The 72089-nt window shown below is 31.3% G+C and overlaps 5 protein-coding genes, 1 long non-coding RNA gene and 1 pseudogene across 10 annotated transcripts; 3 read left to right on the forward strand and 4 right to left on the reverse strand.

Annotated features, from left to right (window-relative positions):
* Nucleotides 1-637: 637 nt before the first annotated feature.
* Nucleotides 638-1988, forward strand: LOC100778852 (DNA damage-repair/toleration protein DRT100). The gene has a single exon (XM_003539362.5). It carries the CDS (start codon nucleotides 748-750, stop codon nucleotides 1813-1815), a length of 1068 nt encoding a protein of 355 aa, XP_003539410.2. The 5' UTR covers nucleotides 638-747; the 3' UTR covers nucleotides 1816-1988.
* Nucleotides 1989-2840: 852 nt separating this feature from the next.
* Nucleotides 2841-6296, forward strand: LOC100804896 (pentatricopeptide repeat-containing protein At2g13600). Its single transcript, XM_003540662.5, has one exon. The coding sequence runs from the start codon at nucleotides 3089-3091 to the stop codon at nucleotides 5204-5206; it is 2118 nt and encodes a 705-aa protein (XP_003540710.1). The 5' UTR covers nucleotides 2841-3088; the 3' UTR covers nucleotides 5207-6296.
* Nucleotides 6297-7959: 1663 nt separating this feature from the next.
* On the reverse strand, nucleotides 7960-11391 carry LOC121173182 (uncharacterized). Its single transcript, XR_005887554.1, has 3 exons — nucleotides 11232-11391; nucleotides 8444-11005; nucleotides 7960-8326 (listed from the first exon to the last, which is right to left on the reverse strand). It is a non-coding gene; the product is annotated as an uncharacterized lncRNA (long non-coding RNA).
* Nucleotides 11392-13884: 2493 nt separating this feature from the next.
* LOC100783150 (uncharacterized) lies at nucleotides 13885-20689 on the reverse strand. 4 transcript variants are annotated; one of them, XM_006592105.4, is made up of 13 exons: nucleotides 20476-20689; nucleotides 19238-19740; nucleotides 18229-18431; nucleotides 17958-18155; nucleotides 17690-17761; nucleotides 17059-17154; nucleotides 16734-16813; nucleotides 16487-16565; nucleotides 16101-16311; nucleotides 15801-15997; nucleotides 15353-15452; nucleotides 15062-15151; nucleotides 13885-14949 (listed from the first exon to the last, which is right to left on the reverse strand). In XM_006592105.4, the coding sequence occupies exons 1-13, from the start codon at nucleotides 20520-20522 to the stop codon at nucleotides 14216-14218; spliced, it is 2610 nt and encodes an 869-aa protein (XP_006592168.1). In that variant the 5' UTR covers nucleotides 20523-20689; the 3' UTR covers nucleotides 13885-14215. The 4 variants fall into 4 exon arrangements, with proteins under 4 accessions (XP_006592168.1, XP_006592169.1, XP_006592170.1 ...); XM_006592106.4 differs by lacking the exon at nucleotides 20476-20689 and adding an exon at nucleotides 19980-20349; XM_006592107.4 differs by lacking the exon at nucleotides 20476-20689 and adding an exon at nucleotides 19833-19973.
* Nucleotides 20690-34188: 13499 nt separating this feature from the next.
* Nucleotides 34189-35640, reverse strand: LOC100785281 (serine/threonine-protein kinase UCNL). The gene has a single exon (XM_003539369.5). It carries the CDS (start codon nucleotides 35550-35552, stop codon nucleotides 34293-34295), a length of 1260 nt encoding a protein of 419 aa, XP_003539417.1. The 5' UTR covers nucleotides 35553-35640; the 3' UTR covers nucleotides 34189-34292.
* A 15243-nt stretch (nucleotides 35641-50883) lies between these two features.
* LOC100805438 (bax inhibitor 1-like) lies at nucleotides 50884-58535 on the reverse strand (annotated as a pseudogene).
* A 6101-nt stretch (nucleotides 58536-64636) lies between these two features.
* LOC100788471 (AP2-like ethylene-responsive transcription factor PLT2) lies at nucleotides 64637-68093 on the forward strand. Of its 2 annotated transcripts, none has more exons than XM_006592109.4 (10): nucleotides 64637-64805; nucleotides 64931-65115; nucleotides 65232-65601; nucleotides 65713-65795; nucleotides 65944-65952; nucleotides 66062-66150; nucleotides 66236-66309; nucleotides 66621-66671; nucleotides 66788-66864; nucleotides 67112-68093. In XM_006592109.4, exons 2-10 carry the CDS (start codon nucleotides 64977-64979, stop codon nucleotides 67879-67881), a joined length of 1662 nt encoding a protein of 553 aa, XP_006592172.1. In that variant the 5' UTR covers nucleotides 64637-64805; nucleotides 64931-64976; the 3' UTR covers nucleotides 67882-68093. The 2 variants fall into 2 exon arrangements, with proteins under 2 accessions (XP_006592172.1, XP_003539421.1); XM_003539373.5 differs by having other exon boundaries at nucleotides 64953-65115.
* The last annotated feature ends 3996 nt before the right edge of the window (nucleotides 68094-72089 follow it).

The raw sequence follows: 72089 nt of genomic DNA on the forward strand, positions 1-72089 counted from the left end.
CTCTCAGAGTATGTAGATTATTTACTCAATTTTTTTTAACAATCTTAGTCAAAACTCTAAGTCTTATTATTTGCAAGTTTCTTTTATACGTGAAGGATGTTTATTAATTGTATAATTACTTTGTAAAGATAAATAAAACTCTTTAGTATTCTAGAATGTCGTCATCTCTCCAATCCCTGATGTGAAGTAGAAGCACGGCTCCCACAAGAAACTTTGAGCTTAACTCTTTAGGCGATCCGTTAAGTGTTAACTCAATATAAATACCATCACTTTAAAAAGATAAACACTTTGCGAGAAATACTGAACACATACTACACTCAAAGTGTCAAAGTGCAATTCTCCTTTCTTTTTGGTGTAATAAGCAACACACTTCCGTACTATTTCCCTTCCTTTTGATCAATCTCATTACTTCTTATCCTAATCTAACTCTAACTAACAGCTTTGTCCATTCACCACACAGAGAAAACACGTTAGCCTTCCCCACCACGATCACTTTCAAAATCCACACTTCCAAAATACCTTTCTTGTTAATAGCACCATGCAATGCTAGCTAGCTTAGCTTCCCCAAGAAAAACACCAAAATCATCTCTTATATCACTAGCATTAATTATTTAATTCCCCTACACATACAACGCCGACCAAATGCTAGTTCCTATATATAGTAAGTGACATGCATGCATAGTTACACTTGCACACTCACTATAATAATCAAACAAATATTATAACCTTAGTATACCAAACAACAAAATGGGTGGTGCTAGTGTAAATTTCTCAATGGCACTAGTAGTAATGACCCTAGTTGGTCTAACACCCTTATCAGTTACCTCATGCCCTTCCTCCGAATGGGCAGCACTAATGTCCTTCAAAGAAGCCCTAAAAGAGCCCTACCGTGGGTTTTTCCATTCATGGAGAGGCACCAATTGCTGCTACCGCTGGCACGGCATCACGTGCGACCCCACCACGCGCCGCGTAGCGGATATCACCCTCCGTGGCGGTGACATGATGACCGGCCACATCTCCCCCTCCATATGCAACCTCACGCAGCTCTCCAGCATCACAATCTCCGACTGGAAGGGCATTTCGGGAAACATCCCTCCCTGCATCACAAAACTCCCTCTCCTCCAAATCCTTGACCTCTCCGGCAACCTCATCCACGGCCAAATCCCCTCCGACATAGGGCGCCTCACGCAACTCACCATGCTCAACCTCGCAGACAATCACATCTCGGGAAAAATCCCGAACTCCCTCGTGCACCTCTCCAACCTCATGCAATTGGACCTTCGCAACAACGCCATCCAAGGCCCAATTCCAATGGACTTGGGGCGGCTCAAAAAACTCAACCGGGCCTTATTAAGTCATAATCTCATAACGGGCCGAATTCCACGGTCAATTTCAGAAATCTACGGGCTGGCGGATCTGGACCTCTCGCTGAACCGGTTGTCCGGTTCGATTCCGGCTTGGTTGGGCCGAATGGCGGTTCTGGACTCGCTGAACCTGAAGTACAACAACTTAACGGGGAATATTCCGTGGACGGTGTTGGGGTCGAGAATGAGCCACGTGGATCTGAGTCGAAACGCGTTGAGTGGGCGCATACCGAACTCGTTCGGAGAGGACTCGTATTTCATAAGCCTTGATTTGTCGTATAACAATTTGAGGGGTTCGGTTCCTAAGTCTATGGCGTTGGTCAATTACATTGGCTACTTGGATTTGAGTCATAATAACTGTCTCTGTGGGCGCATGCCACGTGGCGTGGCCTTCAACCACCTTCAACCGCTAAAACCATGCTCTCGTGCCTCTGGTCGCATGCATGCGTGAGTCAAATATGAAATACTTACTATCTTTGTTGTTGTGTCTTGTGTGTTCAATATCAGAGGCTTGGGTTTCATCGTTCAGCAGCTAGCTTTGCATGTCATTCAACTTTGTTTGTCGTCAAATTAACTAAATGTGTACTTCAAAATAGCAATTCATTTTCTTCTTCTTCTTCTAAACATTAGCTTTTGGGACAATGTTTGATTTTGAATTGTTTTTTTTTTTTTTAAATATATATATGTGTATCAAAATGATATATTACTTCATTTTATTTTGATGTATGATATGTTATTTAAAATATATATAAATAAATAAACATATCAGATGTTCATATGATGTACATGATCATGATAATATCATATTATTTAACAATTGAGTTAACAAAATGTGTAATAACTACTGGAGATATTGTTTTATTTAGTTTGACATATAACTATAATTCTCTCTTTCTTTGAAAATTGTAATATAAAAAGATTGATGTGATAGATAAAAAAAAGAAAAATAATGTCATAAATAAATTTCAATTATTCTAGAATCACCAAATGTGTAAAGTATGAAAACAAAGATTTATACATTGTTGATTGAAAGTTACTTATAGCTCACGAGGTACTCTTTTAATTTTGTTAATCAAGTTATTTAAAGTGCAAGTAAAATTCTGAGATAAATTATGTTGATTTATGTACGTAGTTAAAGTTATTTAAAGTAGAATCAGTTATATGATCATTCAACTTTTCACTTTGATCAATTAATTGAGCGAGTTGTCTTAAATCTCATAATATATATTTTTGACTCATGATAAAAAATAAAATAGTTCATCCTTGTACACACTTAAAAACTATGAACTCTTCATTTATTCTCAATCTATTCTACTACACTTGAAAACCTTTTACTAAACTATACTAAGAGTGGGTCACACTCATAATTCAATGTTGTTAACTATTATCAGTAGGACAATTGTTTAAAAATTTAAAGTGAAGATTTTATTGAAGTGTAACGTTCAATATTACAATTACATATTTAGTATGCTTTCCAATAATTTTGATTTATTTATTATTTTCTTAACCATTGTTCTTAGGGTAAAAGATAGCAAATTTGCTTTTAATTTAGTGGATTTCGTGATTTCATAATGTTGAATAAATTTTAACTCCCAATTAACGCCCATTTCTCACAAGAAAAAAACGTTATATTCAAAGCAGTCCAAGAAACAGTGTTCTTAACCGGCATATCCTTAAATACTCTACAAGCCTCCAATCTATATGCCTTAGTGTAAGGTTATGGAATGGGTAGACATGGGTTCGTTCAAAAACTGGTGGGCGAGCTTTGTTTCCTCGATTCTTCACCCTTCGCCAAGTTATTGGACTCTTGCGTTCGGTCGAAGTCTGGAATTGACGCGCGACGTATTCATGCTCGGATCATTAAGACACAGTTTTCATCTGAAATCTTTATTCAGAACAGGCTCGTAGATGCTTATGGGAAATGCGGTTATTTTGAGGACGCACGCAAGGTGTTTGATCGTATGCCGCAGAGGAACACTTTCAGTTATAACGCTGTTTTGAGCGTTTTGACAAAGTTTGGTAAGCTTGATGAGGCTTTCAACGTTTTTAAGTCGATGCCTGAGCCCGACCAATGCTCGTGGAATGCTATGGTGTCGGGTTTTGCGCAACATGATCGCTTTGAGGAGGCTTTGAGGTTCTTTGTTGACATGCATAGTGAGGATTTTGTGCTTAATGAGTATTCGTTTGGGAGTGCTCTTAGTGCTTGTGCAGGGTTGACAGATTTGAATATGGGGATACAAATCCATGCTTTGATATCGAAGTCTCGTTACTTGTTAGATGTTTACATGGGTTCTGCTCTTGTTGATATGTACTCCAAGTGTGGCGTGGTAGCTTGTGCTCAAAGGGCTTTTGATGGCATGGCTGTGAGGAATATAGTTTCCTGGAACAGTTTGATTACGTGCTATGAGCAAAATGGTCCTGCGGGAAAAGCTCTGGAGGTTTTTGTTATGATGATGGATAATGGGGTTGAGCCTGATGAAATTACTCTGGCCAGTGTGGTCAGTGCTTGTGCAAGCTGGTCTGCTATTAGGGAAGGTTTGCAAATTCATGCTCGTGTTGTGAAACGGGATAAGTACCGGAATGACCTTGTGTTAGGCAATGCATTGGTTGATATGTATGCAAAATGCAGAAGAGTTAATGAAGCTCGATTGGTTTTTGATAGGATGCCACTTAGGAATGTGGTGTCTGAAACCTCCATGGTTTGTGGATATGCCAGGGCAGCCAGTGTGAAAGCAGCGAGGTTGATGTTTTCAAATATGATGGAGAAGAATGTGGTGTCCTGGAATGCACTTATTGCAGGTTACACACAGAATGGAGAGAATGAAGAGGCAGTTAGACTTTTCCTCCTCCTAAAGAGGGAATCTATCTGGCCAACCCATTACACCTTTGGGAATCTACTTAATGCATGTGCAAATCTCGCTGATCTGAAGCTTGGTAGACAGGCTCACACTCAAATTTTGAAGCATGGATTTTGGTTCCAGTCTGGAGAAGAATCTGATATTTTTGTGGGGAATTCTCTCATTGACATGTACATGAAATGTGGAATGGTTGAAGATGGATGCCTGGTTTTTGAGCGCATGGTAGAAAGGGATGTCGTTTCATGGAATGCCATGATAGTGGGGTATGCACAGAATGGTTATGGTACAAATGCCCTGGAAATTTTCAGGAAAATGTTGGTATCAGGACAAAAGCCAGATCATGTTACTATGATAGGAGTTTTATCTGCATGTAGTCATGCGGGGCTTGTTGAAGAAGGACGTCGTTACTTCCACTCAATGAGGACCGAGCTTGGTTTAGCACCAATGAAGGACCATTTTACATGCATGGTTGATTTACTGGGTCGGGCTGGTTGCCTAGATGAAGCAAATGATTTGATACAGACAATGCCAATGCAGCCGGATAATGTTGTCTGGGGATCTTTACTTGCTGCTTGTAAGGTTCATGGAAACATTGAATTAGGGAAGTATGTGGCAGAAAAGCTCATGGAGATTGATCCCTTGAACTCTGGTCCTTATGTTCTTCTTTCAAATATGTATGCTGAGCTTGGTAGATGGAAAGATGTGGTGAGAGTCCGGAAACAGATGAGGCAAAGGGGAGTAATTAAGCAACCTGGTTGCAGCTGGATTGAAATTCAAAGTCGTGTGCATGTTTTCATGGTGAAAGATAAAAGGCACCCTCTTAAGAAGGACATCCATTTAGTTCTGAAATTTCTCACAGAACAGATGAAGTGGGCTGGCTATGTGCCAGAAGCTGATGATGATGAGATTTGTGAAGAGGAAAGTGACTCTGAACTTGTCTTGCATTTTGAAATGGAAACGGAGGCTGATACTGCAGTTGCTTAAAATGAAATTCTTCTGGCTAATTGCTCTGAGTCCTTCACTAGAAAGTAGGAAGATCTGGTATTAAAATTTCTTAGAATTTGAATGAAGGCTCTAGAAATTTAAGATGAGGGTTCCTCCAAAATTTTTCTAAAGGGTTTATTTAAGTTAAATGTATAAGCTAGTAAATCAGAATCAGATTTGCAACTGAGCTTGACTCCTGCATTAAAGCTCATGCCACCATACACATAACAGCTCTTTTTGCTTTGAGATTCTAAAGATATAGTTCCACAAGAAAAACAGATGGCTCACCATGGGAAGAATCTACAAGTGAAGAGGTTTGTCTGCTTCTTGGTGAATCACATCCACTCCAGAAAGATCAAATTGTTCTAACATCACTGATCTACCATAAGCATCTGCCAATGTTGAAAATTTTGAGGAAGATTCTTTTAGGACAAGCTCACAAGCCTAAAGGTTCCCTGAAGAGCCAAATCGGATTTAGGCAATTTTAGCATTGCTAGTGATTGGTTTAAATTTGCCAAAACAAAAGTTGATTTTTTAAACTGTTGGGAAAAAAGAAACTAGTTGCTATTGTAACTGGCAAGGATAGGAGTAATCCAATCTGCATGTCTAGCCCCAGCTTTATGGTCTCAATCATCACCAATAGTATGACCAACAAGAAGATAAAGAATTGCTTGAACAGATGCATATTCAGGCCTGTCATCTGGATTTAGTCCAAAAACATATCAGTAATATAACCAAATTCCTTTGCTAGAAATATATGCTTTAGAAGAAGAATACTTGTGTACTCAACACATGGATTATCTTGTGAAGCTACCTTTCATGGCCACTGTTCTTCAACCATTCCACATTTCAGGTACATGGATTATCATGGTAGTAGTTGGCATTGGCAGCTGAAGGGTTAGCTTGTCACTAGCACTCCATTGTCGTGTGATTGGCAAAAACATTTCCTAGAGGTCCACAAAATAAAGTATTACTTCAATGTTTCAAGTGTTATTTTTTTTTTCTGTTAAAACATACACAAATATTTGCTGCAAAAGATCTTATTTATTTTTTGGTGGTAGCATTATAGCAACTAGTTTAAGCATGTTAAGAGAGATTCACATCTGGAGTTGTCAGTGATAAAGTGCTCTGCAGAAGTAAGATTTCAAAACTTAGATTGTGGAAGAAAAAAGCAAAGGATCTTACATTTCATATGCTGTTGGTGTTTCTTCTCAAATAAGGTTTTAAAAATGGCATTGGAAATCACAAATTCATCACAGTTCCTTAGAAATTATTGTACCTTGTCCATTATCCTTTAGCTGATTTGTTTAGCAATTAAAAATTAAAATAAATCCAAGTCACTAAATTGTCATAAGCTTAGGGCCAACCCTGAGATTTTTTATGTCGGTTCATTTTTCCAAAATTCTGAATAGATTTTTATTGAGAAATAGAAACATCACCCATTACTAGTAATCATCTCATTTTTTATATAATTTTAAATTATATAGAATTTCATTTTAATATTTATATAATAGAGAAAAATTGGTATCCCTCTAAAATTGGGATTCTGGATGGCTGCCCCCTGACCGTGCTCAAGGCTACCAATGCATAAGCTAGTTTAGATATTCAATTTTGTTATACTTCCAGTTCGGCCTCAAACAGCAACACTTATCAATGAAATAAACAAACCAACAAAATGACCGCGGATCTCACTTCCTAGAGATATATAGGGAAGCTGAGGACTCGAAGGGGACTAGCTAAGACAACATAGACATGTGAGGGGAAATATATATAGAAAAGAAAGCAGGTTGGAGTGCAGTGCAGCTGCATCCAACAAAGTCACATTTGAACTCATGTGTGAAATGTAAGGTTTGGACTCTGGACACAATATTTCCAGTTGCCACCACAAAACATGTTGTCTTAGCTTGCAACTAGGGACAAAGAAACAGAAGGCACCAACGGCAACGAATAAACAATGACTCGGGGATGAAAAATGAATAAAAACGAAAACACGTGCATGGAAGTTGCAAATAAACCGGTTATCTGTTTGGGAATGAATGTCCTCAAATGGTTGCATGTACTGGTTATCAATACTGGTGGAGTTTTTGCTTTTTACATTGCATCCCGTGACCAAAATGCAGGAACTGTCGGCCTAAAAATAAACTGATGTTTTTTCTCAATTTATAATATGGTCCTTCGTGTTATTGGTCAGTAGCATCAGGAAACAGTAACAAAAACCGTTGATGGTAGACCTGGCAAAGAAGATTGTGACCTCCTCCTCCTCTCTATAAGAATTAAGAAATGAGTGTATCTTTTATTTATTTATTTATTTTTTATAACTTACTAGAGGATCAAATACATTATAGGTTTAATTACCTTTTACTTCAGTCCCTATAATTATAAGAATTTTTGCGTTTACTTTAGTCCATATAATTTAAAAGATTTCATTTTAAGCATTGTAAGCATATCATATAATGAACTCATCTTCAACTAATAAAACCACATTGATGAGGTAGTTCTGAACCTCTATGCTCAAATTTATTAATAAAAGGGAGGAGATCAAAATGACGATATTGACTAAAATTCAAACAAAAGCAAGCATCATTTGAATCACTATGCTAGTTATAGCAGCAAACTTCTTCATCACCGAAATAAGGGAGGTGAGGTGTGAAAGTACTATTACTAGACTATTCCTAGAACCTACAGTTTCTTATCCACATCTCAGAGGACCATGATATATTAATCCAAACTAATTTCAACAACAAGCTAAAAGAATTATGAAAAGGACCTAATGTTTTGAAAAATAATCATCAGTGCAGGAGGATTTAGAACAAAAACAGACTAAATCTTGCCCAGATTATGAGAATGCTTACTCTAAAAGTTATATAAGATGAATATTTTGCTAAATGCGATGCCAAATCCCATAAAACAATGTCAGGGGTACCTAAACTGGAGAAAACATAAATGTCACTCGTAGGTAAGGATCCCATGAAACAACTGGATCAACTGTCTGATTGTGCAAAACTTTGCCAGATTTCCAATTAAACGAGCTTGATATGTACTGAATGATATAAAGTGTAGGATCTTTGCCTTTGTCTTCAAAATAGACAGAATCTCCCAGTTTTGAGAATGATTCAATTCCTATAAACAGAAAAAGAAATTGAGAATGAATGACTGATGATAGTATAGTTGAGTTGACAATGAAAATTGAGCAGTTTGTTGCTGTTTGGAAAGTATATAAACAAAACAAATGCACACCCGTTCCATAGCAGCACCAGAAAGAGTTAAATGGTGTTCCCCAACTATGGTAAGTTTTAGCCTTGGAAACCCCAAGACCTAGTGGAAGCATATAAATCATCACTCCAGGATCGGTCCCTCTTTGAATGCCGAGCACACCATTGGTCAAGGCATGCTAGTAATAGTCTGCATAAGAGACTTCTTTGGTCCATTTAAACAGGTGGCGCGAAACCTGAAATCATTTTATTTTTGTGTGCTAAGAAAATGGAAATACTCGCAAACACATATACAGATATAAATCATGAACATGCAGTGATGAGTTACCATGTGAAAAAAAGTTCTCTCTTTTGACAATTCAAATAACTATGAAAAATTTTCATATACACATTTTTAACTCCCTAGCATTACATGATGAACTAATAAAATGATGATTCTTCGTTCTCTGTCGTTTACAAGTTATCTTCCATTCTCTTTGGATCACTCCTATGCAAAAATTGAAGAAAAAGAGTTAAGCAAGACTATATTGGTTATCAACTAATAAAAGAATAGAAGATTTCTACTTGATGTCCTTGTAGCAAACACTTATTCCATGGATAATTTCAAATGCATATGAAAAAATTTAAACTAAAAATGTGACATTTTAATACCAGAACTCGCCGACTGATGTCCCTCCTGTTGCATAGCTGTGAGAAGAGTTTACGATGTCCATAAAAAATGTCTCAATTTCATAACACCAATAAACAAGCACAGGTCTCCGAAAGTTGAAAGGCATGATAAATGCTATGTTGTGCTGGGCTATACAATGATACAAACCATACCCAATAAAGGGGAACATACCAACAAATGCTATGAATAGACGCGTAATTTGAAGTTTGAATGAGAGATATACTGCATATATACAAAAGTATGCAATAAAGCAATACAGGAAAAAATTTAAAATGTAAACCGAAAGTAAAAACTATTAGGACAAACATTGCAAATAGAGATATAAAATTTAAGTATGAACCATATAGTTACTAAATTAAAAATGTGAGATGGAGGACAATACCAATTTATGTATTTTGTTTCTATCATTCATAGTGCAAATATACTCTCCAAACTATGAAAGACTGAATGCCCATACAATCATACATATAAAATTATGGATAGAGTTGTTTATATGACTATTGTCTTAAAGTTATATTACCAAGTGAATAGGTTGATTTTGCATACAAAGCAAGGGCTGGCAACACTCACCGGGTAAAGGCATCTGAAAGGTGGTCTACCCAGATATATAAGCACTTATCATGTTCATGAATTACCTGATGTGGGACTATTTTTAACAATATCTAATTGTTTTATTTGGAGGTCAGCACACAACACAAATAACATTCAAGCAGCAACAAGGGATGACATTTTCTGTTTTAGGGTATCATTCTGTGTGATGGCCCACATTAGAGCTGATGCGCTCAAGTAATGCCCTTCACAGCATCAAAAACAAACAATCATAAATGAACTTTGAAAAGTGAATTGCAGAGGCTAAAAGTTGCAGGCAGGGGTAGTGTGTTTGTTAGATGCAAGATCACCAAAATCCCAGGGAGAACCAAACGTGCATTAGGGTGTCAACATATCATCAGTGTGTGAGGGATATTTCAGAAGTTACGAACAAACCTCAAACCAAGTAAATACATGGAGTCCAAGGGGTCCTTTAGAGAAAACCTTACATATAGAAAGACAAGCTTTACAAAGGTTGAAAACCTTTGTTGATTTGTAAATAGCAAAACATCAACTACGAAATATTGTCTAAATATGACTGCAATTTTTATTCAAAAAAATAGTTCAATCTTCTCTCAGCTACAAGTATAAAAATTCCAAGCAAAAAAGAGGAAAAACCATTGCATGGAAAAGATACTTGTGCAGTGTAATTTGATCCCCAATATTTAAATTGTGTGGGATCAAATTCACAAAATAACAATAGATTGATAATAAGTAAACCAAAAGTGCAATTAATGAAATAAACTAACCAACAGAATAACCTCATACTGGAGAAATTTATACCTGGGACCACGAGAAATTTATACCGGAGAAATTTATGGGTTTTCTCCTCACTTTATATGGTGCTCAACTTTTCCACCTCACACTTGTACTCCAACAACTTCCCACCCTCCATAAGGAGTCCCAGGAGTGGATAGACCAACCGTCTTCCTAAAGCTCCAAATCAACAGATACTCCAAATTTGTCTGCTGTGCTCCACCAAGGATGGAATCCTTATGCAACCTCACATCCTTGAAGAGGCACTTCTTTGAGAAATCCTTCAGGTGACTTGAACACACCCATGTTCTTAATATTCTTATACATAACTGCCCAATCGTGTTGGTGTTGTTCCGTCAAGAACTTCCTCGGCTGCAAATCTGCCCATACAGATTAATCGGTTGGCGTCAAATGAAGGTGAGACATGGCCTCTTCCTCCAACCTTTCATTCTTGGATGTCAAAAGCTGGTACCTTAGCATGTGTGATCGTGTAGGAATGTTTGTGCACTCCTTACCAGCAGCACAACCGCACAACACAAGGGTCACAAACACAAAAAAACCTCCATTCTCCTCCTGAGAAATTCATGATCATCAAACCAACAATATTAATGAACCTTAAACCAAAGCAGTGCAGGTACAAACAAGGAAGCATCAAAGTCAAACATTACTAACAGACAATCTCAGTTCGAGTAGCGTTAAAAGTCTACAACCAGCTAGAATTGGAACCCAACTCCGGAACTTCATAATCAACAAGTTGAACAAATTTAATCCAAAAAAACAAAACATAATTGGAAGTTACCTTGGATTTGCGAAACGAGGGGAATAGTTAACACAGCACATTCATGTGAGGGGGATATATATAGACTCTAGAAAACAAAAGAGATTGGAGTGCAGCCATATTCATCTGCAATTTTTGCTCTCGGCATGAATAGTGGTGGGAAGGAAAGACGAGAGTTCAGACTTTTATGGAAAAATACAATTATAAACTATTAAACTCTTCAAAAAGTTTAATGACGTCCATTTATGTCGTTATTTATCATGGTTTAAATTATTTTAAAAATTAATAAATTTATTATATATGATAAATGATGAATTGTGATTGAATAATTTTTAAATTTTTTTTAAGTATATAATTATTTTTCTCTTAAAATATAAGGACTAGGAAATTATTAAAAAAACTTTATTACACTTCAAACTTTGTATTTAATTAATTAATTATATTTAAAATTTAAAATTTTAAAAAACATAAATAAAAAACTTTTAAACTAAAATAAAAGAAACTTTATATATATATATATATATATATATATATATATATATATATATATACATATTTTAAAAGTTTAATCAAGGAATTAATGAGAAGCACATAATTAAAAACATCTCATGATAACATTTACCATTTCATGCAACAAATACTTTTCAGTTGTTACGGACAGTTATGAAAACTAAATAAACTAGCTTAGTTTCTGGTGTGTTTTCATATGTATTAAATTAACATTTTATAATTTGATAGAGTAATTTTTTATATTATTTTGAAATTTTAATATATTATTAATTATTTATTTTAAATTTTAATAGATATATATTAGTAGACATGTCAATAAATATTTAAATATATTTTTATATACACATGTTTTAAAAAATTATTATTTGAATAGGATCCTCCCTACTTTGATGAAGTCTTGTACTTTTTTTTATTTTTTTGAAATAAAAATTTATTTATTTCATTGTTCTTTTTCTAGTAACTATAATGATTTTGTCGATTATTAATTTTTATAAAAAGTAACATCTATGTAACAAAATATTTATAGCAAATTCTTAATTTTAATTAATTAATTAAATATGTTAAAGTTATTATATATATATATATATATATATATACGAAAATACTATAAACACCAAGATCAATTTTATTAGAAATAAAAATTAAAAGAATAATTTAGATATATTATAAGTATGATGTAATTTAATATATTTTTATTTGATTTAAGTATTAATAATATAACTAATAATTTGTCAATGGATTCTTAAATAATAATATATTAATTAGAATACTTAAATTAAAGTTATTAAACTTTAAAAAAAATATTTGAAATAATAAAAAAAATTGAGTAATTGAGGCTTGATTTGAGATAACAAAAATTGAATAAATTTGTTTAATTATAATAGAATATTTTTTTATTTAATTGACCTTTTTAAGCTTTAAAAGTCATCTAAAGATGTTTAAACGGTAAAAAAAAAGTATCAAGTAAATTTTAAATATCATATTTGGATAAAATTATATTAAAAATTATAAAAAGAAATATAATCTTACGCTATAAGTCACTTTTTAATTTATTGTTTTGTTTATATAAAATTCAGAATTTAATTTATTGTCTTCTCCTCTGTTTATGGTGTTTATGGTTTATGTTTCATTGCTGTCTATGTTCTTTTGCTGTCTTATTTTAACACTAATGTTGATGGACTGGATGCTTTGGTAACTATCAACACTTCTACAATTGATGACTTTCAGAACATTCTATTCCAAATTCTTCCGGTGATTGTCTTGCAGCTTTTGTTTTCGAGCTTCTGTTCCAAATTTTAACACTAACGTTGAGCTGTATCACTCATGATCTTGCATATCAGGCTCTGAGTTATATAAGACTCAATGTACCGGATGTGAAGGGTGTAATGTAAAAAAAGCACCTAAAATTCTAAGTATGCTAAAGATAAAGCAAGTTAAAGTAGATAAGTGAGGAATTTTCACCCATTGAATTAATTTTTGGGGTTGAGTTGGAATTAAATTCACATTCTAAAGATTCCAAAAGGCTGCAACAATAGCAATGGAAAACAAACACTCAGAACCATTGGAAGGTACGGTGACTATACTGGCGAAACACAATTCCGATACAAAGGACTCTGGCAGCCGAACTGCTGGCAAGCATGCTATGAAACCCCAGAAGGCAGCAGCAAGACTGAGAATGATGAAAATGTTGACGAGTCTTTGACACGCAATGTTGGGCTTCCTAACAAAGTATACATCATGAAGCCCCTTCCAAATAAGCTTGAATCAAAGTTTAATTGCATCATTATGTGAGTGCAAATTTCAGATTGTCCTTATAATTTGTGCCAGCATTCTTCTCTAGGAGTTGGCCTATATATACACCAGAGCAGAGCTTAGCCAAATGCTTGCACGTTTATGCTTTAGGTTTATGGCTGTTTGGGATAATGGCCAATTGCTATATGTTGGTTCCTATATATATTGCAAGATATGGCACTCTGTGTTTGACATAATTGTAAAGTTATTTTTTCTCCCCTCATTTTTTGTTGGTAGGCCAATAATTTGAGGCATTTGGTGGATTGTGCTCCTCCAGTTGCCCCATTTTTGTTATTTGATTTCCATCTCAATGAAGTGATCCATCAATGGAAGTGTGAAGTAGAACTCATTCATATTCGTTTTAGAAAAAAAAAAAAAAACACAGATCATACCATACTATTATTACATAGCAACTGAATGCTGATATAATTAACGAAAACAGCTACACTGAGTAGTGACATATATCATCACTTCTCTCCCCACTCTGTTCTTTTCTTTTCTATAAAATGAATAGAAAGGTCACCTTACTGCAGCTGACTTCCAATTTTCTAATTGTGGTTATCACTGAGTATCATTTAATAACACAGCACCAAAGACTTGAAGATATTCATCAACTATTCTTTTACATTTGAATATCGATTACTTGAACCTTCTTTGTAAGACGAAGCATATTATACTGTTTATTTTAAAGGGGAAAATATATATCAATCTTGAATATTGAAATAAACTGTGTAATGCTCGTCTCTGAATGAGAGTAATGGCTGCAAAAGAAAATTCCTGTTTGCCCCTTTAGCCACAAAACTGATAGGATTGTATTGGCTCAATCCTTGCAGAGCAACAAAGCTTGCTGCTTGGTTAAAAGTAGCATCAGAATCAGATTTGCAACTGAGCTTGACTCCTGCACTAGGGCTCATACCACTGTACACATAACATCCCTTGTTGCTCTGGGATTCTAAAGATACGGTTTCATTTCGTCCATCCAATCCTGGTACCAAAAGAAAAACAGCAGACGGCCCCCCTTGGGAAGAATCTACAGTGAGAAGAGGTTTGCCTGCTCCTTGGTGAATCACATTCATTCCAGGAAGATCAAATGGTTCTAACATCACTGATCTATCATTAGCATCTGCTAATTTTGAAAACTTTGAGGAAGATTCTTCTAGGACAATCCTAAAGGTTGCCTGAAGAGCCAAATCAGTGCCAAATTCAGGCAATTTTTGCATTGAAACTGATTGGTTTGAATTTGCCAAGACAAAAGTTGATCCTTCAAAGTCTCGGAAAAAAGAAACTAGCTGACTATTGTAACTGGCAGGAATAGGAGTAATCCAGTCTGCATTGTTAGCCCCAGCTTTAAGGTTCCAATCACCACCGGTTGTATGACCAGCAAGAAGGTAAGGACCATAAAGAATTGCTTGAACAGATGCATATTCAGGCCTGTCATCTGAATTTAGTTCAAAAAAAGTATCAGTAACGTAACCAATTTTTTTGTTAGAAATGATCGAAGAATACTAGTAAATAGTGATCAACACTTCAGGATTATCTTGTGAAGCTACCTTTTATGGCCTCTGTCCTTACGGTAAGGGGCAGCTGAAGGGTCAGCTTGTCACTAGCACTCCATTGTCTTGTGATTGACAAATAATTTCCTAGAGGCCACAACATAAAACATTACTTCAATGTTGAAAGTGTTAATGTTTTTTGTTAAAAATTACACATATATTATTTGCCGCAAAAGAGTGTATTCATTTTTTGGTGGTTAAGCATTCTAGCAACTAGTGAGTATGTGTGTAAAAAATCAGATAAATGGAAGAGCTCTTGGATAATAAAAAGTAAAGTTGGATTGCCACCTGGATTTGGCAGAGATAAAGTTTGACCATTTAATATCCCCTTGGCACCATCCAGAAGAGTCCAACTTGGTAGTCGAAAGTTCAATGTAGACAAAGTATTCTGCAGAAGTAAAGATTTGACAACTTAGGATGTAGAAGAAAAATGCAGAGTATCTTATATTTCATATCCTGTTGGTTTCTTCTCAAATAAGGTTTAAAAATTGGCATTGTAAGTCACGCAGATTCATCACGGTTCATTAGTAAATATTGTACCCTATCCATTATCCTTTAGCTGATTCGTTTCGCAATTAAAAATTTAAAACAAATCCAAGTCATTAGTGCAGAAGGGTTTAGAACAAAAATAGACCAAATCTTTCCCAGATTATGATGATTCTTACTCTAAAAGGTATTTAAGATGAATATTTAGCTAAATGAAATGCCATTGCCCATAAAACAATGTCACAGTTACCTCAACAGGAGAAAATGTAAATGTGACTCGTAGGTAAGGATCCGATGAAGAAGCTGGAACAACTGTCTGATTGAGCAAAATTTTGCCTGATTTCCAATTAAATGAGCTTGAAATGTACTGAATGATGTAAAGTGTAGGATCTTTGCCTTCCTCTTCAAAATAGATAGAATCCCCCAGCTTTGAGAATGATTCAATTCCTAATAAACAGAAAAAGAAATTGAGATTAAATGATTGATAAAAGTATGGTGGAGTTGAAAAAGAATGCAGTTTCGGAAGTATATAAACAAAACAATTGTATACCTGTTCCATAGCAGCACCAGAAAGAGTCAAACTGTGTTCCCCAACTATGTCCAGTTCTAGCCTTTGAAACCGCAAAACCTAGTGGAAGCATATAAATCATCACTCCAGGATCTGTTCCTCTTTGAATGCTGAGCACACCATTGGTTAAGGCACGCTCATAATAGTCTGCATAAGAGACTTCTTTGGTCCATCTAAACAGGTGACGCGAAACCTGAAATCATTTTATTTTTGTGTGCTAAGACAAATGAAGAACATGGAGCGATGAATTACCATGTGATAATCAGTTTTCTCTCTTCTAACTATTAAAAAAAATTCATGTACACATTTTTAACTTCCTAAGCATTATTACCTAAAGAGCTAATAAAATGATGAATGATTGGTTGTACCTTCAACATATTATAAGTTGTGCATGATTCTTCATTCTCTGTCGTTCTTAAGTTGTCTGCTATTCTCTTTGGATCACTCCTAATAAAAAATTGAAGTAAAAGAGTTAAGAAAGAAATCTAGAATTGGTTATCAACTAATAAAGGGGCAGAACATTTTTATTTGATGCCCTTGTGGCAAACAATTATTCAACGGATAATTTCAAATGCAAGTGAAAAGACTAAAACTAAAAATGCAACATGTTAATACCAGAACTCTCTGACTGATGTCCCTCCAGTTGCGTAGCTGTGAGAAGAGTTTACGAGGTCCATAAAGAATGTCCCAATTTGCTAAAAGACCAATAAACAAGAAAAAGTCTCAGAAAGTTGAAAGGCATGACAAATATTAAGTTGTGCTGGGCTTAATGATTACTTCCAACACAAATCTACAAAACATACCCAATAAAGGGGATCAAACAAACAAATATTATGAATGGACATGTAATTTGAAGTTTGAATGACAGATATAGATACGATTCCATTCAAACTTAATGAAATATATATCAGTAATCTACAATGTGAGCGAAGCAATTCACCTTATAAAGTGGATCGCCTGTGATTTCATACCGCATTTGAGATCCAACAACAATTGGGATATGTGTATTAGCATGTAAATCAGCTATGTCATTAGCCTACATGAGAAAAGAGAATTTTAAAATTAACTCATGGGCCTTGACTTAAAATTAGATACGATTTCTAGAATAGAATAGAAGGCCAAAGTTCGACATTCAAATATCCGATTGTTTCATTTGGAGGTCAGCACAACATTATAAATAACATTCAAGCAGAATAAACTCTTTTTTTGGTGCATAAAAAGAGGAAAATTGATATATTTTCCTCATTAGATGATCTGTTTTTCATTAAAAAAAACTTGATGATTTACAAGGGAGCAACCTTACTGTTTCACTATGGCTTGCCCTCAAAAAAATTAAAATTGAAAGAAGGAAAGAATTAAATTTTACATGGAAACTTTCGGGGTATATATTGTATGCACTTTTACAGATGTACTTATCTGAAAGCCAACAAACATTAGTTACAACTGCAACACAACTGATTTTAAAACTAAATTGAAAGACAACTGAAACATCTAGAGAATCTTACAGCCAAGACTGTATAGTACTATGTGGACAAAATAACAATCATCATATAGAATACTATTATCGTTACCTGCACTGCAAGCAACCCTAAAAAGCATGGCTTGTCAAAAAGGTGAGCCAACACTAGGTGCTTAGAATCTCCCTGAATAGAAAAACATGACAACTTTAATTCCAAAGTGAAGTGTGCTATAATAATGAAAACTATTACTGGTAAGCCAATTCTTGTAAAATATCTCACCTATGGATTGTAATCCATTTCTGTTAACCCTTATGCTTAAATAAAAAAAAAAGTCTACAATTCAAGAATATCATACAGAAAAACAAACCAGTTAACTTACCGTTATGCTGTATAATCTATAAAGGACATCATTCATTCCTCCAGTTTCTTCATTCATTGATTGATAGTGTCTATTTACAGTGTACTTTGTTATTACATTCTGCACTCTGTTGTAGAAGTAATCAACCATCCATGTTACCATTTTTAGAGCTTGAGGGTTTCCAGCAAAAGTATGTTGATCCAAGAGGCCAGCCAAGATCTGTGAATAGTTGAAATTCCACAACATAAGGTCAAAAGCACTTGCGTAATAAAAATCCACTTTTTGATTGTACCTTGTGAATGGTATAATAGGGAGCCCAAACAGGTTGAACAGCTTCAAATCGATCAAAAAACTCAGATGGAAATGCAGATAGATATCCGGTTCCAATTTTCTCCTGACAGGCAGACAGACCAGCAACAAGAGATGACATTTTCTGCTTCAGGGTATCATTCTGTGTGCTGGCCCACATTAGAGCTGATGCGCTCAAGTAATGCCCTTCACAGTGTCAAAAACAAACAATCATAAATTAACTTTGAAAAGTGAATTGCAGGGTCTCAAATTTGCAGGTAAGGGTAGTGTGCTTGGTAAGATACAAGACCACCAAACATGCATTTGTGAGTCAAGTGCCAACATATCAGTGTGTGAGGGGTATTTCTTAAAGTTAGGAATAAACCTCAAACCTTTAGAGTAAACATTACATATAGAAAGGCAACCTTTATAAAGCTTGAAAATGTTTGTTGCTGTTTGTAGATAGCAAAACGTTAACTAGTAAATATTGTCTAAATATCATTGCAATTTTTATTAAAACAAATCGTTCAATCTTCTCTCGGCTGAGTATAAAAATAGCAAGCATAAAGTGGAAAAGCTTTACAAGAAAAAGAGACTAGAATTATACCCTTTTGAATCTTTGAGAAAAAACAACCAATTACAAAGTTATTACTCTTTAATTGCATTTTAGGCCCTTCATCCTTATGAATTTGATTCAGTAGTCAATTTTTTCACGCACTTCACACAATCAGTGCATTCGTAACTTTTGGGTGAAAATCAGATGGCTCAAATTTTTAATGTGTGTTTTAAGCCTGATTTACCAATATAAAACATGAGTCATAAGATCCTCATCCAATGGTTGAGTTGTTGAATGTTCGAATGCATAGAAAAGAGAATACGGAGAATCCGGATCCTCCTCCTCATAAGATTTCATTAGCAAGTAAGAGGTGAGTATAAACAAATACCATTAAACTATGGACACAATTTAGATATGGCAAAAAAAGAAGGTAAGATGATTAATAAAATAAACTAACCAACAAAATGACCTCTGAGCTCAACTTCTGGACCTTCCCACCCTCCATAAGGAGTCCCAGGTGTGGATAGAGCAGCTGTCTTCCTGAAGCTCCAAATCAAGCTGTCCACATCCAACATCAACAGATACTCCAAATTTGTTTGCTGTGCTCTACCATGGATGGAATCCTTATGCAACCTCACATCCTGAAGAGGCACTTCTTTGAGAAATCCTTCACCTGACTTGAACACACCCATGTTCTTAATCTTCCTATACATCACCCCCCAGTCATGTTGGTTCTGTTCTGACAATAACTTCCTCGGCAGCAAATCCGCCCAAGCCGTTTCATCCGTTGGCGTCAAATGGTAGTGATCCATCACCTCTGCTTTCCACGTTGCATTAGTGGACATCAATAGCTCATACCTGAATGTATGAGATTGTGTAGGAATGTTTGTGCATTCTTTAGCAGCATCACAACCACACAACAGAATGGCCACAAGCGCAAACACTAACGCCTCCATTCTCCTGAGAAATTCAAAGTCAAACCAACAAAATTAAACAACAATAGACCAAGCAAAGCAGGTGCCAAATAGCATTAAACATTACCAGCAGACAACCTCAATTCATGCTATGAGTCTAAAACCAATAGGACTTGGAAACACCCCAGAAGTTTTTTTTTTTTGGGTGAAATAAACACCCCAGAAGTTAATAATTAATGAGTTGAACAAATTGAATTAAAAAAAACAAATAAAAAGGGAAGTTACATTGGATTTCTTAAATGAAGAGAGACTGAAACTGAACTACTGAAGAGTGAAGACTAGAAATTCAGTAAAGTGAAGAGTGGGGGAACATAAATAGAGAGAGAGAGAGAGAGAGAGTCAGAGGAAGACAAAGAAGGGAAATAGTTAAGACAGCATAGACATGTGAGTGAGAATATGTGTGTGTGTGTGTGTATATATAGGCAGTAGAAAACAAAGCAGGTTGGAGTGCAGTGCAGGTGCAGCCAACAAAGTCACGCTGAAACTCATCTCGTGAAAGGTAAGGTTTGGATATGGAAACAGTGAAAGTAATCTCAATCCGTAAACACTATCCGGAATTCAAGCAGGGGAGAGAGAGAGAAAGGCTAGAATGAATAATAAGCACTAGTACTACAAAAACATGTTTGTCATAGCCAGCAAATAGGGACAAACATAAAAGAGAGAGAAAGAGAGAACAGAACACACCCCACACACAACACATTATAAACAATGAGTGACTCACGGATGAACAATGGACAACACGGGCATTGAAGTTGCAAAAATGGTCATCGAAGTATGGGAATGAATGTTGTCCTCAAAAGGTTGAAGGTGGAGTTAGTTGATAAGTCACGATTTGGTGTTGTTCCTTATATTATACCTTGTGTGCAGTGCAGTTATCTTATATATATACACACACACACTGTTGTTTAGTGGAGATTTTACATTGCATCCCGTGAACAATATAAACCGATGAGTTTATCTGAATTTATAGTATGATCCTTCCTTCAACCTATTAGCTTTCATTTCCATCACAAATCCCCGCCAGTACCATGAGTAAACAGTGACAGAAAAGGTCGACCCTGCATTCATCATCACATGCCCATGAAAGAGATCAAAAATTAAAATGGAACTGATACGATGTTTTGGAATAATTTTAAATCCTAAAATCAATAAAAAGTGACGAAAAAAAGTATTGGTTAGTATAATTTTTTTAAAAAAGTTAAGGAACTATTTTTTGAGAGGGAAAAGTCAACAAACTTTATATTTAAATGGTAATGTAAAATTATTTTTATATATATATATATATATATATATATATATTCTTTAAAATTAAAATGTTTTTTTTTTGTTGAATATTAAAATATGTTCTCAATATACATATAATATATCTTCTTATAAAAAAGATTTATCAATTGAAAACAAAGAGATTGAGAGATTTATAATCACTTGTATACATTATTCAATCAACTGATGTTTAAATATATAGCTTTTATACAATAACTATTAATCAACATTTTTAACAATATTTAAATATGTTTATGATATTTTAAATATTTATTATAGTATTATCTTACTATTATGACGACATAATTATTTTTCTAATGTAGACAATAGGGGTGTTTGTAAGTACAAGTGACTAGTAAATCTGATTTACTCAAATCAACCTAAATACTTTTGGTTAGATTTTTTAAGTGTTTGGTCAAATTCAACCTAACTCGTTCTAATTGTTTATGTATGGATTGGATCAAAGATTTTTAATTTTTAAATTGATAACTTATGAATCTTGCCCATTTGATTTGTTGAGTAATATTAGGACTTGTTTGGTGGTCAAGATAAAATTGGATATATGAGCAACATAAGGATATGATAGAATAAGAATAAGAATAAGATAAGTTTTAATCTTACTCAGTATTTGATATTTGATGTGCACAAAATATAAGATATGCTTACATTTAAAAAACACTGTTTCATTAAAATTACCTATAACTTTCTAAAAATAATTTTTTTATTTTTTATTACAAAGTTATTTTTTTATAAGCTATGAAAATTATAATTTTTTAACTAAACTATACAAAATGATATTTTATTTATGCAGTTAATTTTTTTATAATTATAAAAAAATTATATAAGGTTTTTAAAATAGTCAAATATTTTACTTTGAAAAACATTTGAATAATAATTATTTAATTTTAATATTTTAAAAAATAATTTAATTTAAATTTATGTGTCAAAATTATTATTATTATATATAAAAGATAGTATGCTAATATATATATATATATATATATATATATATATATATTGTATAAATTAATATTTTAGTGCATAATATATATTTATTTTGTTACTATATTTACATATATACGAATGAAATTTTTTATGTTAAACGTAGATTATAATAATTATTTAAATTATAAATTATACTTTTTGCAAGCATTTTTAAATTTACTTTTGTAATTAAATATAGTCCATGAAAGTTAAAGAAATAATTCTTTAAATGAATTATATTCTAATTTTTTTTACTTTTTAGTTAAAAAATTATGATTCTTTAATTAAATTGTTTCTATGTTATATACAAAGACAAATATAAAAAATTCATTAAAAATTATCAATTTAAATGTTTCACTTCTTATTTAATGATTTTTCCCCTTTGATTTAGAAGTGAAACCAATCAAAATAGGTGACTTTTAATAAATTTTAATCTCTTAAAAGAGTAATAAAAAGATAGTGTCACTAACACCCATTCTCGTCTCCATATTTTTTATGTTTTTAATATTAACTAAATCGTTTAACAAGTTGTTATCAAATATACAAAAATGAAATTGATTTATTTATATTCTCTTATGTGGTTGTTTTTATCCCTATAAATATTAGCATTGTGGGACCTATATATAATTTAGGATGTGCAGATGCATTCCTTGAATTTGATAAGTTACATCTAAATGTCTTTAATTTTTGTGTTTTCTCCTTATAGTTTATTATATTTGAATTCACCACTCTCTTATATTCTACTCTCCAATAACACTAGCTTCAAGTAAGCTTTTTTTGCCCCAACTAACCTAGGGTCTTGGATGTGTCACTGAATAAGAGCTATGATGAGGTAAAATATGTCCACAACCTTGATTAATTCAAAATACCTTTTTTTGATCTTTTTTTTTTTTGTAATTAACTGTTTTTGTCACATTCCTTTACCACAAATTCATTTAGGACTAATTTATTGTAGAAACATCATAATCACCATGGTAGGAAAGTTCTTTAAAGTGTGTCACGAGTTTAACCAAGAAACGTAATTTATTCCTTGAGTCTATAGCTTAAGTGAGAATCAATTGGTGTTAATTGACACTATGGTTAATTAGATTTTACACCAACAACTCTTAAAAGGACTCTTTGATTATTTTTAACGAAAAATTTATTTCATATAAAACTTGATCAATATTTAATTTAAAATAGGCAGAATTTATCTTCTTAAATTTTATAATAAAAATAAATATAACTTTGGTATTTTTAATTTATGACTTACATGTTTTAATTGTGACTATTAATAATAAAATTTCATGGTCACTTTTTTCTAGAGTTGTCATTGACTAATTCTCATGATAATTGTTATTGTCAGCATCATTATAATTATTGTTGTTATTACCACGGACATAAATATTATTATTATTATCGTTGTAAAAGTCTTCCTTAAAATTAAAAAAGATCACATAATAAATTAAATCTTAGACATGAATATTTATTCCTGTCACATTACTAAAATATTAAAAATTGATTTTAAAAAATTAATTTTAATTTGATTATGAAGTAATACGATTTACATTTCGGTGTTTTTATTTTGAAAGTAAGTTAGTCATAAAATTTATTATTATCTCTTTCATCTTCTAAAAATGATTTCAACTTAGTCTGTATGAGGAGTGCGTATCTGCTTTCCATTTAAGAACGCACATCTCAATGGTTTTCTTAAATCAAAATCGTCAAACACACAAGCAAACACACTGTTAAAATCAATTCTAGAACTAAAATAATTTTTTTAAGGTGAGACCAAACATGCAAGCGTTTACATAAAATCATCTTGGCTAATATTTAATACGACTTCAGATGACTCGACCGGAAACTAAAGAACGTACTTAATACCTGTTTGGTTCTAAAGTTACATCACCAACCACAAGCTTAATTGAACCGTGTCCCCTATGTGGCCTATGTAGGAGCATTTGTCATGTGGAGAATAAATTAGAAAATTTTGGCCAGAGTGGCGACTTGAGTGAGGTCCACACAAAAGAAAAAAGGAAAAGAGCTTTCCCACATAAATTTTTTGTCCTTCAAAAAGTTGGAATCGCGTTTGTGTTCCCCTGCCCCTCTATCATGTCAGGATATTGAATGTATGTTTGGTTATCCCGTTGTAAAATTATTTTTGTATTCATTTTATTTTTATTTGTTGGATTTATATTGTAATGCACATTGTATCATTTTCATCCGCAAACTAAACATGTAGTAAATCATTAGTAAGGGTCGTAATTCAAAGAGCTCAAATTATAAATTTATTTCTCAACTTGATCATTTGATATGTGGAATTTCTCAAGTAAAATAGATGTGGCACAATGAACCATGTTTATGTTAATTCGTAGAAGATTTTTTTTTTCTTTTGGTTTCAGATATGGATCGAAGTTATTTTGGCTAATTTGGGGGATGTACAGCAAATGAGGTTAAATTTCAATTATGGTTCATTACTTAGGCCTTCTGGGGTAGGTATTTCTTATTAAGTAATGCGTACTCCTAAGCAAGAACTCCGAAATAATGTACTCTACAACTCATTATTGTTCGTAAATAATGGAGTACTTGGTGGAAAGCAACCTTTTCTTGTTCGTAAATAAATTCCCAAGAAAATGATGAAACTAAGGGAATATGACTTAGACTTTGGTTTCTTGCAAAGATACTGGAAAACTGATGGAATGCTTGACTCAGACCTAACGTACAAGGACATACCTTTTGCGTGAAGCTAAATAAGGAATTACCTCCATAAATTAACTTCCTTTCAATCCTTTCATACTACCAAAAGCAGACGTTTAATTGTGCAATTTCTTGTCTTAAGCTAAATGGTTGGTCCTTTTGTCACTATTAAAAAAAATTCTTCAGAAATATAAAATTTGATTAATAAAGTAAGAAAGTTGGTTATTAAATCAATTAGTAACTAAATTGGAGACTGATTTAAAATAGTTTGCTAATATTTAGCATATGATATGTGGACAATGTGGTCGATTTTTCAGCTATCAATTCAACAATTAATTTTAGACCGATTTAGCGAATAATTTTAGTGGCCAGTTTAACAACTGATGTTAGTGACTGATTTTAGTAACTGATACAGTGATCGATTGTTTTGGTATAAGTATAGTGATTACTAATCAGTCTGAATTTCAATTATTAATAAAGTTGGCACATGATTGATCCGTGCAGCACTATCACTATGGTTTCTTTTGGCAGAACAGACCCCACAACCATCAAATTCAAGTTTTAAGAAAGACCTCCGAATATGGTTCAATTATAATCATTATATGCAAATTAGCAATAATATGTTCATTTAGCTTAATATGGCATGAACTTGAGAGTCAGTCCTTAAAATGCAAATATATTTTTTACTACGTTTTATTAAATAGAATCGGTTAGTAAAGTTTAATGTAGTACACATCATGTGACAAGCAAGGAAACTGTGAAACACAAACACTGTTAAAAGTGGACATGTGGACTCATGTAAGAAAACGATGGATAACAATTGCATGTCACAACACTACACAACACATGTAGTTCGTTGCTTGAACGGAAACACTGTAGTGAGAAATGATGCAGTCATATTCTTTCTTACATACTAAGCCATAAGCAAAACAAATTGCTTACTCATTTGGGGATTGCATCACATTTAGAGACTCACTTTTTCAATTTCAAAGGGACACGATTCCTTGTTACGAAAAATGAGATCAGAGGCTTAGGAGCCTTGGCTTCAGCCAGGTGTTTGATGGAAGCAATGGGGTACAACTACGTAGAAGCCTTATCCCAAACCAATATCCTTGAAATTAGAGAACAAAAATAAATCACGGGTAGGACTCTTTGTATTGCTTTCACATAATTAATATCGTGACATTGATATGCAAGTGGGTTAGTACTGAGCCAAAAATTGTTGATAGTTTGTGAGCAAACACCCTACATCATTAATTAATTAACATCACATTATCTATCATTTTAGCAAATTTTCCTGACACTACACCGCACCATAACCAATACAAACTTTGTCATTTCCTAGTTCTAGTTACTTTGAGAGTCCTAGTTCTAATTACTCAACCTTTTGTCTGTATACAATTGTTGCATTGCTTTAGCTCATGGCCTGAGCAGAACAGTTAAATAATGATGGAAATGAAAAATGATGAATATATATATATATATATATATATATATATATATATATGTTGTAATTTTTTTCTTATTAGATCCATTATCTTTTGAAATAAAGTAATATCTTAAGTTATTACTTCATGTTTAAGTCAAGAATAAAATCCAAACATTAGTTAAGGATTCAAGTATTGAACTACTTGTACCAATAACTTTTGGTATGAAAAGATTCTATTATAATAATTTTGAGAATTTGAATTTGAATAACAAATTATAAAAGGATTAAGTTCGGAAATTTGTCATACATAGGAAAAAATAATAATTAAGTATAATTTATATTATTCTCTAACTATGTAGTTGAAAAAATATACAGACAGTTGAGATATTACACAATCCATTTATTAGGGAGATTACCGACAGACACAGACTAACACCTACGATAAATACGCAATCCACTTATTAGGAGATTATATTACAGAAACCAGGTATGGTGATCGTAAAAGCTATCCAATTCCTGCTGCACCACAAAAGTCATTATCTACATCGTCATCATTTTCGTATTAATGAGTCCAAGACATCATGCCCATGTTGTAGATATGAACTATGCTAGCTAAAAAAGGATGAAATGTGCGCAACTTCATTCAGCATTCACAAATACATTTAAAAATTTAGCCTGTGAGTTAGTGCTTCAGTGCTTAATGGTAACATCATTCTAACTCATTCATATTTTTAGAAAAAAATAGTTAATTTAGTTTATTACATTAAATCTGTTAATTAATTGAAGTGTCATTTCAAAAGTATCATTTTTATTTTTTTTATCTATTTAATTGTTTCTGATTAATATTTAGAAAGAAAATAATAAAGTAAAAATATGTAAAAAAAAATGATGCATCTAGAAATTAAAAAATGATCTTATAAAATGAGACAAGTAATTTTTTTAAAAAAATCTTATAATTTGAGAAGAAAAAAAACCGTGTCCTAATGATATTTTCATAAAGTTGCACGCAGGATGTTGAAATTGGATCGTATTGGATTGTCCAATTTAACCGTGAATTCAGTATTAGATTATAGTACAATAATTGGAACCATATATATCCACTCCATCATATATGGTCAGCAAATTTGAGCCACTCTCTAACAATAGATGATTGCACGCTGATCAGACATTCCCAATGTAATCCACAAGAACTCACATTGCCAAAAGGGTTAGTCTATCACAAATTTGAATGCTATTAATTCGATCAAATTCAAATTATTACTATGATGAAAGCTTAGTCTAATAATTTCAATTTCGTAATCATAAAGCACTTAAATGATGTCCGATAAAACTAACTGAAAAATTAGTTAAAAGCTAAGAAGAGTTGACAGTTGAAAAAGATTGAAAGTTAAAAAACTAGTTCATTAAGTTATCAAATAATTGAAATTTATAAAATGACATAAAAATAATAAAATTATTATTTCTTTAAAAAGAGTAATTATAAAATTGAATAAATTGATTGAGAGTAAAAATAAAAAATATAAGTTAAAAGTTAACATTTTAAAAAATATTAGAAGTTATTAAAAAAATTATTTATTGAATAATCAAACAAATTTTTCAATTAATAAAAAAATTAAAATTAACTAAAATACCTTCCTAAACACAACTTTAGTCTAACAATAAATTAAGCTTATTATCAACTATTTATACAGAGCAGCAATGGCCCAAGAGATGTAAAGCAAAATAAATATCCTTCTTAAAACGAGCGAGGAATAATAAGATAAATTATGTTATGGACAGAATCAAGCAAATCCAAAGAGAGAGAGCATATAGAACAGGAATTGAACCACCGAAACACTCCATCACTTAATTTGCTCTCCCCACGTTTTATCTCTCGGACAAGAAGGTTAATTGATTGAAATGTATATAAATTATGGTGCAAATAATATATACTGAACCACTACTTTGTGGAGGCATGATCGATGCACGCCCCCATTGGCTAATGACACAAACTACATCATTTTTCTCCTTGACTTTCTTTGTTTTCCATCACTGTTTCGGAATTTGATGAAAGAGACTCTGAATCATAACTAACTGTTATCAGACTCATGATCTGATTCAAAATATAGATTTGGTGCATTATTCTTAGAATATTCTTAATAGTATTCACTATTCAGTATGACTATCGGGTCTGAATGTTGGATGGATCTCAACTGTGAAGAAATATAGTGACCGAAATGTATTCAGAATTATTTCCATGACAATGTCAATGATGTATCAAAGATGAGACTGCTGACTTTGACCAAATTCTGATTAATAGTGAGCGAAATGTAATTTCACGTGGACCGAAGTTTGAGATTTTCTTACCATAATGTAACTCTTCAACATAACTCACTTTTCGTAAGAGGTGAGTATTTGCAAAAGAAATGCTTAAGTTAATAAATATTTCACCGATGACAGGATATATTAAATATTTACTTTTAATAGTGATTTTATAAGAGTACAAGTTGAGCTGAATTATGTGACACACGACCTAATGTCTCTCACAAGCAATATTATCTTGTCTTAGTGCATGTAGTGAAAAAATAACTTTAGGCTGATTTTTTTTTATCTTCTATTAACTAATACATTTTAGAAAAATCTTGTATCTAAGTATTAACTTCAGTTAATCAATACAATTTAGGTTAGTACAACTCTTTGGATCGAAGTAACTCATTCTAACACATTGAGCGTTTTATCAATTTGGAACAGTTTCGAAATTTAGTATTAAGGTTAATTTCATATTTAAATTATTAAAGATATATTTAAATAAACTTCTCTATAAACACTTATAAAAGAAAAAAAACAAATAATTTTCTCTAAAAATTAAAATTAACTTATGCATAATTTAAAATTAGTTTTAGATAAATTAATGTGAGAAAGCTTCTATTAATTAATTTATACATAAGTTAATTTTAATTTTTAGATAAGATTGTTTGATTATTATTTTTTTATTTTCTTCTCTTATGATACTTTGGAGAAATTTATCCAAACATCTCCCAAAAAATTCTAACGGGTAACAAGGAAGCCTACTTCTATTCGTAAAATCCTTCCTATAGAAATTTAAGTTAATGTTTTATGACTTATTCTATGACAAACTAATTAATCACTTAAATAATCTCGTTTTATTACTTTCATGTCACACATACGGGGCCCCTTTCTGATTCTAAATTTTGGATCGCATGGTATATTTGACAATAACAAGAAAAACGACAATAAAGAGCTATTTGGATTTGGCAAGTTGGACTCCAGAAAGCAGAAAAAAAATCATTTTTAAGCACACCCATATTTGGAGAATGAAAAAAAAAAAAAAAGATATGCCTGTCACTGTATGGACCCAAAAAATAAAAAAGCATGCCTTTGCATTTCATGTATCTGGTCTAATGGGTTGTATGCCAGTCTTCTTCAGCAGATTTTAATCTGGTTTTTGGGTATCATTCAGTTTGGACCAGTTATGTTTCGTTAATACATGCACCATATTTAAAATTTTGATTATTTTTTTCGTTAACTTATTAAGAAAAAAGACATAGGCATGATCCCTCTAACACAAAGTGAGACCTAAAATAAAAATTGAGATATATATTTTTTATTTTAAGAAAAAGAATGATATATAAAACCTTTTAGTTAATATGTGACATTTTTTACTTATAATAGCAAATGTAAATAGCTCAAAACCTCAAGCTTTACTTGCTTTTTTCTTGCACCGATCACGATGATAGGTTTGGAGTTCCCTTTTGGCTATCAACTTTCGAGAAACAGATCTTTGGCTGTCACACTAACGCATGAGATATTTTAACCCTGATGACTGAGGACTAATGGTTTTACTGCAACCAGAAGAAGAATTTTTAGACCTGAGTTGGATTAATGGTTATAATTGTATAAATAAAATTACAATTATACTATTTTTTATCTATATTTTTCTTGTCATATACTACATACTTAAAAAAATTCTTCATAATTTTTTTTATGTCAAATATGTAAATTAGTTTAAGCCTCAAAGGTTATCTAATTAGTAAGGATATGACTCATCACACAAAAATGTGAGTTCAAATTTCTTTGTTAATATAAAATATTTATTGGTAGATAATTTATAAGTATATTTATATATATTTTTTGAACCATGAGACTTATTCTATAGTGAGTTCTCGAGATATAATTTATGTGAATTTTTTAAATAAAAAATTATTACACTAGCTATTATGAATACGTTTAAAATTAAATTAAATATTTTTTATTTAGTAATATAAATGAACTCAATCAAATTTAATGAATTATGTTTGAATAATTGATAAAAAGAAATTCAAATTATTTATCTCCGTTTAAGTTTCTTGCAAAATCTTGAACTAGAATTTTCCTACTTTTAATCATGCCTATGAATTCCGGCCGGCAACTTTAATTATGTATTAATTTTTCCTTGCTATAATACAAGAGTTGTATTTATGTGTACAGTTTCCTAGTCTACGAATCACGACTCGATGAGAAGTAAAGAGACAAATTATGAGTCATATCAAAGACAAACACAATGCATGAGAATATTTTATTTCATTTTTTGAGTACAAATATTTTATTTATTTTTTAGTGTTAGGAGATGCAAACAAAACAGATATTCACCTAGCTAGCTTTTGATGTTTGGTGAGGGAAATCCAATCCAAAGCCATATAAGGGCCAAAAATCTCTTATAAGCCATGGTCCTTACTTGCAAATTGCTACTTGTGCTATCCAAATGCAGACCAGTGTTGGGAAGGACCATAACCTATAGTCAATAAATATGAAAGGGCTATGTGCAAGACCTATGAATAATGCAGACTCAATCTCAAAATAACTTATGTGGTTAAGATTTTTTCAGATTAGAGGACAATATAACTAAAATATTTTTATTCTCCTTCTTACTTTTGTAAATGTATTATTAAGTCTTCTACGACAATAATATTTATCATGGGATAAAATTAAAATAAATATTTGAATATCTCATTGAAAACAAAAAATATTAGTCAATTTTTTGTAAAAAAAATCTAAAATTGAAGTCATCTTGGGACGAAAGAAATACTAAGTACCAGTAGTCATGCATACATGACAAAAAGGACACGTTTGGCTTGCAATAGCCGTGGGTCCTCATATCATTCGTCTTCTACAATCAACTTCACAAATCACAAACAATCAATTCCGGCAATGCACGTTCATGTGTTACTACAAGTCACACACACTATGTAAGGATCAGATTTTCCGCATAATCTAGAACACGATGCACTCTATTCTTTTTCTGGAAGGTGATATAAACTAAAACTATTGTTATGGGAGTGCGTTAGCGTACAATACATGGTGGACCACATTTTCCAATTAAAATTGCAAGCTATACACACTTCTTTTTAAAAAATAAAATAAATCTGTTTTGATACTTTAGAACCAATATACTTTCCTAGTTTTGAATTAATTAATTATTTGATATTTGATATAATTGTACTTTTATAGCTATCTGATGATCGAGGAGAAGAAATGAGATATTATATTTAAATTTTGATGATACAAATTAAAGTGGAAGAGGAGTGGATCTATTGAAAACGAAAATTAAGCAGCATTTCCATCATTATTTTTTGTAAAGGGAATGAAACAAGCTACTTGCTTATATGCAAATTCCTAATATTAGTATAGTTGAAAATCATGAGTTTGACAACATTTTCTAATGCAGAGGTAAAATGAGTAATTTGGGACTACAAGAGCTCTAAACTTCTGGATTGTTTCTTATAAAATAGATTAAAGGGATTATTAATTTTACCTTTTTCAAAGATTTATGGGATACAATTAACAAAAATGATTTTATTCATTTCTTGGATGAATTTAACTTAAACAACAAGCTTGTTAGGATCAAATTAAATAATCACCTCATATCCTTGATAGGGGTGTATGTATAAGGAGATTTGAAAAATATTGACAAATAAGTTACAAAAGGTCATATTTGCAATAATCTCTAAAAACTAGAATGTATTCATAAAGGATGGACAATTCTTACAGGACATTTGTTGTAAAAGATGGGATACTTAAGGCAATGAGGTTGTGAATGATGCAAGGCGAAAGATAAAAAAAAAAAAAAAAAGTCGGTATGCTTTGATGTTGACTTTGAGAAGCACATCATTTAATAATGTCAATATCTACTTTACATGACAGATCAAATAAATTTTGGGTTAAAATAGAAACTATGGATCAGAGAATGTATCTCTACTACTAGAGTATCAGTGTTAATAATGTTTAGAGTTTTAAACAAGCAGGTTCAGGCATGGGTTCATGGGCATGATATCATATCAAACAGATTTACCGTAGTGCAAATTAAAGGTGATAAAATCAGCTACTCGATTCGGGCCTCGAGCAAGGCCAAAAAGACTTGATTTGATTTTATTTGATCTTCTAATTTGATGTTCAAACTTTAACTTGTGCGTTTTGTGAGCTATTCTGAATGGTCTACCATTTTCTTCTTTTTTATTGATTTAAAAAAAATAATTAAAGATTGAAATATATTGGTAACTATATTGTTAGTTTCCTACACTTCTCAGTCAACTCACATTTTACTTGAACTCAAAATTAATTAAAGCTTAAAATAAACTCTATACTTTAACGATCCAAACCGGCTCGATTAGACAACCTATTTTGTTACCTTTAGAGCAAATCTTTCGTTTTGTACCCTGTGCATTAATTTTGTGACCTCGATTATTATTGTCAAGGACATGTGAAATCCTTTAAACACCATCCAGACGACTGTCCTGCGTCTAAAGTTTTAGATATTCTTTGAATCAACAACAAACAACAACATTAACAACTATAATTAATAGTATATTAATAAATATTAAGACTGGCAATAAAATGATTTTGGAGCTAAAATCTGTTACCATACTGCGTAATTTTGGAACAATAATTGCCCCACAATCATGAGACCACTTTCCCTTCTAATTTACCTTAAAGAATAAAGAATCACAACCCTTGTTTTCCATCATTATATCTTTATATAAAAAATGTATATGATTTATAAAATAAAAACACTGCAACAGTTGTCACATCTATAACTCTTTATCGTCTTTTTATCTGTTAAATAAAATTGAAAAAGTTGCAACATAAACTGCTGATGAGGACGTGTTAAAAAACTATAAACTTTTAACTACCATCTCCTTATCATGTAAGAAGGTTTTAATTTTTTTTTAAATCTATAAAAGACTATTCTATCATTATGAACATTTATCGAAATGATAAAATTCTTTAAATGGACGTTTTTTTTATTGACAACATTCAAATTCAAAACTTTATCTAAAGAGAATCCCACATGGAGTATTACTTAAACTAAATTAGTAATTACTCGACTACTCACCTCATTAACTGTGTTAATTATTGTCATGATGCTTTTATAGTTGAAAGCTGTGACAATGTACTGATATAAGGCAATTAGGCATCAAATGACTCCTCAATATGCAACCTGGATATCAAAACGTAAAAAACAATTGCAAATATAATAATTTAATAAAGGGGTATAATATAAAAACTTTACACGGGCAAACTTGTTAACAGCCATGATTTCGAATAATTCGCACTCAATGCACCTTGAAGATTACAGTTAAACTCTTTAATTTTATGACTGCTTTCTTACCGTCCAAAATCAGAATAATGATGTCAATTTTGAACAAGATTGATTCATTGATTATGCTCCAAACCCAACATTCAAAGCATTCATTATGTACGTGCAATAAAGAAAAGAGTTAGCCTATAGTTTATAAACAGGTATCTTTAGAGAGCCCCAATTAAGAAATAAAAAAATTATAAAAGATATTACTAACACATCTTCCTCCAATTTTTAATAAAAAAAAATTATAAGTGCAGAATTACCTTTTCCTTTTGAATTTTTTTATAAAAAATAAAGATGTTTTTATTTTACCTGCCATTATTGTCGTAGGCTTTTACTTTTGAGGTAATTTATAAAGCTGAAAGCTGTTAATAAACAGAATCGCCCCAAGGAAAAACAGTAGGATGGGAGGAAAAAAAAAAAAAGGGTTCATAAACAATCGTAGTTTGTACCAACTAACATTGCTAATCCCGTTTTTCACTATCTACCGTTATTCTATATGCACAAAATTACAATATTACTAAAAAAAACAACAACTAACTCTCGCACGTGCAATACTGCACATGCGTTAGAATTCTGTTAGCGAAACATTCTTCTTAAACCTGCACGACGGCGATGGCAACGGCGAACCCGGCAACGACGGCGACGATTTAAGATTCAGAAAGTAACCCCTAATATCGAAGCCACAATTCCGGTCGGAAATCCTATCCGTCGAATCTCCGGCGCCGTCGTCCCGCGTCGGAATGAACGGCGGGCGCACCACCTCCGTCAAAAGCTCCCACCGAACCCCTCGGAAAAACTCGTGCTCCTTGATCTCCACGGCACCGCGCGTGTACCCCAACCGCTTCGTCGGATCCTTCTCCAAAAGCTTCTCAATAAGATCCGTCAACGCCGTTCTCTTTCCCACAAAAACCGGCGGCTTCGTGATAACATTCCGAAACGTTTCCTTGCGATTCTTTCCCTTAAACGGCGTCGTACCGTATAGCATTTCGTAGATTAGTATTCCAAGCGCCCACCAATCGACGGCGAACTCGTGTCCGTCGCCGCGGACGACCTCCGGGGAGACGTATTCTTCCGTGCCGACGAACGAGTTGGATCGTTCGCCGTTGGAGAAACTCGGTTTTCTCCGACTCACCGGGCTGACTCGCGCGGACTTCGCCTTCTTGAGTCCGTTTTTGTTGTTGTTATGGTGAGTCCCGTCCGGCGGGAAGAGGGAGATCCACCGGGAGAAATTCCGGCGGTGTTTCCGGCGAGGTTCGGGAACGTTAGAATTGGGCAAGGGGATAGAAGGAACTTGTGGATTAGGTTTAGGTTTGGGATTGAGTTTGCGGGAGAGGTCAAAATCGGTGAGGGTGATGTGGCCGGTGTTTTGGACGAGGACATTTTCGGGTTTTAGGTCGCGGTAGGCTATGCCCATGGAATGGAGGTGGTCGAGGGCGCAGAGGATTTCGGCGACGTAGAAGCGGATGACGGCAGGGGAGAAGGCGCGGTCGGTTTGGCGGTAGCGGAGGACGTTGAGGTCGCCGCCGGGGCAGTAGGGTAGGGCCCACGCAAGGAACTGTGGGGACTCGAACGTTCCCATGAGGGAAGGGAGGAAAGGGTGGGATAGAGTTGAGAGGACTTGGATTTCCCAACGCGCGCGCCGCTCCGCGTCCAGCTTCGCGTGAACGCACGTTTTGTCCACCACTTTGAGGGCGAAGCGGGTATTGTTGGCGGCCTGTACGAGGAAGACAGTACCCATGCCGCCTTTTCCTAGGACTTTGAGGGGTTTGAGGCTGTCCAAGTCCAGCTCCTGCCACGGGGGAGGAGCTGTTCTTGCTGAATCCATTTGCGAGGAAAGGGAGAGGGATGCTTTTGGAGGTTAGGAATTGGAATGTGCCATTTTTATAGATAGCTTTAGCCTTTTCTTTCTCTTTTAATTCCCCTGCGTTTAGTCACTCTCTTACTCATTTGCATTCATTACATTACCTTTTTTTTTCCTAACCGTTCATTTTGTCAAGAAGGAGAGGTTTGATTAATTAACTCAACATTTTTTCAGAAGATAAATAAAATTTAATTAATAACTGTTTTTATTAATCAACAAACTTAAATATTATTCAAATAATTTAATTTATATTTTTGATTAAGCATCATCTTATCTCACCTCTAAACTAATTATTTCATATTCGACATTGAGTGTGGCTTTATTCTGAACAGAAATACTATTCTACTTTTAACCTTTTACTTCTTTATTTGGTGGGATAAAACCTTTACTTCTAGTCTTTTGTAAAACGGTTCTGTTCAACGCGACTTTTTTTTTTTCTTTCCCTTTCGTCACATTTGTTGTCTCTTTAGTTGTTATTATAAACCTTCTTTTTTCGAAATATGTGTTTTTAACAAGTTCATGAAAGTCAAGTAAAAATGAAATAAAATATACATAATATAAAATACGATGGTGGTAACTTGATGATGATCAAATAATATTTTTTTTATTCAAACCTCTTTTAATAATATGTTTTAGAAGATAAACATTATTTTGTATTGCAGATTTCGTGCAATTGAGGAGATGAAATCACTTCTATAATACTCAAGGTGCGTCGCATTCTTTTAAAACTTTTTAGGGTGGCATGGTATCCAAGTAACATACATAATCCACATAATATATATATATATATATATATATATATATATATATATATATATATATATCCAAAATATGATTTAATATTTGCATGCTGCCAACCATAGAAAATATTCTTAAAAAATTCTCCTTTTATTTGTTCTCATGTTTTATATTTTACTGTTATTTATCCAAACAAAATTGAGTGTTGATAATGGTAATTTGGTAATAGTGCATGTATAGAATATATGCAAAATGAATTGAAATGAATCACAATGGAATTGATTTAATACAACCAGTATTAATATAAGTTGCAAAACAGGATGATCGTTTTCAAGAAGGACTTGATTTTAATTATGATGTACTAATTTCTAAACGCAAGTTAAGCGAATTATGAAGTTGGTTGTCACGGGTTAGAAAACTAATAATATATAACAATTAAAATCTAACTACCAAAAAAAGTATAAAAACAAAAACGTAGGGTTGGTAAAATCAAAACCCTAATTAAGCTCATATCGATCCTCAATATAGAAGAATGTAGATAAATATAAATAAATTAAATTAAAATATTAAAATATTTTTTTATATTGTACATTGCAAAGGTGTGAATACTAGTTTGGGCTCTTGAATTATCCAATCATATTGTTTAATTTTAATAAGACTTTAACGATAAAGAGAAGAAAAACAAATAACAGAAGATGCATTTTTTATTTAATAAATTTTAAAATTTGTAAATAAGATTTTTTATCCTTAATGATAATGATAAATAAATAAACCAAGAACTTGAAAAGAATTAACAAGTATAAGTTTGTGGAGAATGAGGAGCTAGATAAAGCAGGAATGGAGGATGCAGAGACAAGCCTCATTTGTAGAAATCAATGGAATGAAAGGCACACGTGCAAGACGCATAGAGCCAAACAAAATGACAAAACAGATTGGTGTTGCGATTATCACATGGGGCTCCCCTAATCTAAGGGGAACGTGAACGTGCTTCAGTATCATTTCACTACTACTTCTTTGTGCTTGTTTCCTTATAATAAAACTCCTAATTAATTAATTGGCTTAAGAAATTATAAATTTCAATTATTCGAATCTCCATGTGTGCATTACATTTATTAAAGTAACAAATAAATTTTTCCTGTCTTTTGTAATAATCTACCAATTCAATCAATCAGTTTGATGAAATTCGGGGACATACTTTTTAATTTGCTGCAATCGTTTTTGGCAATATATATAGTTTACTTATAAAATACAGTAGGTAGCAGCAGGATCTATATATATCAGCTTCCGCTTCTTATAATTGTTTTTTATACATTAATGCAGCAAAACGGCTAGCTAGGAATTCATTGTTTTGTCTTTTTAGTCGCCCTTTTTATATCTTACTATGCTAATTCTTATACACTTAATTAACACTTTGTTTTCGATTTGAATAATTTTGATCGATTAACCTAGTACGAAATTATATCTTGGAATGCTAATGAACTACTCAGCTATCACGATAAATTTGAAAATAAAATATTTTAGGGTCATTTTTTTTTAACTCCTGTAAATAGGATAATATTTGCTTTTAGTCTTTTCAAAACAAATTGTCTCTTTTTAGTTATTCAATTATAGAAATGCGTCATATGTGATTTTTATTTATATATTTTTATAAAATAGAGAATAAAAGCATGATTTTTTTCATGAAAAAAAAACATATCTGATACAATTTCATAAATGAGGATTAATAGGAGAAAAATTAATTTTAGGAGCCTAAACACGAAATTTATTGTATTTATAGAGATTGAAAATATATTTAATCTAATATTTAATAATCAACCCATTTTTTTGTAAATAATGTTAAATACTATGATCAAATCACGCAAATTAAACGCCAAACTGAATGGCAACAAAAGACAACACTATATATCAATGGAGTTTAACATATTCGATATTTCATTAGGTGGAATTTCCGTGCCAACTGGTACACCACTTCACGGTGACAATTCCAAAATGGTAATCCTTTTAGTATGAAAAGCCACTGATTAATCTGGATTTGCCATTGCCATTGCCATGTTGATGATTTATTAGGTGGGTTGTGAATTAGTGATGGCTTTGTCGAAAGTGTGTGCTTTATGTCAACATAAAAGATAAATTAGAATTAAGCTATGGTTATTAAAAGAGAATTTAATGTCGTAGACAAGTGGAGGACAAAATCATTATGCTTCCTTTGACACATGAATTGAAAAGCTTTTCGTTAGTAAATTTTCCACTTCAAATTGTGGCTTTAAAAAATTAACTTGAAAAACAATTAATTACAAACATTTAATTTTGTCCAAATAATGTAAAAAAATAAATAAGAGAAAAGATAAAATTAAGTTAACAAAATGTTCAATTATCGATTACTTAATTCCAATTTAAAGGTTGAATCCAAAAATGTATTCTCTCTCTTCATTTTGGGGTTATGACCCAAATTATTAGGGGTAAATATAAGTCGGGGGTAGGGTGGTCAATTTATTAGGTGGGTAAATAAAACATAAATTAGGTAGAACATATGTAATTAGATCGAGTTCTTCATTCTTAGTTTTGACATGAATTGATCCCACTTAATTGTATTTGGGTTAAGTTGGGTTGATTTAAGGATATCTTACAAAATGAAAAAAAAGGAAACAAATTAAAGGGATTGAAAAAAAAATGATCAAATTCATTATAAATTCAATACACCATTAGCATATTTTAAGGCTGAGAATGAACAAATCAAAATTAGCTCAAGACTCAATTTAATAATTGATTTGTTGAATTTGATTTACAAATAAGTGAACACACATTTTAGCTCCTTAAATAAATGAGTTGGACTTAAGTTATGTATAATTTGGTCTATATATATAATTAACTTCATTGGATAATTAACTTTTTAAATTAAGTTTTTTTGCATGAAATAAATATATAAATAAAATATATAACATAATCAAAATATTGAATGGAATCGAACTAATGAGTTTAAGTTTTAATCGAATCAATTGAACTCAATTTACTCATTTTCTTACCTAAGTATATCAAATATTAATCAATTACATATACTAACATCATTGTTGTTGAAGACAATAAATGTACTAGTTGTACAAATCATAAAGAAGTAGAGTTTCGTTATGAAGATGAGTAAGGTTTGACAACTATATAATCAATCAACTACCTTATTGAATGAGGAAATAATGGTGCACACTTCATCAATTTTTTCTTATATTTTAATTGAGATTAAAAAAGAGAAAACACAAATTAACATTACATTAGTTTGAGTGAAATTAAACTCAAATCCCTTTAATAAGGTTTTAGGTTTGAGTTGGTCTTATGAAATAAAAAATATGATTGGAGATGAGACTTTATTAACTATAATTAGTCAAATTTTTCAATAAAAATTAGTTATCGATAAAATTAATAAATACTTTATACTTATAACATAATAATAAAAAAAGAACAAACACAATGATAGGTTAAGTGAAGGATCAATAAGCAAAAATGTTGCACCGATCCTTAGTGACCATACTCATTTCAATTAAATTTTGTAGATATTAATTAATTAGCCATACTCATATATTTATCCATTAAACAATTTAATTATTCTATCAATCGTAGATAATTTTTGTGATGATAAAATTGTTAATGCTCTGACAATGACAATATAAAAAGATTTTAGATTATTATCTAATAACAAAAAGTTATATATAATAAATTTATTAATTTTTATAATAATTATTTTAAAATTATATTTATTATAATTTTTAACTGATTGATTGGAAAAATATTTTTTAGATGTATAAAAGTTAAATTCTATTCCATTAGCTATTTCCATATATATATATATACTGCGAGAGAGAAGCACCTTGAGTGGGTGAAGGATCTAAAATAATATTATTGTAAATCTCTTAATTTAAATAGAGTAATAATATATGAATTATTCATAATTTTATACACTATTAACATTTTTTATTTTTCTTTATCCTATTACATCATACATCCTTATTATATTTATGTTTTTTTTTTCTATTTTTATGTGTTGAATAACATATTAGGTTTATCATACTTTTTAAATTTTTTTCCTAAATGAGAAATTACATGTGTACATCAACCCAACTCATTGGGTTAGAAATCAATCTCAATTACAATACATGACTAACTGTTATTCGATGGAATTTTATTACAATAAAAATTAAACATAATTTTTTTTATTAAATAAATTATTTTCACTCTTTGAATATAAAGATTGTCTTATACCATTGTCTGAATCATTTTGTGTTAAACATGTTCCATTTAAATGTAAACAACCTTTTTTTATCAAATAAGAAAGAGAATTAGTCACTTATTCAGAAAATGCTCGAAAAAGATTAACCCGGATATCAATTAGAAAAGACAAAATAAACACGAAGGTACAGACATGCAGTGAAGATGCATGGATGGTGCATTGTTGGAGTTATTGAATGCTTGGACACACACTGTTTGATGCTAACAATTCAGACGCATGTGTTCCTGTAGTGTGCTCCGGCCTAGCTAGCTGCCACGGTACTCCCTTCAAAACGACTTAAACCCTAATTGTCCACTGTCCATAATCTTGGGCCAAAGCTACCCCGTTACTGGGTCCCCTCGATAGGACTGTGTCCAAAATAAATTTTGATTTGCAACAATATATTTAAGATTGTGGGATCATTTTGGAAGCTTTGCATTACTCATGGGTAGAGCCAGTAAAACAAAAAATTAGTCCAAAAATAATTTTTAAAATAAATTTTTTACTTTAAATATGTTAGGTCTTTTTATTAACATATGTGATTTTTTTTAATGTATAAGATCTTTTTTACTTTATAAGTATTAACAATAAATAATTTTTTGTTGGTGAATTTAAAACTTAAGTTTTAAGTGTTTTATTATTAGACTGATCCTCTCATTAGTTGGATGCCGTGAAACTTTAATTACACATTCACATAGAGAAGGCAACATGCATGAGTAAGTGTATTTAGGCGAGCATATTTGTAAAATTGATTTAAAATAAAATTGGTTTTATGTAGAATTGATTTTGAAATGACTAGATTTATGTTAAGAATATTTTAATTAAAAACAAGTTAGTAGGAAAATTTAGCAAAAAAAATAAAATTGGTTCAATGGAAAAGTTATTTAGCACATATTTGATTTTGTGTTTCATTTATTTGGATTTTAGTGAGGACGAGGCTACAATTTAGTAAAAGAAAAATTGATTTAATGTAAAAGTTACTTCACACACGTTATTTTATTCAATTGATGTAATTTTAATTTTATTTTGAAAGGTTGATGTAATTTTAATAATTAACGTGCATATTCAATATGAAAACATACACATGACATACTAAATTTAGTTTAACTCAAAATCAACTATCAATTTAAAATAAACTTCTCAACATATATAGAATTGAGTATTCAATATTTGTCTAAAATTATGTTAATTAGTTTTTAACGTGATTTTGAATGATCCCACGTAAATCCATATATATATATATATATATATATATATATATATATATATATATATATATATATATATATATATCCATGAAAAGAAAAAGGTACTCAAGGCCAATATAGCCTATTCATCTATTCTTTTTCTTTTATATATATATTACAGGTTTTCTTAATTTTCACATATTCTCTGGTAACATGATATTCTAGATCTCCTTTTCTAAATGAATATTTTAACGTGTTAATTATATTTGTGACACAATGAATTGGATTAACCAATATACTGAAAACTAAATAATAATTGGCTAACTAATTAATTATCCATTACGTACTGCCTATTATCATTTACATATCATCAGCTTCTCAATCTATTAATTTGCGATGTATATTTTTCTTAACAGTTAGTGGTAATCACGTGTAAATCTTGAGGGATTGATAAATCTATTATTGTAATGCCTATAAATCTTGGATATATCTCAAGAATCTTTGATGTCGTATTGAATAATGATGATTAGGTTATATATCTCTCATATATAACAGACAGTGCATTATATTATTAATTACAAATGTAGCATCATTTGATTGATAGGATAGGTTCTTAGCGTCCTAGCTACTTTCTAAACTTTCTTTACCTGATTCATTAATTAAATTCATTTTTCATCTTCTTGAATACATTAAATTAATTGTAACTATTAATTACCTGACCTGATTCATATTAAAATTAGTTGATTGTATCAGTATAAACAATTTAAAGCAAGCCACCATATGATATGTACGTCATGTTAACAAATTAAGTATATTCTTATTCATAATTATATAAATTAAACTTTATATAAGAACGCAAAGAGATTCTGTTTGTGAAAAGTAATTTACGATATTAATCTAATAAAGTGTCTTTAAATATAATTGGTTGGCAAAAACTAACTGTTTTAATTTTAAGGAGTTCTGTTAAAAAAAAAAACTCTAACGAGTTGGTGGATAAAGCAAGATAAAATTTTGTTGACAGATACAAATTCAAACCTAACACTTTTTTTAGCATAGAAGCTTTCTTTGCCTTGAGCTGTTGTACCATCCTTTTTTCCTAAATTAGTTTTTGTTATGCTTGGGGTAATTACAAAAATACTACGGCTTTACAAAGCGCTCGAAAACAACTCCCCTACCATTCTCTGCCAGAATCAAACCCAAAGGAGGAGAGAAAGTATCAACAACAGAAATCACAAAATTGACCCTATGATCCAAATTTGCCAGAAAATCCACTGCTCTATTGGCTTCCCTAAATTAGTTTTCTATACCCAGCACAATTCTTTAGATTTTCATTTTTTTTAATGGAAGCTGCCCTAATGGGCTAGATTAAAGTAAAACAGGTGGCTTTTAGTTTGTTTATTAGAAAGCTAACCAAGTTGTCATGTGATATTGTAGGGCGATCTGTGGGAGCTTAGTCCTACTAGCAATTAGCCAAATGCTATTAATTATTGCAATTAAAAGTTGAAAGCTAGAAAATACCACAATGAACACATAAAGCAAACCGGAATATATATCCGTGAGATAAGAAAAATGGCTATATATGGATTTAGGTGCCACAAGTATGCAACCTAAGGAACTAGCTCTTTGGAAAAGAACCCCACAACTAAAACCCCATATAATACAACTTTAGGTTACATGAGATCTTTGTATACTATTTTATTTTTGGCCTACCTTTTGAGCTCATATATGTTGGAGACACTATAACCCCACTCCAAATTTTGAAACATAACTTTACATTACCTTTGAAGTTTCACCATATGCTTTCCTGTCGTTCATCATTCGCTTGGAGAAAATATAAGCTTCCACCTAAGCTCAAGTAAAGGAAAGAAAAAAAAAAAAATGTACCAGTAGTAATTATATTCCTCCACCCATGTCAAAGTTTGGAACATATGTGTACTTTAAAGAGAAAAGCTCTTTACACTTTGTTGATGGCTTGATGCCATTGTCGGCCATGATCCAACCACCCAAAAGAATTCCTTAGAAAAATAAATTCTTTTGGAGGTGTTAATGGGAATTCCATTTAAATCAAGTCTACAAGATAATTAGGAAAAAAAATATGGTCTTTGGGATTGGGAGCTTGATATTTAGGTGGAGGAATGATGAAAAATGCTAATTTACTATTCATTATATATTCTTCTTGAGTATTAAAAAAACTCGTGTTTGCTAGTTTCACACTTTCAGCTACTTTTCTACCGATAGAACAAGCACAATCGAGCTTTTTTTTTTAAAATAAATAATTGAGCTTCCATTAAGCTTAATGTTTTTGCTTTGTGTAGGACAAAAATTTATGCATGTGTAGTCATCCACATTCTATGGTCTTTAGCAATGAACACAATATACATTTAATAAGATCTTATAAATAGAGAATTTGATTTCTTACTTCAGCTTGTTCATGTAGATAAACAGCAAAGAGCGCTTGCTCTTTTTTTTTTTTTTTAATAGTGGGTGAGTGGGGATTAGCATTTACATTAGCCGTATATAGCTTTGCTGTAAAAAAAAAAAAAATAGCAGTATATAGCTTGGTACATGCATGACTTCGATATGGTGACTTAACGAGAAATTATTTTATATGACAAATCTCTACAATTTTATATTTTTGCAATATAAAAAGAAAAGAGAGCAAAATATGAGATAAAATGATCGGGTGAAATGATAAATATATGAGAAAGAATATTAATCATCATCCATTAATTATATGATTACTCATGCTATTTTCATATTTTTGTAAGGCCTGCTTGCACACGGGTTGTTATCATTGAACCTTAACTCAAGTTTTTATTTTTCTTTCATAAAGTTAGCCCCTAAGTTTTCATCAGAATCAATTATGACCTTTGGATCAAATTCTGTAGCAGGAGCATTTAGTGGGCCTAATTCTCTATCATTTTTGTCAGAAAAAGGAAAGAATGACAGAACTCCGTTATTTCAGAATCATATTGATGGTATGCATTTGTATGAGTGATGGTTGCATCCACCTGGAAGCCTCAGCTGCATTTCATCATGGAGAAGATGCAAACCAATTAAGGCTGCTTTATACGTTGCCATAGCATAGCCGTAAATAGTTGAAGTTTTGATTTTCCATTCTGTATTGTGTTCAGCTTTTTTTTATTCTTCCGGGTTCAGTCTCTTTGTTATATATTGTTGCTATTGATGGCATAAACAAATTTCAAAGTACAGTATCATTGCAAAGTGGTTGCGGAGATCGCAAATGGTGAGAGGCATAATGAAACTATATATATATATATTAATCAAAATTATTTATTACTTTATTCATATATTAAAATTGGCATATTATAAATTCTTTAAAATACAATAAAATATAAATTATTTGATATAATTTAATGGTTAAATCAATAAAAAAATACATTTTATATCAAATTATTAAACAATGTTGTTCTGAAAACTAGAAGTTTTGTACTGCATTATCATGAGAAGTTGTTGATCCTACAATAAGATGTTTTTAATAATAAGAGTATATGTCCTCCTTTAAAGCTAGCTATACGGACATGGAGTGGAAGCAAAGGAGGATAAGATAAGAATAAGGCTTTTTTTTCTGATTTTTTTATTTTGTTATGAAAGGGTTTTGTATACTGTATCCTACCTTGTGCTAGCTAGCTTCCATCTCATAAAATAACTTTTTATGTTCAAATAATTTGGAAATTAAATCCTCTCACAAGTGCGAGTGCTCAGGCACCTATCCAAACCATTTTAAATTGGTAAACTGATTTTAAAAAAATAAAAAATTGAACTGTTTTTGTAAAAAAAAAAAAATACTTTTTTATTATTTATATTTGATTTAGTATGGTTTTCAGCTTTTATATTTATAACCGAACTAAACTATAAAATTTTTAAATTAATATTGGTTTTTATTGTACAGTCAAATAAAGTTTAAATTATTTTGACTTCTACTTTGTAATTTATATCAAGTTGTGATTTTTAATTGAAAATTTTTTCTTTTATATTTGTTATGTATTTTAGAAATGTTATTCCTTAACTGAGAAACTAGTCACTAAAAATTCATCTATTAGTTTAAAACTCTATTACCCTACTCTAATTAAGATTTCATTTATTCGTTAACTAAACAATAAAGGACTGTCCCTTAAAAATAAGATAAAAATAAAAATCGTGCAATTCACAAACTGCAAAATTAGAGCATATTAAATTGGTTTGAATTTGGTATTGTTGTTAAACTAATCCAAACTTTGCTGCAAGTTTTTTACAATCAAATCAGATGATTTATTTTTCTCAAATCGAGAAGATGGAAACGCAAACGCTCCTACTTAAAATTAATCACAAGTGCATATATGTCCAGTGAGGACAATATTATACGAGTCAAAAGTACATGATTGCCTAAGGAAAATGGTTTTACCTCACTGTATCTTTTAAATCGTAACTGAACTCACAATGTTTTTGAGTGAGTGATTGCTAGTTGTTACTAAAAGAAAAATTCTATTTAATTTACTCAGATAGAAAGTCAATATACACTTCATGGGTACACACACAAAATATCATGCAGAGCCAAACTCTTTTTAATTATTTGGGGGTGGGGTGGGGTCCAGTTGGGAGTGGATCATAAGGATAAGTAAATGTAATAGAGTATAAATGATTTTTTTAGTTGGGTCAGATACCAATAACATGCCTATTTTCTAACTCATTAAGTTACATATTAAACTCTTGGTAATGTATGATCATAGATAGTTTTAAAAAAATTTACATACTAAAAAAATTAAACATAATTTTTTTTGTTAAATAAATATTTTTTCACATGTGAATATAATAAAACTTTATATCTCCGCCAAAAGCTATGAATTAGAATATATATGAATTTTAAATTTAGTAAGAAAATATTATAAAACTAATAAATTTTTAATTGATATTTTAACGTGTGCAATGGGTATATATTAAAGAATGTTAAATATAATAAATTATATTATCCTATATATTATAAATAACAGTTTAAACGACACACTACTTTTCATTATTTTAAAATATTACACTCTTCTTTTCATATTGTCCATTAGTATACCCTAAATTTCTACCGTAATTACAACTGAAAGCCATTTTAGAGTATTTTCATATAGTAGGTTTTAATGCATATTTAATTACATTATGGTACTTTATGCAAAATAAACGTACATGATGATCATTTTAAAGAGCTTCTTTTTCTTTTTGTCGTTATTGATCATGGCTGGCTTATCTCATGGTAGCGGCTCTGCCCAACAACAAATAGGATTGTTAAGGAAATACTATTCCTATTCCAATAGATTAATTATGCAGCATTCTTCTTCCCTAGGATGTCTAATAATTGAGATAATGGTATGAAAGAGAATTCCACTTTTCAAATTGTGAGTTCTAATTCTAACTTATAATACAGGACTATAGTGATAGATGTTGATGGAAAAGGGAAGGAAATGGAAATTACTCCGTGAAATCAGCTTATTCAATCGTGAAGGAGGAAATTTTGACAGAACACGGATCTTTTAAGTTGTTGTGGAACAAGTGTGTGCGGCTGAAAGTAAAGTTATTTGCTTGGAAAGATTTGTTGCAGAGAATACCAGAAAGCTGAGTAAATCTGCATCCATTGTTTTAGTGCAGTGGAATGAATCCAGCATATTTTCTGAGTGAGGAGCTTCAATAAATATATAGAGAGAATTAATTAATGATTAAAGTGGATTGGAATTAATATAGCTATGCTAGTCAACATGGATTGATCTCATATTCAGCAATTCCATGGATTAATTGAGAGAGACAAAGAACAGATAGCAAATTGTGGAATGTCAATGTGACTTGCTAGAGGGAGATTTAAGGTGAGTTGAATGATCAAGGGAGAAGGAAAGGAAGTAAATAGCAAATTGTGGAATGTCAATGTGACTTGCTAACAAAAATTAATATTTTAACAACTAACATTTATCAATAAAAAAAAGCTGTGACTTGCTATAGTTAGGAATTAACAAGGCTCTATTTTAAAGATTCATAATCTGAGTGGAGCTAATTTAAACTAAGGTCGTGGTCTTGGGTTAAAATGTAAACCATCCGAGATTTCAGTATCCCCATAGTATGCTGGCATGTGAATCTATTATGGGTGTATTGCTAGCTTATAGATACATGTTCTAGCCATTATGACATCTTTTCGTTGATTTGGCCATTATAACAATTACATGGAAATCATTTTACATGCATCAGGCAAATATAAAGTTTATTTGATGATTGAAGAGAGAAGAAATAAGACAAGAAAAAAAGTCAATAAATTCGAATCTTTTCCATTAACATTCTAACAAAAATTAATAATTAATATTTTTCAATAAAAAATTATGCATCAGGCTTAGGTGTTTAGTGCAGGATGGTTGTCTAAATTATTTTTGTATAGAAGGCATTTAGTTATTCGTTTTCATGATGTGGAGGATCTGTTTATGGTGCAACAGGAGAGGTTGGCTCGGAACATATTTAAGGTGTCCACTTCTAATTTTGAGTATACTGGTACTCAATGCTTTAATATATTATATATTTCTTTTCTTATATACATAGAAGAATGTCTCATCTACTATCATGCTAGATATAAATGATTATATAAAAAATTAAGATAAAATTGTCTTAATTCATCCTATAAACATGCACCCATAGAGGTTGGTTCATTGGGATCACAAGGATAGAGTGTCCTTTACTTGGGGAGACTAGTCGTCATGAGGTTAATTATTGCAAGCACTTCAAATTTCCCTTTGAAATCAATGCCATAGCATCCTCACACCTCCAGACTGGTAAACGATTCAAGTTGAAGACCTTACAATTGCGAATTTACTTAATGAGACTAGAAATGTAATTTTGCATTTGATTAAAAAGATGAATATATTCAGATAGATTGGCTCAGTCCATCATTTATCATGTGGTGCTTGAGGAAACCAAGGTTGATGATTGATGTCAGAATCTAGCCGGAGATTTGGTTTTGGATAAGGTTTAGATATGCGGAGGCTTCCCAATGTGGTCGATGAGTATCATGAGATTTGGTTTCCAATTAACAACCTAATTCAGGGAAAATTCAGTAATTTTAATTAGGTAAATATTAATAAGTGTCCTTAATGTATTGGTTAATGAATTAAAAGAAAAAATTATTTCTATTGAGATATATAAAATTATGTTGTTGATAAAATATTTTCTATTTTTTTTTTTATAATTTTTACAATAAATATTTTTTTAATTTCTTAACTAATATCTTAAAGTCATTAGTTAATCAAACCCTTTTAATTAAAGTAATAAAATATTATAATTATTTTCTGCTCGTTAGTTGCAAATACTAATCAATGTATTTTAATTAAGTTCATAACTTTTTAAGCAAATAACAAAATATAAAAATAAATACACCATAGAACCTCAAACATATTTATAGCGTGTTTGAATTACAAACAAAAATTAATTTTATCTATCAAATTATTGTAATAGCAAAAAAATAAATAAAAATAACTATTTATTATTTTATCTTCGTCATGAAAATGTAATTGATTGTTTTTCTTCATGAAATTAATCCAAATACACCATTAAACTTATAAAGGATCATTCATTCCTATGTTCATCTTTGTAAAGGATAAATGAATGTAGAACACCGAAACTTGGGATCTTCATATGGTTTACTATCTTCATATCATGGTCACTCTGTACGGAATTTTGTGTTATTTTCAGAAATGAATCTTGGGATTTTTTGCGTCTAGATAACTTGATCAAAGTGACGTCATGGAACTTGTTTTCTATGAGATGAAGTGATATCGTTAAGTTTTCAGATTGGTGAAGAAATCCTCCAAGTTGTATTTAGATCAGATGTGTGGTTAGTTTTCATGTAAAGGATTCAGCAGTTTAGATAGAGTTTGGTTTAGGTACGTAGATCGGTGTATTTCTTGTAATATTTTATTATAATTTTGATTATGAAAAAATGTAGAACACCGAAGCAATCATACTAAAATTTTAGTTTTTTAATTAATTTACTTTAGTATATTTTGAATAACTACGATACCTTAATATTAATATTTAAACAAATTATATTAGAATAATTAAACAAATTATATTGACATTTCCTATTTTTTTAATTACACATAAACTCTTTTTTAGTTATTGGCAAATTTATTAAATTCTGATAATTTTTTATTCCTTGTATCATCGTGTGAGTAACCAGTATATCATGGGAAATAAAATTGGAAATATTCATTGTTGAGTCAATAAGTATTTTGGGCCTGATTTTTGCCAATGATTAAAGATAATAAATTGGCTCTAGTTTGCAGCCTTTTTTAAGACAGTAGTTCCAGGCTTTTAGTCTTTTCCTTTTAGGTCCAAAGGCTTTCAATATCTAATTGTATGTTCAAACTTTTAGGCTAATTCAGTTTTGAAGTAAGCCGAAGCCCATAGTTCTCCTGTCCTTGTCAACGAGTAATTTGGGCTTGTCTTCTGGCCTTTACTATGGGAGTTGCTATTTGCCCCATTCCATTTGCTATTGACCCATACTAAGGCAATGATTCTTTTTCATTCTCAAAATATCCTTCGCACGGAATCATAATTACATTGCAGGTCATGCACAACAACAAATCTCCGCATTGACATGAACTCCATAATGCAATGAAGAAACCATAAACTCTAACTCTAACAACAAATGAATCATTTCTTCCTTTTCCACACAAAAGTTCCAAAGAGTTAAACTTAACAACCAACGCCAATTGATAGAGAATGAGTGACTATAGCAATATCACCCAAATCTATAGAACCATGTATAACATAGAATCTCCCTTTGCTAATCTCCAAGACTCCACCTTCACTAGTGTACTTGTACCTTTTGAATCAAGAGTACACAAAGAGATAAGACTTTTTTTCACATCAAGAACATGCATAACATCACCAAGTGTACGAATAACTCCATCAAACATCTTAATTTGGACTATCCCAGTACCAGTTATCATGCATGACGCATTATTACCCATCACCATAGTATCTTTGGGCACTAATTCATATGTCGCGAACCAATCCCGATTAGGAGTCACATGAAACATACAACTAGAGTCTAGAATCCATTCATCACCGACTCTCGTGTTGCCATCAAAAGTAATTAGTAGGTCTCCATCAATGTGGTCTGTCTCCACAATATCAGCTTCACATAATCTAGGTCACTAAAGTGGGCCCTCTCAATAATTTCTTGAGTGTCTACTACTCCCTCCATTCCAAAATATAAGTCTTTTTAGAGATAAAAGTTTGTTTCAAAATATAAGTTGTTTTAGAAAACCAATGAAGCATTAAATACATTTTTCCAAGAATACCCTTAACCATTATTAAGAGTGTTATTCTCAAGTTTCATAACTTTAGTTTCTAAAGGAACACTTATTTACCATTTCTGAGTATATATTAATTACAGGATTCCAACTAAGACTAACATTTCCAATATTTACCCCAAAGTACATAATAGTTGCACTGGTAAATTTGTCTTGATGTGGATTACTCACAAAACAATGACATATTATTATAAAAGGTTGAGAAGTTTGTTTTTTTCAAAAGCAACGAAGAATGTCAAAGACACTATATTTTTAGAAATAATAAAAGATTCCATGGATTTGGAGACAATTTAAGGTGATGATGTACAAGATGGTGAAGACTCTACATTTTCAAAAATAGTTTATGTTGAGATTGTTAAAGATTCTATGGATACAAAAGATGACGAAGACTTTATATTGTCAAAGATAGTTCAAGATTCCATGGATTTAGAGGTGGTTCAAGACTCAATAGATGCAGAAGATGAAGACTTCATTGATGTCACATCAAAACAAAAGCTAGTATTTGATATAGATTTAAATCTTCCTACAAATTGTGGATTTGATTGGAACAAATTTCCGAATGATGATGATGAAAGTTCAAATGAAAAGGACCTTAAAACGGAAGTAAGGGCTATGATGAAGATTTATCTTCCAAAGTTTTATTAAATATGCAGAGATAACTTAAGAATGGCTTATGGTATAGGGTTTCTTGGTAAGAATTTGTCTTTTTAGAGGATTAATCGTTTCGTATTTCTTAGTAGTGATTTTTTTTATGCAATAGATTTTGGTAGCTTGATAAATGGGAATACGTGGAGTCAAACACATTTTTTTTTTGCTTTTTTTCTTTACTAATTTAGTATCCACATGATACGCGTTAATAGTAATTATAATATTTGCAGCACAATTATAATTATAATATTCATTGGTACCGAAATTGCAGCACAATTATAATTATAATATTCATTGGAACGAAATTACATCATTGCAAGGTGGAAATGAAATTGATTGAACCCTAAAAAATTTAAATTTATATAATTAAATGTCTGATAAAAATGAAAGTTAATTTAAACAGCGAAAAATATCTTGCACTAGTGCAGAATCACATTTCAATTGTATAGGCAATTGATTTTCACTTTCTAACATCACTTTCTTCAAATGTGGAATCCTGTGGTTATTGGAACTTGTTACTTTCATAATTTCAATCATACAAGATTGCAATGTTAAAAATATGTGATTTGACTTTATAGTTGAAAATTCTTCAAAGGATCTTTCAACCACACATATTAGCTCATTAATAGATTTAGGTGCATCCTTATATTGTAAGGATTGGATTGCATTGAAAAAATCAAGATCTAAAACATTTAAATATGGAGAATTCGATGGTTGACACATCAAACGAATATCGAATCCATCTTGTGATGCCACTCGACAAAATTCTTCATGTTGAGAATCAATGTGTGTTCTAGCATTGTCTTGTTGAATGAATATTGGAGAACCAATTTCTTCTCTGGGGCATTTTTCCTTGATGGCAAGTAAGACTTTCTTAATTAAAAATGTTCGGATAACTTCTTTTTTAACTGAATGTATTAGTTAGGTCTCAAGTGTGCCTACAGTCCTCACTACTAAAAAAACATGTTTTCACGACGGTTTTCTAACACATTTAAAGACATAGTTTTGAATCGTCTTTGAAGCCAACGTTGTTGAAAATCAAGACTTTCTACGAAGGTTCTTAAAAAATCTTTTTAGAAAAGTTACCATTGTAAGACGGTTTTCATGGTTTTATGTTGATAATCGTCTTAGAATATTTAAAAAAACAATAAAAAATGAGAATTCTAAGACGATTTTTCAAAAATTGGGAAAACTGTCTTAGAAAATAGGCTTTCTAAGATGATTTTTATTGTCTTAGAATCCTCGTTTTTTTTAAAATAAAAAATTTAAGAATTCGAAGACGATTGTCAAAGAACCGTCTTAGAATGTAGACTTTCTAAGACCATTTGAAAAAAAAATTTGTTTTGTGGTAAATTTTGTGAACTCAAGCAAGTCGAATACCCAACATGACTTTCACAAAATTTATTCACGTCATTAAAACACCGCCAAGCAAGTCGGAGACTCAGCATGGAGTGCAAAGAACGTAAGCATGTACTAAAGAATGCTAATGCGAATTTGCAAAAATAAATAAATAATGGTTATAGTGCTATGAAATCAAATAAATAGAATGAAAATAAAAAAGGATAAAATAGAAGTGACAAGTACACTTAGTAATTAAGGATGCAGGATTGAAACATGGGGAAAAAAAGATGAATAATAAGATATTTACACAACATTATTAATTAAACTAACTAACTAAACAATGATAAAAAAATCACATTGAAAAATAAAATAAACGATAGAGAAAATAAAGAAATAAAATAAAATAAAGAACTATCTACTAATATATATAAATATTTTTATTTTTCTTTTTTTGTCAAAGTCAAAGAATTGACTTTGACTTAGTCAACACTGACAGAGTGCTGACATGACAAGCCTAGTCAACTGACGGAGTGCTAATATGATAGGTCTAGTCACCAATTTAAGTGGCAGGGGTGCATATATAATGGAGGTGGTGTAACCATCAGTATTTATTTATTTTAGACTTTGCATCAAAAAATGGACTAGGCTTGATAATTGGTAATTATAATTATATTTTGGGGTTAAATTATATAGGAATTTATAATTTTTCCTTTTTGAACAAATAATTATTAAATTAACATCATTTAAGTTTTTGTGCAGAGAGTATTAAACCTAATGAATATATGATGCTTAGTGAGTAAAACAAAACAAAAAAACAGGATAAGGAAGGTAGAAATAATTAATGAAAGCGAGCTAATTAAGGAAAGTAGGGTTAATTAAGGAAAATAAGATTAATTAAGGAAAATAGGCTAATTAAGAAAAGTAGAATAATTAAGGAAAACAAACAAATTAAGGAAAGTATGGCTAATTCAGGAAAGTAAAGGTGAACTTAGTGCAAGAAGTCTGCTACCTATAAAAGAAGAAAAGAAAAGAAGGAAAAGACATACCGAAATTCCAAGAGAATATAATTCCTTATAGGAGGCAAAGGCTAGAAGAAGGAGAAACAAGTATTAGGAGTCATTCCTTCCCTCCATTCCCTTTCTTATTTTTTCCCCATTTACTAAATATTTCCCTCTTATAATTGTAAAACCTCCATGATAATAAGAGCTTATACCTCCTTTGTTGGGAATTTGACAGCCAACAGGAGGAAAAATCGCAAAATCCGATCCAATTTATCGTAATTGATTAGTTAACATGTTGGTTAACTTGATATAAATTTTATTCCTATCTATTTATGAATATTACATTTGCATTAACATTTTATGTGCTTAATATTATTGACTGTGGCTTGATCACCCATTTGCATGGTAAGATTTAGGGATAATTGATAACGGCTAAATATGAGTTATTTTGATAATAAAAATATATTGAAAATATCTTTAAAAATATTTATTTAGCAGTTATCTTTGACTTAAATATTAAGATATGATATTTTTCTTATTTATGACTTGCAGATATGAAAAGGAGAGATTAGAGATTAAAAGAGAAAAAGATTGAAAAAATATCCAAAATATCAGGAAGTATCAGGAAGATATGATTAAAAGCAAAACAAATCCAAAAAATATCAAAAAAATATCACTGAAATTTTTTTTTAACATTAGGCCCAAGCCCATTCCAACAACTATAAAAAGAGAGTCAAGGAGGAGAATCACAACAACATAGAACCCCTTCTTTTAGGGTTTCATTTACTCCCTTTCTTTCTTTCATCCCTTTTATCCCATTAGTTCTTATACCTCATCCATTTTAAAGCCCTCAATGGCCATGAGTAACTGACAGGCCTAAAAGCCAAGCGATATAAAAAGAGAGTCAAGGAGGAGAATCACAACAACACAGAACCCCCTCTTTTAGGGGTTTCATTTACTCCCTTTCTTTCATCCCTTTTATCTCATCAGTTCTTATACCTCATCCATTTTAAAGCCCTCAATGGCCATGAGTAACTGACAGGCCTAAAAGCCAAGCGATGTATGATGTACTCATTATTTATTTATCAATGCAAAGGTGTTTTCTATTCTATTATCTTTCTTACTTTTATCTTGCCTTATTCATTTTTAATTCTATTAGGGGTTAGACGCTCGGGAGAGGGTAACTTCTAAATAAGATTTAAAGAAGATATGCATGCATTGGTTTTAGGGGTTAGACCCTCGGGAGAGGGTAACTTCTAATAGAACAAAAAGAAATGATTTCATAAGAAAATAATTACTAGGAATAGAGTGATAATTTTATGCCCATGCATTCTTGCAAACATCTAGAATTCATACTTCATGCATTTTATTTGTTGAGTCTTTGCAAAGGAATTTAGAAGATAGATAAATAAAATAGGCTTGTCATCGTGAGGAATCAAGGGCAAGTGATTGAACAGTTGTGGGTAGAATAGAATTACCTAAATTCATAAAGAAAACTCATAAACTCATACATCCTAGGCAAACAAGGTAGGCCAGGTCCCAACCTTATCAAATTCTGATTTTATTTTATTTTTATCTTCTATTTTTATCTTTTACTTTTCTTATCTTTTATCTTCTATTTTCTTTTATTTTTATCATATCTTAATTTAAATATTTTATCTTCTCTATCTTCTATTTTTATCTTTAAATCTTTTATCCTTTCTTTTAAATCTTTATCTAAACAAAGTCTCTTTGAATTCGACACTCGGACTTCCGAGTACTTTATTATTTGTGACAATTTGGTACACTTGTCAACGAGTTAATAGTAACATTGGAAAACATTATTTTCTAATAGAATTGAGAAATTGTATCTAAATAAAGTCATCACTAGGGATAGGTTGATATTTGTTTAGTCTGTTGTACATCTCTATTCTTAATGCAATTTACTATTTTAACTCTACAAAGGAATAGGTTCTTTCATGTCAGAGACCAAAGTTAAAGTATACTAGTAGATGCAGGTGTAAATTGAAATAATTATAAATAGAGAAATTATTAACATTACATCAAAAAGTAGTTCTGATAGGCTAAATTTCCAACATTCTCATCTTCTGAATTTTCTTTTACAATAATATTGGATTTTCTCATCTTTTTTGTTTTTAATTAATTCAAATTCTTTTTTAATTTCTCCTCTTGTTTGATTTAATTTTCTGTCAATTTAAATTATTATTTTTCTCATAATCTTTTCAAGTTAATTTTCTTTAACTTCTTTTATATAAAATATTCATCTACGTAAGTACAAACAAAGTCTCTGTGGATTCGATACTCAAATTTCTATTTTAACTTTACTATTTGGGACACATTAGTGCACTTGACAATCCATTAACAAGGCTCAAAATGAAAGAATGTGCATGTGTTAAAAAAAGGGGTGCAAATAACATGTTTATTTTATTTGACTTCGCAAAAACGGGTTAGGCCTAAAATGAAGGAAGGTGTATGTGTTAAAGAAAGGGTGTAAATAACAATGTTGTTTTTTTGGGCTAGGGTTGAAATCAGGTCAGGGCGATCCGACCCAACGTGCAATTAGGCAACAGGGTTGGAAAATCCTAGATGCCTAACTCCCCAAAACGATGCCAAGGTGCTCACCGACGAGAGTAAATGAACTAAAAAGCTGACCATAAAAAGGAAAAGAATGAAAAGAACAAGAGAGAGAGAAGAATAAGAGGAAAATAGAGTGCAAAGGAAAGAAGAAAAAAGCAAGGAAGACGAGACAATCAAGAATGAGGGATACCTGGAAACCCCCTCTCCCTTCTCTAATGGCGGTGCCAAGTGTTGGTTTTTCGTTGGTCAATTCTCTGTCCTTAGGATTCGTGCTGATTCTCTATGCATAGACTTTTCTCTTTTATGCATTGTGCTCTCCTCTTGACTTAATGAGTTGTCCTTGAGAGCCCAATAGGTTATACAGTGTACATTTATTCTTCTTTTTTTCACGTTTTTTTTTTCTTTTCTTCTTTTTTTTTTGTCTTTTTTTCCTCTTTTTTTTAGTGTTGCTTTTTCATTTTTTCATTTTTTTAATAATTTTTTTGTTCTCTTTTCTTTTTTTTTTCTTAATACTTTTTTTGCTTTTTCTTTTCTTTATTTCTCTTTTTTTGTTCTTTTCTTTCTTTTTTTTGGGAGGCCCGGACAAAATTAAGGTCTGACCGTACCAAAATGCATATATAGGTGTTTTGTTCATTGAACTTTATTTCAAAATCAACATATGGCTGAATGTTTTAGTCAAATGAAAATTGATTTACTGGTGGAGTGTTTGGAATAGTGTTGAGATCAATAGAAAAACTTTCTGGTACACCCCTATTTAATTTTGGCAATAGATGATGGGATTCTTTGGCACTTTTGGGTTGAGGATCTTCATTATCAATTTCTAGATGAGTGAATTGAGCATTCAAATCTATATCAAGTAATGGTGCTATCTGATTAGAGGCCATGTTGTTGAACAAATGATTTTTACGTTTAGAATCTAATATATATATTGAGAGAGAAACTATTAACAAGATTGAGAATTTGGGGGCAAAGCATGAATATTTTCAAATAATTTTCAACTTTTGATAAAAAAATTTGTTAACATGAGAATTTTTCAGTCCTGTGCTTGTGTTTGTATGATAATGTTATACTCCAAATGACCATGAGTATATGAAGTCCAAAGGACTCATCATGTTTATTATGAGTATTTGGAATGATTGCTAGCCGTGCAACTACATTGATAATCAGTAAGCTAATAATTATCATGAACATTTATTATGAGTACTCAGTGGAAGTAGTTACGAGCTGAAATGAGAATAATTAATAAGATAGATAAAGGGTATATTAGAAAGTTACATACATATTTGTAAGAAATTCAACATATTAATTACATTTCTTAATATCTAAAACCTTAACGACTTATATTTTGGAAAGGAGGGAGTATAAGGTAGCCTGCAAACACCAAAAGCCAAAAGTACAACTCAAACTTAAATAGTGTTATTGAACCCCCAAAAGGGAGAGGAAGCAAAGGGCAACCACATAAGAATGGACAACCTAGAAGAAAGCAAGCCACCAAGGTGGAGGTACTCCCTATGCCTTGTAACTAAAGTTACCCTAGAAAAACAAACAAAAGCCAAAGAAGTTGCCACACAAATGTGCTAACAATAAGGCTAGGATCAATGGCAATAGCCAAATCAATCAGAGGTCTAATGGAAGCGCCCTGGAACAAGGCCAAAGCCATCAATAGACACAACCTCTTTTGCTCTTCAAAAAGGGGTGTAGATAGATAGCAACCAAACCATTTTTCCAATGGAAGCCACCGTAGTGAGAAAACCCCCAATGTTCCACAAAACATGAAGAGAGACTCTGACAACATTAGCCACCATCTTAACCTGCCATAGCGAAAATCTAGTGCTACAATCCAAAAACAGAATATGGTATCTCATGGTTGCCATTAGTCAAATTAAACCAACGCTTTGATACCAGTTGTTACAAAATAATGACAAATAGAAAACAAGAAATACAAAAATAATGAACACCAAGAATTTATGTGAAAACCCTAAACGGAAAAAAACCACCGGTTGGGGAGAGAAATTCACTATCATCTCCATTGTGTTACAAGAGTGTTACAAAATATATAAAATGCAATAAAATCAGATGAAATAATTAGTATACCAATCATAAGAGATATTTGATATACTAATTAGAAAAAAATATCTGGTATTAATACACTAATTAGAAAAAATATCTAGAATATTAATTAATTAGTAGAAAAAAATACGGGATGTCAATCCCAAATCCACTAACATATATTCTCTAAATATTTCTTCAACAAAATCTACTAAGATATTTTCTCTAAATATTTATTCAACAAAATCAAACAAGATTCGGGTCACAAAATTCAACATGTTGCCTTTGCAAGATTCACAAAAAGGGTCCAAAAACCATTATATACCAAGTCTAAGGATCAAATGCTAGCTCATGAATTTTTCCTCTTTCGACCATACAAAAAAAAAGTGCAAGGGTTCATCGGTCACTAAATGATGTGAGTATAAATTACTTTATATTGTCAACCAACAAAAAAACATCTTATATATGAATCATAAAATAATAATCATAAATATTATTCTTTCTGTCTTTAAATATATTTTTTTTAATTTTATTTGTCTCTTTTCAAATTGTTTTTTCATTAATTATTTTTTACTCAAGTACCCTTGATTACTTTACAATAAATATTATATATTTAAAAGTAAATATATTATTTCTCGTATAAGGATTGAATAAGAAGATTAATACACTTTAATTAATTAGGTGTGAAAGTAATTAAGTGAAAAGAGTGAAATTATGAATAAATTTGTTTATACTTTTAAAAAAGTAACTTTAAAACAAGTGTTTTTTATATAAATGTTTTTTAAGAAGAAAAATAAGATTTGTTTATTAAAATAAACACAATTTTTTCAAGTAGAAACAATTTAGACTAATAAACTAAGAAAACAGAAAGCTATTTATATTATCAAATAAACGCTTATTTAACAAATAAATTTAAACGATCTTATGAATCTCAATAAACTTAAGGGTAATTTTGACAAAATAATATAAATTGTTAATAAATTTAATGTTATTAATTATATAACCAACTTTCTTAATTAGTTAAAAAAAAGTCTTATATTTAAGAATGGAGAGAGTAATAAATTTATTTACATGTTAATATGTGATTAAAAAATGATAATGATTTTTTTATACTAATGGTACCTTTTAATTAAATTATGACATTATTTTAAAATAAACCTAATAAGATATATTTAATGTCTAATACACAATATGCCAATTAATATTATTTTAATATAATGGATATGTTGTCCAATACACAGTGCTTTGAAAACTTGACCAATCAGCCGATCAGATTGAAAAACTAGTAAATTAGTTAAGTGCATGTGTAGTTCAAATAAATCACATAAACCAAATTGCAGATAAATCGATAAAAAAAAAAATCGGCAAAAGAACTGGTTCACAATGAGTAAAAAATGATTTATACAATACTTTTTTCAATTTCTTTATTTTTTCAATTTTTTTCTTAAAAAATGAAGTCATTATTTAACTTATAGTATTTACATTTTCTTTTTTATTCTAAATAATGGTAAACTTGTTATTATGTATATTATTGAAACTTAGACTTAAGTATCATATATTTGATTGAACTTTCACGCGTACTTTTAATATTAAGAACTTATAAAATTATATATTATTTTTAGATAAAAAAATAACTAAATTTATGGAAGAACCTTTTATGTTTTTGGAATCAAATATTATTGAATAGCTTATACTTCTTTCGTTTCTAATTATATCATCATTTTTAAAAATTTATTTGTCCTTTTTATAAGATTTTTTTTAATTTCTTGATGCATTAATTATTCTTTTCTTATTTATTTTTATTTAATTATTTTTTCTTCAAATATTAATGAGAAACAAATAAAAAAATAATTTTAGAATGATAATACAATTAATTAATAAATTTAATATAATTAACTAAATTAATTAATTTTTCTAAAAACGTGAATTAATTAAAAATACCTTATAATTACACATCGCTATCATTATGTGTATGTATGTTTTACTCGAACATGAAACAACTGAGTGCATTTCTTTCTCTATTCCCCCCTTCGAGATGAAATCCACAAAACGAAGTCGTACTTAATTTCTGCACGAACTCAAAAGAGAGCAAACACGGACATGCATCAGTACTTACATTAAAGATCATCGATCATATTATACCACGCATTGCATATTGAAACGAAATTTCATTCTTTTAAAGTGCGCGGAATATAGCATATATATAGAGTTGATTACAAAATTAATAATTTCTTATTATGTACAAGTATTTTATATTCTAAAAAATTGATGATTATAATCACTCCGCACTTAATTTCCTATAAGATCATCTCTAACTTCTCTATATTCCAAATCCCAGGAACACACATACATGTATAAGCTGTGCTTTCTTATATGGAGAGAATTTTACTTTATTTAATTTTCTTCTCTCCTTCGTTATCCTCAGCACTGGTGCTTTAGAAACAAACCTAAACCTAGGTATAGCAAGCTAAGGGTTAGGGTTAAAATTAAGATCATACTGAGGAGGGGCTCACACCAAACATAACACATCAACCTTTTCGAGTGTTTCATTTCGAGGCGACACGAGCACTTTCCCGGCATTTCCTCCCATCTCTTGGAAATTCACAAAATTTTCTCTGGATCCTCGTGAGCTCCGTTGTCCACAAATGCCCTCCAACCCTTCATGCAATTACCCTCATGTCCTCCTTCTTCAAACCATCAAAACTTGTTACAGTGGTTTTTTCTCCCCTCACAAATGAATTACTCTAATTCAACTTGATCAGAGCCACTAAATATATGAGCATATATTTTTTTTTTTATAAAAATCAACAAATATTGTATATATATAAATTTGTGATTGGTGATTAGATGATGACATAAAAATCCTTTATATATATTATTTCTCACTAAATAATGAAGGGATAGTTTGGGGTAGGGTGGTGAGAGAGTGGTCAAAGTTCTTTAGCTATTCAATTCGTGTTTTTTAGTGCAGGCATGCAAACCGGATAGTTGGCTGGTTTGGCTGCAAAGTTTGAAAGTGAAAGGCCGAAGACAAAGAAAATCCTAAGCAGGAAGGGACAACAGACACATGTCAGTCAATTCCCCTGACTCTGAATTTGGCCCTAAAACTTGAAACGACGTGATAACCTGATTAATTTTGTGTTGTCTGTGTATGGCTGGTGGCGAATCAGCACCAAAGCCACCATGCACCCCTTCCTTCCTTCCCTTCCATTCGCCAAACTCTATTTATTCCGTTCGTCTTCCACATTTTCCAAGAAAAAAAATAAAATGAAAAACACTTCACACACAGTGAGATTAGTAAACAGATTCCTCATCAATATGAATGCATGAACTTTGTTTTCTTCTTTTTAGTTCCATTTTCATTTCTACTATCCCCTTTTGTTTTTTGTGCTTCAGACTTGTGTTCTTCGTCTTCTTGCATGCATAAGTTTTAAGGAAATGATTAATTTAGGTGTATGGACCAAAAGGGTTTTCTCGTTTGGAATGGTGAGTGCTTTCACCGCTTGCACGCAAGAACTAGTTCTAATTTTAGTTTTTAGTTGTTGAGGTATAAAAATTGTAACAGCGAGAGACGTGGGGTTTTGCTCCCTTATTGTGTGCACTTCGGTCAAAATCACCTATTGTTTATGCGCAAGAATTTGGCGGGAACAGTGCATCATCAACATTGGCAGGTATTTGGAATTGTTTATTCTTTCCTGCCAGTGCTTCTCACTGTTATCTTTGGTAATATCGTTGTTACATTAATTAATTTGTTATATATAGTAATCTATTTTTTAGTTTAGATTCTTCTAATTGATCTCATGGCTAGCTAGTGAGTTATTATATATGAGATTGTCTGGTCCAAGGTTTCTAATTACTAACCACTTTATTAGTAAAGTTCCACACTTCTCAATTTGGTAGAAATAAAATTAATTTTTGTGAATATAGATACTGACATGCATGGATTCGCTCGCTCTTGCACTGAGAATCTGATTAGTGTTTATACTCTGAAAATAGTTATTCAATTATGTAATCGTTCTTTTCTATAAATATATAGCTGCGCTTAATTTTAATCTTCTCTCTCCATTTGCTCAATAAAAAAAAATTAAAATTGTAGGATATATGCATAAAAAAAGTGATATAGTTATGGTGTAGTCGTTCTTGCATGAGATGTCTACAGGTACAAACAACCATTAAAATAAAATAAGAAAGTTTATTTATACATTTTTTATAGTCTAAAGTTTATTTATACATGTTAAAACACATGCTGAAACTATTTTAATATCATCTTCCGCTTTTAATTTTCTACACTTGTAGTACCTGATATAAGCACTGGTATATATAGTCATCTTGATTACAGCACGAAAAATTCATAAATCATAATCCAGAATCTCTACCTTTTATTTTGTATATTTATAAATCACAAGTACTAGTAGTTCACGTATCTGTACATTATCATTCTATAATTGTAATTTCATCCCTCTCAACATATATTATGATATGCAATAGTATATATGTAATGTTAATGATATTAAAACTATTGTTTGTGCTTATAATTGTACTTAACATTTTAACGTTTTGCTTAAGCTACCAAATACTTATGTTCATAAAAGATGAGCGTGTGTTGTGCTGTAATTGCGGTATATTACGAGATCCAAGCTTTGCCTAGCTAGTAACTTAATTTATTCCCTATCTCTGCTAGTTGTAATATTCTATAAATTATTGAGTTATAACTTAGACATTCCATAAAATATGAAATTTGTGCCATGTTCAGTAATCATTTCATTCGGATACGAGAAGATGCATTAGGACTAACATAGAATGCTAAGTGCGGGCAACTTAAGCCACTGTGCATAGATGATGGTTAGCTGTGGATCTTTTTTAATTTGTTTATATCCTAGAAATAGACCTTTTAGGATGAACCTTAATCAAAGGAGAATACTAGCTTCTGGTGTTAGGAAGGACACAACCCTGCAGATACATTATAGCATTTGTTTAATTTAATTTAGTTTAAACTATAATTTCAAGCTAGTGGCCTTTTGACGGGCGAGGAAATCGAGTAGGTGGTCAACAGATTTTTACTTGGGGGAACAAACGAAACCCTTCAAAATTATATTTCTTAATTGCAGCTCAATTGAATCACGTTAATTAAATAATTATAAATATGCAATACAGCTCGGTCTCGATCATTTTGAACAAAAAGTAATTCTTACTCTTTCATTCAGTACTTTTAATTTTTAATATGTCGGATTTTCACCATATAATATTGCATGACCGTACTCATGCATCTTTAACACATGCACGACTCGGGGATCCATAGATTGGTTTTTCTCTGTTACTAATTTATAGTAAACTATATACCAAATTCGAGAGTTTCTCTACAATGGGCTTGATGAGTTCTACCTGATATGTTTAATCCCATATTTCAGTTCTTTATTATACTTAGTTTCACTCATTACAGTATAGTATATGTATTTATGTGGCTTGTATACACAGAGAGAGAGAGGTCGGTAGTAACTTTACGTAGAGTCGTTGATTTTGAGACCGAGAGATGATTTGTAGTGTGTGGGAATGCTGGGCTTTTGGGAGTCATTGTTTTCACAGAACGAGGACGAGAGTTCCAACAAACCAAGTGGGTAGAGAGAGAGAGAAGGTGTAGTATGAGATTGTATTTTTTCCAGTTAGAATGGTGGTAATGTCTCTGGTCAAAGGCTGAAGGGATTTGAAGGATAATAGTTTAATAACACACTCGTGTCCCTAATAATATCTTACTACATACATAGATATTAATTATTTAATAATCATTGTAGGCAGATTTTAACTTTGTTTTCTAGTGTTGGAACTGGTGGTAGGAGTCAGAGTCTACAAAATCGACCTTAGCTAAGGGGGTGCAACAGTCACACATCATTTTAACTAGTTTTAAAGCTATATTAATGTGCATAGTAGGACAAAGAACATGGAAGAAGGGAGAGGGGAAGCTCTTTAAATATTGTTAAAATGTTCCTTTGTTAGCCCTTTCTTCTCTCCCTTTGTCTCAAGTTTCGAAATTGAAAAGGGTGGGAGAGATACAAAGTGTTCATTGATTTAAACCCTTGCTAGAACCCTTGGTAAACCTATATCTGTTCTTTGGCCATCTCTTATTTTCTTTCCCATCTTTGTTTTCCCTTGCAAAATATTCATACTCTATAGTTTATATCTATCTGCTTCTTTAATGTATTAATTAGATACACAGGTGGTTTTTGATTTTGTGAAAGGTAAAGCAAGCAAATAAGGGCTCAATGAACAACAACTGGCTTTCGTTCCCTCTTTCTCCTACTCATTCTTCCTTACCAGCTCATGATCTTCAAGCAACTCAATATCATCAATTTTCCCTTGGGTTAGTGAACGAGAACATGGATAACCCTTTCCAAAATCATGGTAACTTTCTCTCTTTTCTCCTTTCTCTCATTCCATATTAATTTGGCTGCTATTTTTATTTTTATTTGTATTTTTTATACCTTTTTTGGGTGTTAATTTATTTAATAATTCAACAGATTGGAATCTGATTAACACCCATAGTAGCAACGAAATTCCAAAAGTGGCTGATTTTCTAGGAGTGAGCAAGTCTGAAAATCAGTCAGACCTTGCAGCCTTAAACGAAATTCATTCAAATGATTCAGATTATCTGTTCACAAACAACAGTCTGGTGCCTATGCAAAACCCTGTGTTGGACACACCTAGCAATGAGTATCAAGAAAATGCTAATAGTAATTTGCAATCATTGACATTATCCATGGGAAGTGGTAAGGATTCAACATGTGAAACCAGTGGTGAAAATAGCACAAACACTACTGTTGAAGTTGCACCTAGAAGAACTTTGGATACATTCGGGCAGAGAACATCCATATATCGTGGAGTAACTCGGTTGGATAGACATTCTATGCTTCACTGAATCGGTTTTTTTTTTTTTTTGCATGGTTTAATTTGTTGTTTTTATTTTTGCTCTAATTATGCAAATTATATGAAAATATATAGACATAGATGGACTGGAAGGTATGAAGCTCATCTTTGGGATAATAGCTGTAGAAGGGAAGGCCAATCAAGAAAAGGACGCCAAGGTGATTAAACTTCAAATTAATTACTTTTAGAGTTTTATTCTCTTTTTTCTTTGAAGTTGTTTAGGTAATATTATTAATTGTGAGTTTTATTAACACATTTCTCTTAATGTTTTGCTTATGTACATATTTCTTCTCAACTTTCCTTCAGTTTATTTGGGTAAGTGTCCCTTTCAGTTTATTTTCCAACCCCTTTTCATTTAATTATGCTCCTGGAGATGTAAAATAAGATTACAAAACGTATTGTTTCATTTGTTTTGTAACTGCAGGTGGATATGATAAAGAAGAGAAAGCAGCTAGAGCTTATGATTTAGCTGCACTGAAGTACTGGGGGACATCCACCACTACCAACTTTCCAGTATGTTTTTTATGACTCTACTTTTTCAATGCTTCTCAGACACTGGTTCAAAGGAAAGTTATATTGATTTCATTTTATTTTACAGATTAGCAACTATGAGAAGGAATTGGATGAAATGAAACACATGACGAGACAAGAATTTGTTGCCGCCATTAGAAGGTGATTAATGAAGAGATACATGTATAACGCATATATACATGGTCAATAATATATATAGTGAAATAATAGTCAGATTAAGTAGTGAATTTTAGGGTATGCAAACATTAAGGCTGCATTTCTATAAGCTTTTTAAACTTTAATTATTTAATAAACTTTGATTACCAGAGAACTTAATTATTTATACACTTGAATGTAATACTTTTTGAAATAAGTTGGAGCTTATTTTGATAAGTTTCTACTTGATACACTTCAATAAGTTTTGTAGATCACTTTCAAATGTTTGTTAAACATAGTGTGGTGATGATTTGCAGGAAAAGCAGTGGTTTCTCCAGGGGTGCATCAATGTATCGTGGAGTTACAAGGTATCAAATGGGACAACAATGCTTTCTTCTTTTTCTTTCTCTCATCCCATGCATTGTCTTCTTTTCTTTCTACACTTTCTCTTAGCAAAATATTATTATTATTATTCTTTGATTAGGCATCACCAACACGGAAGATGGCAAGCAAGGATTGGCAGAGTTGCAGGAAACAAAGATCTTTACTTGGGAACTTTCAGTAAGACAAATTTAATAATCACATGCAAAGAATGTTACACTAAAATAGAACTTCAAATTAACCACTTATTGTTTGTAGCAAAAAATATCTGTTAAGATAACTTAATCCCTTAAATAGACTTACTTCAGTATCTTCAATTATTAGTCCTTGACTCAGATAATATCTTGAGTTCATACCAAAAAAAAATTAGAAAAGTAAACCAACACAAATATTTTGATAATATGAACAGCACAATATTTCATTACAGGTACTGAGGAAGAGGCTGCAGAAGCATACGACATAGCAGCGATAAAGTTCAGAGGTCTCAACGCTGTCACAAACTTTGACATGAGCCGCTACGACGTGAAAGCCATTCTTGAAAGCAACACTCTCCCAATAGGAGGAGGCGCTGCAAAGCGTCTGAAAGAAGCTCAAGCTCTAGAATCTTCGAGAAAACGCGAAGAGATGATTGCACTAGGCTCATCTTCCACGTTCCAATACGGAACCTCAGCAAGCTCTTCTAGGCTTCACGCTTACCCTCTAATGCAGCACCACCACCAGTTCGAGCAACCTCAACCTCTGCTAACTCTTCAAAACCACGACATAAGTTCTTCTCACTTCTCTCACCAGCAAGACCCTTTGCATCATCAGGGTTACATCCAAACGCAGCTTCAGTTGCACCAGCAGAGTGGCGCTTCTTCTTATAGCTTTCAGAATAATGCTCAGTTCTACAATGGTTACCTTCAGAACCACCCTGCATTGCTTCAGGGAATGATGAACATGGGGTCTTCTTCTTCTTCCTCATCTGTGTTGGAGAATAATAATAGTAACAATAATAATAATAATGTTGGTGGGTTTGTGGGAAGTGGGTTTGGTATGGCTTCGAATGCAACGGCGGGGAACACGGTGGGGACAGCGGAGGAGTTAGGGCTGGTGAAGGTGGACTATGACATGCCGGCTGGAGGTTACGGTGGCTGGTCGGCGGCGGACTCCATGCAGACGTCAAATGGTGGGGTGTTCACAATGTGGAATGATTAAGGAAGGGAAGCTAGTTCTAGTATGGGACAACGTACTAGTTAGTTGCCATACAATTTTGTTATGCATTTTTATTTTTTTGTCTTTGGGTTTTTAATATTCTCGCAATTGGAAAAGAAAAATAGGTGCTGATTTTCTGTGAGACATTGATCACAAAGGAAGTGAGAAAAGACCATATATCTATTATATATTTATGTCTCTCTTATTATGCCGAATGTTTGTGAAACTTTTGGTTGAATTAAGTGTTGATTAATTGATTCATGCTATGATTAGATGAATTAATTAAGAGCTAGAAACTTCTTTTCTCACAACTTTTTGACATCTTATAATCGAAGTGATAAAAAATTAAGACGAGTGATGTAACAGACATAATTTTTTTAAAAAATATATTATAAAAAATGCTGTGATAATTTATTATAAGTATCTTATTAGTGTTAAATTAGAACAAAGGTAGAGTTTTAAAAAAATATAATAAGCGATAATAAATATCTATGTTTTCGTTTCAGTATTTCACTTGATGTTTTTTATACGTATAAAAAGAATAAATAAAAATTGAGTTTATAACATGTAAGTGTGCAGGATGTTAACATTACGATTTATATTTTAGTATCAAATGATTTTTTTATACATAAATTAGTGTTTAGCTTGTGTATAATAGAGAATAAATATATATTTTATAGAATTAAAATTTATAATAAATAATACTTTTAAATATTTTATGATAAATAATTCATATTGTGAAATATTATATTATTTTATTTATTAATAATTTTTATAAACAAATATTAAAATTCAAGTCAGAACTAAAGTTAATAAAAATGATAAGTTAATTAAGTTAGGCCCTTAAGTAAATATGAAAAACATAAGATGATATATCATATATTATATGATGGGAGTATATTTAAATTTTAAAGATTATATATATATATATATATATATATATATATATATATATATATATATATATATATATATATATATATATATGAAACTCGTTTTTGATAATTAGTTAGATCTTGTTATAGTATTCAGTTAATATTAAAAATTTCTAAGGACAATTGATGTGGCTAATGGTTGTTAATGTCAGCAAGTACGACATCAGAAAAAAAAATATCATGTCACAAGTGTCATGTTTGCATGATTAAAAAAAAATACAAAAACTAAAAGCAAAAATAACATAATTTACAAAAACTATATATATATATATAAGATTTGATCTTAAAGGTCTAGCTAACCTGAAAGCCTACTTATGTAGCTAGTTGTATCGAATGATCTAACCCTTTGCAAACTCTATGATAAACTAAGTTATGCTTTGATAATGACAATGTCAAACCTAAAATATGATCCATGACAAATAGACAAACTTTAACCTTGAATTTTTCAAGCAAGACTTATTTAAGCCAAGTGTGACTCGATGAAAGACTATATAGTCTTGGCGTTATGATTTTTTGGGTGATTGTCTCAAGTGATGGTATGACTTAATTTGGTTCAGGGGTGGTACCATATTGGATTAGCTGTATGCATATGGTGAGAATTTGAAGAAACAAAAAATTATAACGCCACTATTGTAGAACCTTCAAATTGGGTAGGTCGTGTAAGTAGGCTTTTAATTTTAAGCCAAGCCAAATTTTCAAAACAGTTTTTCATTATTGTTACAATCGTGATCCAACACCTTGGTTTTGTTAAACATGTCTTGGTTATGTTTATGTAAAACCTTTTAGAATAAATTAAACTTCAAGCATGACAAACCAAGCTTAAAAATTTACCTTAACAAGAAAATAGGTCAAGCTGAACTTTTGTAATTTTGCACCAAGATAACTTAAGTCTATGAAAGCCTAGCTTATTCTCACTCCTAAATATTTGTTTCATATTAAATTTTTTATATAGATCTATTACATTTAAGGATTTATTTTAGATTAATATTTAAGATTTAATCTTTTTCATCATATAAAAATGTTACCATTTTGCTTTCAATTCTTGTAAAAAAAAATGTTTTTGTTTTTATTCTTTTTGTAAAAAAAAATTATATTTTTTTATTCCATATAAAAAATTTGTCCATGCTAATGTGACACTCATGATATTTTTTTACTAATGTGGCACATGCTAATGCCAGCTAGCTAAGCTACTGTTAAAAATGTTTAACGCAAGAACCAATGACAAACAAATAACAAATTTTAGGAACCTTTTAAGAAAATGCAAGAACTAAAATTAAAATAAAAAGGAGTAAGTATTAGGACCAAAAGTATATTTAGGTCATTGTTTAATTTTTTTTTAAAAAAATTGTTTCCTTATCACTTCTCCCCTTGTTTACTATCTTCTATTTTTTAATACTTATATCAATTAAATCTCTCATTGTGTCTTCTCTTCCCACTTCACATCCTAAAGCATGAAAAGTTTTTCTTTTCTTTTCTTTTTTTTAAAAAAAAACAAGAAAAATACTTAAGCCATAGTTTAATTGATTTGATGATTTTATTCATCTATTTGACATCATAATTTTACACCCACTTTACTCCAATTGTTATTTCTCCCAATTGCCCTTAGCTCTTCCTCCATGGCAGCCTTCTATTCAGGCTTCTTCATAACTTGTTTGAAGCTCACTGGTTGAGCTTTTGCTAACAAAGCTAGATGCACCATGTCATCAGTCATAACTCAAGGTTTCCTTTGATTATAATGTTGTTGAGAGAAACTTCATAGTCAACTAATATTTGTGATGCTTCTTGGACCATCTGTGATCGGTGTGTGTCAAACAAAGTAGGTTCAAACGAAGTTGGTAAAGTCTGATAAGAAAATACAGAATCAGATGATACGTACTCAAATGATACATTCAAATACTCAGAAGCACACATTTTCCTATTATTGGATAAATGAGCCTTCAAAATCAACTTCTTTTTACTACCATAGACCCTTAACAAATTTTATTCCATTCTAATAGAATATCCATTCTCCAATAATTGTTCAAGACTGTAGAGATTGGTCTTCATATTATTAGGCACATAAAGGACATATGTAATAAAAGATTGCTTACCATGCTTCCTTTGAATCAAATTTCTTCTAATTCCTTCCATTTGTAGCAAGTCATATTGACACCTTTATGGTTTGCAGTCTCACCTTTAACTTGTCCACACCTATGTAACAATTATTAACAAGCTTCCTTTGCAGGGGACACAAACATAATATTCTCAAAGTTTGTTGAATTCACACATTGATGAATGATATACATTGCCTTACAATCCCTTTTATTTGATATCACTTCATGATATGCTGCCATCTGCACCTTAGTAGAACCAAGAAAATATAAGGTAGGTTGGATGATTAAAGGAGAAGGAAAGGGAAAAAAGATCATGGGTTCGATCCTCCTATTAATAAAAAACTAATAATTAAAAATTAATATTTGTCAATAAAAAAAATCTTAATAGTACCATATCCAAGTTCTTTATAACTATTTACAATGTGGGTGATTTTTGGAAAGTCGTGAAAGATCACCTTCATTTGAATGCACCACTTATCATAATTCTTCCTATTGAGAATGAAAAGGGTGTTAGAAAGTTTCCATTCAAACCAAATATTGATGCTTGACACTAGTGCTTGAAGAAAGAACAAAGCTTTGGATACCATTTTTGCTAGAGATGTAATGGGTAGGGTCTGGTTATGGTTCTATAATACTTGTTCTCAGACCCATGTTTAAAAATAATATCCGTACCCGATCCCATACCTGTACCGATAGCAATTTTAATCCTCATCCTCCTATCCATTGGGTACCTATATATCTATACATGTACTCACGACTCATACTTTACTTATGTATAAAGTTAATAGTAGTAAATAAACAAAAAACTAATTAAAACAATTACTACAAATATATAGTGAAAATTCATTCTTAAATAATTCAAACATAACATTAAAAGCATACACACAAAATATTAAAAATAAGCAAACATAAAATTGGTTTGTCCAAACTTAAGTCATAAATAAACAAAATTATAAAGATAATCATTCAACATAGCGATTGTTAAAGTTAATGTTCTAATCACTTAACAAAAACTGAAATTAAAGGTTTATGTTTTCCACTTTTTGATAATGATATTGTTAGAGATTAGAGACCTAAAGTAGTAGTCATACAAAATATAATTATTTTTCACAGCAAATTGTGTGTGTGTCTATGTGTGTGTGTGCGCAGGGGGCAGGACGGGTTGGATACTATAGTATTCGTG

The sequence above is a fragment of the Glycine max genome, chromosome 12, assembly GCF_000004515.6.
Source record: "Glycine max cultivar Williams 82 chromosome 12, Glycine_max_v4.0, whole genome shotgun sequence".
NCBI classification, from domain to species: domain Eukaryota; kingdom Viridiplantae; phylum Streptophyta; class Magnoliopsida; order Fabales; family Fabaceae; genus Glycine; species Glycine max.

Bases quoted from the DNA above. Each gene is read 5' to 3' on its own strand.
- LOC100788471 (XM_006592109.4), top strand. From the start codon at position 64,977: ATGAACAACAACTGGCTTTCGTTCCCTCTTTCTCCTACTCATTCTTCC. The intron at 65,116-65,231 runs GTAACTTTCTCT...ATAATTCAACAG, and splicing joins TAACCCTTTCCAAAATCATG to ATTGGAATCTGATTAACACC. The intron at 65,602-65,712 runs GTTGGATAGACA...GAAAATATATAG, and splicing joins ATATATCGTGGAGTAACTCG to ACATAGATGGACTGGAAGGT.
- LOC100804896 (XM_003540662.5), top strand. From the start codon at position 3,089: ATGGGTAGACATGGGTTCGTTCAAAAACTGGTGGGCGAGCTTTGTTTC.
- LOC100778852 (XM_003539362.5), top strand. From the start codon at position 748: ATGGGTGGTGCTAGTGTAAATTTCTCAATGGCACTAGTAGTAATGACC.
- LOC100785281 (XM_003539369.5), bottom strand. From the start codon at position 35,552: ATGGATTCAGCAAGAACAGCTCCTCCCCCGTGGCAGGAGCTGGACTTG.
- LOC100783150 (XM_006592105.4), bottom strand. From the start codon at position 20,522: ATGACCATTTTTGCAACTTCAATGCCCGTGTTGTCCATTGTTCATCC. The intron at 19,741-20,475 runs GTGAGTCACTCA...TGAATTTCTCAG, and splicing joins GTGTTGTCCATTGTTCATCC to GAGAATGGAGGCGTTAGTGT. The intron at 17,762-17,957 runs GTAAGTTAACTG...TTTTCTATTCAG, and splicing joins ATAGATTATACAGCATAACG to GGAGATTCTAAGCACCTAGT.